The sequence below is a fragment of the Gordionus sp. m RMFG-2023 genome, chromosome 2 (assembly GCF_954871325.1).
Source record: "Gordionus sp. m RMFG-2023 chromosome 2, tfGorSpeb1-WG-v2, whole genome shotgun sequence".
In the NCBI taxonomy this organism is placed as follows: Eukaryota; Metazoa; Nematomorpha; class Gordioida; order Chordodea; family Parachordodidae; genus Gordionus; species Gordionus sp. m RMFG-2023.
In genome coordinates this window covers 43,512,997-43,585,085 of record NC_088776.1, presented here as the reverse complement: position 1 = coordinate 43,585,085, position 72,089 = coordinate 43,512,997, and the positions used below count along the sequence as shown (strand labels likewise).

Below are 72,089 nucleotides of genomic sequence, written 5' to 3'. Positions count from 1 at the left end.
TTTAATTTTTATTAAAATATATAGTCATTTATAGGTAAATTAAATTTTATAGCAAAGTTTAAACACTCTTCTATAATTTGGGAAAGTTTTATGAGTATTTATTATATCTAGATATTATATCTAAGATATTATTTCAATCATAATTTGTCAATTTAGAGGTAATGGCGTCAATTATGGCAGTTAATAATAAAAAAAATTTTAATCTTGAAAAGGCAATTTCATGATTGTTTTATGAGTGGTATTTAGGATTTATGCTAAGAAATCATAATCTCACCTTAAGATCCTTATTTTTTTATGTCCAAGATGTTTATTAAATTAACCAAAATTAAGTTCCAATTTTTATATATGATTAGTTTCAATTTATAAGTATTATGATATTTTGAACAATAAAATAATAAAATTATTCTATACGTATTATTATTAATAAATAAAAATTCATTTCAATTTATTATGGCTTAAAAAAACCAATGGTTTAGGAAGCCCCTTGAAGTGGTTTGCCTCACCCCGCTATTGGGGCTGTTAGACAAAATTTTCATTTTTACTAAAATTAAAATTTAAAAAAATGACTATATTCTTAAATTTTTTTATAGGCACCTCATATATTATTTTTTATATTATCTAAAAAAACCAGGAGCTATAGCCAATTATGTAAAAATCGGTTAGACTAACCCCAGTCTCCTCTTCTTTTTAGAACATAAATTCAATTAAAAAATTTACAATTACAATGAATGCATTAATATAATATTTAAAAGGATAGCAGAAACTGATCCAAAAATTGTTTAATTTGGAAAATAATATCTATGATTTTGTGCAATATATATTCGGTCGATGTTTAGCAATGTCATTGCATTATAATAGGTCTATAATAAAAATATTAATTTTTACAGCAATATATTTTGCCCTATTTTATTTAATAATTTAATAGATAACCCTCTAATAAATTTATCCTACCCCTAATCTATCCCTCTTAAATGCCTACCCCCTATCCTCGTCAAAAAAATTAGACAAAACTGTTCCTACCCCCACCGCTCATGTAGACGCTTAGCAGGTAATGTTTTATCATATTTTTAATTCTAGTGAATTTGGTTATTTATTTCTGAAATTTAATATTGCACCACCTCTGATAAGTCAATCTATGTGGGTATAACTTGTTTAATCAACAACAATAAAATTATCCGGGGCACATTCAATTTTAAGGGTGGATAGAATTCATTTTTGTTTGATTTCGTGAAGGCCTAGTTATGGTAGTTAAACTATTTATTATTGCCGATATTTTCATGATCTCATCATAAGGACCAGCAATGGTACTATTATCAGGATAACAAACATTCGATTTAAGATCCATATTTAAGATTTCTTTTGAAGGGCCTAATGGATCTCCTTGTTAATACCTTGTTTAGAGAGAATGAATAAATTGTTAAACTTTGAAAAAAATTGGTTATACATGCTTAGAGGTAAAATATTTTTGGATATTGCTTAGCAGAAAGAAGCTCTAAAATGTTCCCATCTAAATGAATTGAAAGCTCCATAAATCTATTTTAAGAATGCATTGATAATGTGTATTATGGAGAATGGTATGGGGGGAGTGGGATGCAACCTCACATCTTCCATATATTAAATCCGAGCTGTAGGTTTGAATAGATCAAACAAGCGTGATTTTTTGCTAGAGATAATTTTAGAAATTATTCGCTAGTGGATCAAGATTATCAGAGGGTGAGAAGACCGTGAAAGGAATTATTGAAACGTAAGGCATAAGACTATTTTCATTGTTTGGAGCAATAATGCCATTAGAACAAGCTAGATTAAGAGCTGAGTTTATATTACAGAGATTTAATATGTTTTCAATGAGCTTACCCCTTTATTTGAATCAGTCAGAGGTTTTAAAAGCATGTATAGATTGTTTAAGAAAATCATAGTACCTAATATCATTAGCCCAAAGTGTTTTTATAATAATTTTCTTTAGCATAGTTTTGCTGTAGATATATAGATTTATGTAGATAAATAATAAAAGATTTATTCAATTGTCCAAACTTTTAATAAGGTTATTTAAGTAGGGTATACCTATTTTGTCAAAATAAAATAGAAGTACTCTTTGGATTGCGGGCTATTGTTGGTGGAGGGCTTTCATTCATAAATTTCATAAATTTATCTACCAACCAGTGACTGAAAAATAGGAATGGAGATACAGTGTTGTGATTATTTAATGAGACTTGTTGACGATTAAATTAAAACCCATCCATTTAAAAAAAATTTTTTTTGCAAAAATAATTAAAATAGAGACAAAGCATTATTGAAAATTCTTTTATTCCTCCTTGTGTTATTTTAATTATTTTTGCAAATAAAATATTTTTATATGGATGGGTTTTAATTTAATCGTCAACAAGTTTCATTAAATAATCACAATATTGTAATATTATTAGGACTTCGAATTGTAGATGTGAGGATCGGCTCCATATTAGAGGTGACGATATGGTAGATGTTGAGATTGAATCCATATTAATGTTATCGATAAATGTAGGAAAACATGAAAAAGCAGGTGCGTAAGCTTGCAAACAACGGTTCTCGTATAAGTGAATTCAAAATTAATTTTATAAAAACATAATATAGCCAAAGGCCTTCAATAAGTGGACCTAAAGATCTCCAATAAAATGTATGGCTGAATAACCAGCCTGATATGTTTTCCACTTAATAGAAAAATCCTTGATACGCTTATGAGAAGAAGGTATAACAGTCCCATTATTATTAAAAAAATTCGTCCCTGTTATAGCATGAAGAACATTTAACTATTATATAAATTAAATAAGTTATATTATTATAATATAATTCAATGACCAGCAATTTAAGACAAAGCTCTAAATTAATATCTCGCATTTCATTTAAACTGTAATAATACGCTATTAGTTGTTACTTTAAAAAATATCCCCTAACAATTTACAACTACGTAACTAACACTTGCTGATACTTATCACGGTATATTTTTATATAGATTTTCTTACTCTTATTTTGTTAATTCATCATAGTTTTGAATATTCTTTCTTTAATATCTTAATCATAATTACCTTATGACTTTGATATTAACAATCATATATTCATTTATTATTTGACATTCTATATTTTTTCTGAACGAGTTTTTCAAACCCTTCTTAAAATTTTATAAAATTAGTCAATGAAATTGAGAGTAAAGTGTATTGCTTTTTCCAGTGCAATTATTTCTTTATTAAAATAGTCTTTTCATGTAAATTCTAAAATTTTGTAAAAATAAAAAATTTATATTAAAAAGGATGAATTATATTAATAAAGAACTTGCAATGTAACTAGTTGCTTTTAAGATATAACAATAACGTAAGTATATAATTTTTAAGAATGCAACTTGTAATGGTAGCTTGTTACTTTTCAAAAGTAACTTGTAACAATATCAGTATTTAATAAAATCCTCACTCTTTTAATATTATATAAAAATAATTTTAAAATACTAGTGTATAATAAATTTATTGAGAAGTAGAAAAATAATTTAATGAACAATTGATAAGTTTTATAAAGAATAACTAATAGTAATGCATTTGAAGTTGTCGCAAAAATATTCAAAAAAAAATTTATATTGCAAAAAATTTTTTTTTTAACCTATTTAGCTTTTATAATAAATTATAAGTGCAGATTTCTTAAACTTTATAATATTTTTTTTATTAATAATTATTTACGTTAAATTTATAGTACAATCATTGTAAATAAATGATTCAATTAAAGAATATTTTGTTGTTTTAATAAAAATTTATTTATATCCGGTTGGTAATAAAAGGATTTTAAACAAACTAAAATTTAAATCGCCAAACTTGAGAGCAAAATATAAATAAAAAATTTGTCATTATTAAGTGTTAAAACAATTTTTTTGAAAAATATAAAATGCATAAATTGTAGACTTATTAATTTATTAATTCAGAACCACTATTATGTATTTGACGTCAAGTATAATATTATGCCTTATAATGCTTAAGGCAAATAAGTTGGATTTCATGTTAAAAATTTAAGGTTTTAATTTGATGTGGGTAATAATTTTGTTAGAAAGATTATGCATTTACAGAAAACTGTGGTGTCAGTTTCTCTTCTACTTATGAATTTTATATACAAATATAATAAGGGAAGATGGTGGATGAACGCATAATGTTTATCCTTAATTTTATCATAATTTTTATATGAAATAATATATTAATTATAAGTTTTATTTAGATTTAATGTTATATGATAACTGTAAGGGGATTTGTTCTATCTGTAATAAATAGTTCCGTATAGCAAAGCGTTATAAATGTTATTTTTTTGGCAAAAATGTATGCAAAGACGTTCTTGTAGAAAACAAGTAATAAATATGAGTAAGGAGTTACCACTTTTGAGGTAACCGTTTTCCCTTATTACTTCATACTATATTATAATAGTTTTTAAAACAAATTATATTATTTGTCATCTCATTTCAGCTGTTATATAAGATAACAGTCGATACTGTATATCTATGATATATATTAAGGAAATCAAATTTTTCTAAAAGAAATAGAAGTTTAATTACTTAAATACCCAGTATGTATTCATTGTTTTTAGGCCACAATCAATTTTGTCAAACAATCATTTTTTTAATTGGAGAATTTTTTTAGAAAGGAGAGAGGGAAGAGAAGGGGTGGTGGTCAAATGACTTTTTGATCTTCCTAAATCCACCACTGCCAATCGATATCAAATGCCATCAATTATATTGGCGATTATTGAGGGTAGTGATATTGATATCAATGCCCGGACCGGAGTATGTTAAATATTTCGGGACCTAGGTTTCTAAAATTTAGAAGAAAATTTTTTACAATTTATTTGCAATCTTTTATCCTTAAAATAAAGTTGTCTACTTTAACTCCAAAGAGTTATTGTTCAAACCTGGAAAAAAATGTTTAAAATATTTTCTAATTTAAATTCTATGTTTAAATATTTTTTTATATTAAATGTGTCTAATATTATATATATGGTTGATGAGAAAAAAAAATTAGGTGATCTTTTTCCATTGTATAACAAGTTATGTTTCTAAACGGTTAACCAAATATTTTAGTCAAAAAATAGAACAGAAAATATACATAAGTCTGAAGATTTTGCTTATAGGTGGCAGAAAGGTTTATGCAACTATTAACAATATGTTGAAGCTTACATAATATTATTTTGGCGAGAGGTGATACATTGTAAATTCACTACTAATGCGACCTTTAACTTATCACTCCCATTATCTGTAAAAATCACCAGGGCATATTAAACATTCGCTTGATTTTTCCTTTAATAGCAATATACTCTTTATTAATAACTTTTTTTTCTGTGAGGCAAAGATGTAAATTTCATATCCTTAAACATATTAGAAAATAGAAATTTTACTAAAAATTAATTTGCTTTAATTAGTAGAAATAAATATTTTAATTAAACTAGCACTCAATTCTAAGATTTAAAATTTTGATTCTTTTATATTATAATTTATTGTATTACGCTATTAATCCTAGTGATCTGCGTCGGGTCAATTTTACAAGCACGTCCCGGTCCGAAATTTTTTTAAAAAGTTTTACCCGGCCCGAACCCGAAATATTTTTTGAAGAAATTTACCAGCCCGGCCCGAATTTGTTTAAATATAGAAATTAATTTTTATAATTACTCAAAATAAACGATATATGTTATATGGAGTCAAGTTTCTATAAATAAAATCAAATATATTTTACATAAAAAATTCAACATAAAATTGATAAATTTATATATATTTAAAAAAATTTCAAAAGCCTGACTCGGCCCGAATTTTCTTAAAAAATATTAGGCTCGACCCAGCCCGAACCCTTTGCAGATCTCATATTAATCCTATGATATCATATTCTACAAAGGAAAATTAGAATGTAGTCATACTCTGTTGAATCTTGATTTTATTAATATTGTGGTCAAACTTAGGTATAAAGAAATTTCATTGCCACTTTTATTTATAAAAATTTTTAACCTTTGATATGAAAAGGTTTTCATATTACACTTGGATAATTTTAATAAACCTGTCAATTTTTACACATTATTAATTATTAATCTTATAAAAAGATCAATACTTATTATTTACTTTATAATAATTATATACATCTTCTTGTTACTTTACCACCAATATATAAATATCACACTAATATTAAAATTTGACAAATAATTTATTATCAATATCTCTTCATTCTCCTTTCTTATTTTTATTGATAATTATTTTATTTCGTATCATATTCATTTATATTAAAAAAAATAATATATAATTATATAATCTCTACCATATGTATATGGTATGAACCATTTAGTTTCATAAGTTCATATTACTTTTGACATTTTCAAAAAATTTCTCCATAGAAAAATCAACAAAAAAAAATGTATATTAAATTAACAAATTATATTTTCTTTTTCAAAAATTACCTCTAAACATAATCCCTTGTATTATTATATTTTAATTAATTTTAGGGAACGCTAATATCAAAAATATTTTAAATTTTACTACATATAAAATATAAAGTACATCATTTACAATGTTAAAAATCGCATTTGAATACAGAGTTCAAGTGTTTAGGATTTGGGTGTTAATATAATTTATTTTAAAAGAAAAATTAACCCATACGGATCAACAAAACGTTTAACTATCTGATTATGACTAGGTTTGAATAACAAGAAATTTTGTAAGAAAAGAGTAATATTTAAAGAATTCTCATGTGACTATGAGTATGAGATTGACGATATAATAGTGTTAAGGTGAATAACTTATTAGCTCTTGAACAGACACTTCTTAAATTTGGTGTGAAGATATATTTATATATATAATTTCTTTCTTATATTCATCGTTTGGCAAACGTTCCTGGTTTGATATATTTTACCAGAAAATCCGTTTTTACACATACAAGGGTTTCCCATTCAAAAAAGAAGTCCCAAAAGCGTAGGAAAAGTCCGATCAAAAAAGAAAAGGTTCGATCAAAAAAGGAAAAGTATCAAATAAAAAAGGAAAAGTGTCAATCAAAAAAGGAAAATTCCCAAAAGGAAAGAAAAAGTGCCAATAAAAAAGGAAAATTCCCATTCAAAAAAAGGAAATTTTCTTGTCAATTTTTCTTAAATTTTAATTTATTTTTATTATTCCTACTTATTATATTCCTAACTTTTTGCGATTTCTTTACTTTCTTTTTCTTACTATTCTCAATTTATTTTTCTTCTCATTTTTGATACAGGGTTTCCCATTCAAAAAAGGAAAGGTCCCAATCAAAAAAGGAAAAGTTTCGATCATAAATGGAAAAGGTCCGATCCAAAAAAAAGGGTCAATCATAAAAGGAAAAGGTTCAATCAAAAAAGGAAAAGGTCCCATCAAAAAAGGAAAAGTGTCATAAAGTAAAGCATCAGAACTATCCGGGATCATCATGCGATTTAAAGGGCTCCCGTTAATAATTTAATTTTTTAAAGGATATCGGTTGATAGCCAAATAAATCTATTCTCAACTGGAGATCAATCTCTTCCTTTAATAGGCAAGTTTAGGTCTAGTGGGTCAGGAATATTTTTATCAAGACAAAATAATGATATGGGTATCAAATAATAGTTAATTTAAATATTTTTTGACGGAAAGTATTAATCCTTGGTCTTGATGAGTAGGACTTAGTGTGGAAAGGAGGGGGGGGGGGTGAGAGGGTAGGCAAAAAATAAAAATATTGATATAGGTATCAAATAAAATAAATAATATATCTTTTGATTGTAAATAATTATCACTCTAAGTGGGGAGTCGAGGTCTTGGGGGGTCAGGAATAATTTTTACCCCCCCCCCCTCTATCTATTACCAGATTAAATCCTACCCATCAAGAAAGAATAAATATTATCAGTCAAAAGATATTTGAATTAGCTTTCAATTGATACCCATATCGATATTTTGTGTTTATAAAAATATTCCTGACCCCTAAAGATCTCGACCTGCCCACTTAGAGTGACAATTATTATTACAATCAATAGATATTTTAATATTCTTTTATTTGATACCATATCATATTTTATTATTTTACCCCCCTCCCCCTAACTAAGTCTTACTCATCAAGACCAAGGATTAATATTTTCAGTCAAAAAATATTCAAATTAGCAATTGAATATTCTCTGACCCACCAGACCTTAAATCCCTCATTAAGGGGGGTAGATTGATCTCCAGTTGAATAGATCTTTAATTATCCGATTAATATTCTTTAAAAAATTGAATTTTTAAAGGAATCCTTTTAAATCCCGTGATGATCCCAGATAGTTTCTGATGCTTTTGAAAATTAAGACATATTATATACATCGTAATTGTAATGAAATAATTATAGCAAAAAATATATCGCAAAAAATTAGAAATAAAATAAGAAGGAAAAATAAAAAAAAAATATAAAAATTTAAGAAAAATTGTCAAGAAAAAATTTTATAACTTTTTAAAAAATTTTTAAAAAAATAACGATTTTCCTTTTTTTAATGGGAATTATCCTTTTTTGATTGACACTTTTCCTTTTTTTTGAGGTTTTTCCTTTTTTGATTGGGATTTTTCCTTTTTTATTTGACACTTTTCCTTTTTTATTGGAACTTTAAGCCTTTTTCCTTTTTTTGATTGACACTTTTCCTTTTTTGATCCGATTTTTTCCTTTTATGATTGACACTTTTCTTTTTTTTGATTGGGACTTTTCCTTTTTTGAATGGGAAACCCTGTAAATGATAAACATCCCTTTCTAGTATTTTTTACTTTTAGTAAAATACATTTATCCTCATGCTTTGAAATTTTGTAAAACAAACTCTTAAAGTATAACAATCAATATTATAAATCTGATCTTGGCAAAACAGTTATGAGTGACAGCTTTTGCTTGTGCTGGTTTAAGTCCTATATAAATACACGATAAATTTTTTTACAATATGGCTCATAGGCGTAGCCAGTAGGGGGACAAGGGGAAACTCCCCCCCCCCTTTAAAATTTATCACTTTTTGTGAATATCATTTTAAGCTAATAAAAAATATCCCCCTTAGTCCTCCCCTTACTCCCTGACCCCCAAAAATGTATGCATATATCTTAAACAATAATTTGAAAGAAAGAATGTAAAAGTAAATATTTTTTTATAAAACTATTCATCATAATTTATACATTTTTGGAAAAAAACATTTGTATATAAAAAAAAGTGAACCAAATATGCTTTTTATGAAATGAAATATAAGCCAAAGATAAGTCTTAAGGCAAAAGTGAAATGTATTATAATTATTAATAATAGATCCAAAAAATTACTAAATAATATAATATATCAAATATAATTTTTTATAAAGTGAGTAATTTTAATTTATTTATCTTAATAAAAGTAAAATATAATTATAAAACTATTGATAAAATTAAATCATAAATTAAATAAAAAAATTAAAGCACAATACAAACAGTGGAATATTATATGTCGTAGATTTACAGTATATCTAATTTTATCAATTATCATATGACATTCAAGTAATTTTTACCAATATAGCGAATTATATACTTTACAGAAAACTATAAAATATTGATAAGGACATCAGTAAATATCTTTTAAAGACATTGTGGGATGAATAATATGAAGATTAATTTTTAATATTTTATTTAAAATATATAGATGGCGTTAAATAATTAAATGCAAATTATTGCTATATTTATTATTAAGAGCATTGATTAATAAAATTTGTTAAAATATTAACTGTAATATATTCTCTAACTGTCAAATATGTCTGTAAAAGTGGAATTTTACCTAGTATTTTGTAACTAATTCTATATAATAGAAGATCAACTATATGTCTATACTTTTTATAAATAAATTTCTTATACTTGTTTGGAATAAATTATTACCATGTTTTTATATTAATGTATATACAAGTAATTTATTATATTTTATATAAACTAATAAAAATATATTTCATATTTGTTCCAGGCTTATTTTTTTATTAAAATTAGCCTCCTATCTTGTAAAAATATTTTATAACTATATATAGACAAAAGTAACCCGGCCGAAGGCCGAGTAAAAGCGGACCGAAGGCCCGCCCATAATGGAACCTGGGGGCGAAGCCCAACAATTTTTTAATTCCCCCCCCCCCTTAGGAAAATCCTGGCTACGACTACGATATGGCTGTATCCCTGTTAACTTATTACTAAATGGCTGCTTAGGTGGCTGTTTAGCCGAATATTTAGCTCCAACTAAACAGCGTAAAAAATTTTTATTAAAAACGAAAAAAAAAAATAACGGAGAAACATAAGGAAAAAAACGAGAAAAAAATACGAAAAATAATTATGCTATCAAACACTTAAAACAAATCAAAATAGAGTGTTCTAGTTCAAAGCTATTTAGCCTTATTTCAAAAATAAGTCGAACAAGAGACAACCTAAACACTTTTGTATTCAATTTTAATTTTTTTATATTCCTAAGTCAGTAATTTTTTGCAATTAAGAGGGATAACTGATTTTTATAGAAGTTTTGAACACCATTGTAGAAGATATATAAATATATTTGAATCTAAATAAAAAAGATAATAGATTAAATAATGAAATGTATGAATACCGAAACAAAATAACAAAATTTATGTTTTCCTTTATTCATCTACATTAATTATAAAATAATAAATTATAAAGTAAAAATATACTAAATTAACATTATAGTAAAAACTTTTAAAAAATTAAAGTTAAAAAAATAAAAAAAAAGAATTTCTTTCTAAAACTGAAAAGTATATAATATTAACAAAATCTCAAATATTCTTTAATCCTCATTTACATAGTCTATAATATTAATTCGTAATAATTCTTCTAATTTGAATAAGACATTTTTCGTTTAAAAGTATTTATCTGAATATTACAACAATATTGAATAATGTGAACATCAGATATAATTGCTGTCAAACTTAACTTTTTTAAACGCCATTATCATATCATTCCCGATATCATATCATCCCCGGTTTCCCCTTTCATTAATACTAATTAAAATTGGTAAATATTTAATTAAAAAATTAACAATTTCTGTAATAATCATTATGCTTATTTCCTACAGTACAAAATCAATTCTTTTGCTTTGACTGATGGATTATCATCGCTATTAAATGAGGCAATTTATACCCTAAGAACTAGAAAAACGCTTGCTTTTTTCTTTGAGAATCTAGAGATCTAGTACAGCCATGAATAAGGTTTTATGGTTAAACACAAACATAGGCCAACTATCCATTTTTATCGGACTCTTTAAGGTTTTTCTAAGGGAGTTTTTTAATAAAAAAATTTAATATTATTTTACTAGTGCCCATAATAGCATATACTGCATAGTTTACCCGAAAGCTTGGGTCTTAAAATTTTAAGAAGTCGAGTTAGGGCCTAATAAATTGGGGGGGGGGGCAAAAAGTCTTGAAACAGCTCCTGGAACTATTTTAAATATGTTAATTTTAGTATTTTTAGAGGACTAAATTTACAGATTTTGAATTAAGATTTTAGCCAAAATAATATCGCAAATCTCGAGATTTCGTTAATAGATATCAACCTTTCTGCCATCTATGAGAAAAATCTCCAAGCTAGTGTAATATTTTTTGGTTAAAAAATTGGGTTGATTATTTTTAAAAATCAAGCCGTTTAACAACAATAGTTAATTTTTTTTTTTAAAAAAATCACTTCCCTTAATTTGAATATTTTTAATTATATACGATTTACAGCTAAATCATTTCAAGGGAAAAATTTCTGTATGAGAAAATTTTTATTTTTAAAAATATATATTTTTTAATTAATTAACTTCCGAATATCTTCTTTTTTTTCGGAAAATTTCGTTTATTTATCCGTATAAATGAATTTCAAATATATATATATATATACAACTCTAAGTTGATCTTGATATACCGATATTAAATAATTAACATAAATTTACTATTAATAGGAAATAGTTAAATTATATAAATCTTGATCACTACTAATTTAGCGATTTTGAAAAGCGTTACCTAGTTTACAGTCACAAAACTTGTAATTTATTTAAAGGAAAGGAACCAAAATTTAAAAACTCAAATAAAGTCAGGAAAATTAAAATCGAGAAAAATAATACATTTATAATTAAAAAATTCTTTTGATTTTTTTTTAAAATATCGGTTAATTTTTTGATTATAAATATTCGAATAAATTCGAATCTATCTAATCTTAATCCCACATAATTTCACTGGCATTATAAAATGAAATAGAAAATTTTTTTTATGTGATATATTTTATAATACAAAATTAAACAAACCTACCAGATGACCAGCGGTAATCTTTTGACCAAAGAGAAAAAATGCAGGGGTGTATCCAGGATTTTAATTTTGGACCCCTTCAATTTTTTTAAATTATACATAAGAATTTCTATGCTATTTTTTAAAAAATTAAATGTTCATTTGGTATACCAACGTAAAGTGGTCAATATAAGAAGATGGCCACCATTGGAGGTTTCGGTTAATATTATTATTCAAAAAACCATATGGATATATTATGAATTATGTAATATAATCCAAAATGGAAATTTCTTATTTTCTTTTAAAGCTAGCTATAATTAATTTACATCCCCTCCCCTCCTCCTCCCTCCCATATTTTTGTGATGACTGAATAAATGGGATGAAAAGTTCTATATCTAACTGATGATAATAAAAACATAATTTATGAACTTACAATTTAAATTCTTATAGTTTTATAGCCAAATTCCTGCAAACGAATTAAGCACTTTATATAAAAATAATTGATATCTCTTTCTCTTGTTACTAATATATAATTTTAATCATGAAATTTTAATTAAATGTTTAACTTATATAATAGGGAAATAAAAATAAATTGGGACTTAATATATTTTTTAAATTTAACTAAGTTTTTGCAATAAAAGTTTCATTTAAACATTTGGAAGTTTTCTAAGCAATATATTTTTGAAAATTTGGAATTATCAGACCTTGCGCATTTCTTCTCCCATTGACTCTAGGATATCCAAAGTTTTTATCTGGGGGATTAGAAAGAAGATTATAGATTATCTTATTATATAATCGGCAATATATAGAGATGTGCATAGCCCTGACTGGGATTATCTTTTAGAAAATTTTTTGTTTGGGCTGGGTCGGACTTAATATTTAAAAAAATTCAGGCCGGATTAAAATTTTAAAATATAATATAATTCAATTTTACTCAATAAATTGATATATTTTTAAATTTTTGCGAGAAATAAGGCAACAATATTTTTTATTTGTAGAATATTCGGGCGGGGGGGGGGGGGAGGAGAGGTCAAATAATTTTTATTTTAAGTTGGGCTTTTCGGCACAAATAAAAAAAATTGTTCGGGATTAGCCCAGGACGGGTTTGGAAAATTAGGCCCGATGTATATCACTAATATAACATTAATATATCGATAAAATCAAAACCAAAGGAAATAGAATTAGAATTTCTGATTAGAGTTTTCATTTCGATTATTCTCAATTATTAGTTATAAATTCTATATCCATGAGATAAATTCGAAATAAAAATTGAAATAATTGCTCTCTCCAATATTTATATCATTGAAATATTAATATCGCTTGCAATGTTCTAGATTATTCGATTCTCATACCTCAATTTTATTTGGAAAAAACAAATTGATGTATAAAGTTCTAATATTTCCTAAAATAAAAATTGATCCTCTCTTACATTTTAACGTCAATTATATTAACTTTAACTTCTTTGAGTGGTCCTCCTAGGGAAGTTTTATTGTATTAGGATATTGAAATTAAATTCTTTTAATTTCATATTAGTTTACAAATATAATCCTATGAAAACAAAAAAATAGTATAGTTTTCCCTCAAAAATATCGTCCAATTTGAATCCCTTAATGACACCTTCTTAATCTGCTCATATCATTCCATCTGGCGCGTACGCAGAGGGAGGAGGGGGGCAGGAGAACAAATCCCTCTAAAGCCAAAAAATTCAGATTCTAGTTTAATTATATTTTATAATAATCATCCTACCTTTTGTCACATATATATTCAAATTTACAATTATTTATCACATTCAGAGCAGAAATAAATATGCTACTACTTTATTCTATGAATTAATATCGATATCAAATTTTCCTTGACGTTATATTTATCTTCCATATTAAAATTTCTTACCAAATCATTTGAAACTTTTCACTGCAAAACTAAAGAAAATTTATTAAAAAACATAAACTGAGACTATAAGAATAGCTGAAAGCATTTTATGGGAACGAACTTAAAACAATTATGCAAAATGTAGATATCGAATTTAATAAATTATATGTCAGAGTCAAAAACAAATATGAATTTAATGGTTGCCTATCTCAAATGCAGCAAGGCAAGCCCATCGTTTCAATATTAATATAGGGTCAGTCGAAGAATACTATAAAAAAATCCCCTTATTCTCCTCTTGGATACTTTTATAACTCAAATGAATGAAAGGTTCTTGATCAGCATTTACAAATTTGCAGATATTATTACTGAGTTAAAATCTATTTCAAATCTTGATAGAGAAAAAATTAAAAATTTGGCAGATATTGTGAGGGCCCACGATGTATTATTACGGAATGCAAACTATGGTAAAAAGGTAAAATATAGTTGATAATGTTCCAATATATGCTATAGATGCTTCACATTTCAAACAAATATATTAAAATATTCATATATTTTGTCAATTATACCCACTAGTAGCATTTCTACCAATAAAGAATATTTTCTTATTTGACAAAATAAAAACATACCTGAGAAGTAGTGTTGTTAAATGGCTTATTTGGTCCGATTTTTAAAGATGGTTAACTCAGCAAAATATTGCTTAGGCCTCGAGATATCGCTAATAGATGTCCAAACCTTTGTACTACCTATGAGCAAAATCTTTAGGCTTACATATTATTTTGAATATATTGAGTTAGCCGTTTTAAAAATCGGCTCAAATCGAGCAACACTACTGAGAATTATATCTCTAAAAATAGATTGAATTGGTTAACTCTTCTTACCCATAGAAAGTTAGTGATACCAAGCACTGATGTAACCGAAGAAGATTTAATTTCACATTAAAAATTTATAATATGCTTCTTAATTATATTTTTCCCATTTTTTAATATACCATATTTTTTTTCATGAATACTTTGAAATTATATATGCATGCAATTATTCTTTAGAATATTTTTGTGCATAATCTGTATTTCCTACATATTAATTTAAATTTATATATCAAATATTAAATGCATAAAAAAATTTTTAAATTTTTAAAAGTTCATCTTTGAGACATTTATTTTATATTGATCAAATACATTTAATATTTTATCATTAATTTATATTTGAATTTGTATTAGAAATAGTCAATATTTTATAGCCGCTAGTCCTAATAAATTTTTGAAACTTAAGATATTCTAAAAAAAATAATTAATTACCCCCCCCCCCCTCCCCTCCCATACAAATTCCTAAGTACCCGATATCAGACCTTTAAATACACTCCATAAACCACTAACAAATATATGGTTTTCAACCATACAAATTAATATTTTCAGTGGGATAAGGACAGGGTTTAATCAATTTATATTGGTTCAATAGAGATTGGCAACGGATCGATTAAAAACTTTATATAGGGCAGGCGTGTGAGTTTAAAAATATTTCTAAAACAATGGGCCTGCGGGCTGGGGAATTTGAAATATTTTTTAGGAGAAATGAAAAGAACGGGCTTATATATCTTAAAAATTTTTTAAATTTTATTACATAATATTGCATATTTTACAAGCTTTAGTAAAAGTATATTAAAATTAAATAAGTAAAGAGTAAAACCAACCAATCAAATAATTTTAAACCATTGGGAGGGTGAACGGGTTAAACAATTTTTTTAGGTTAATATTTTTTAAACAATAGGTAGGCAGAAGGACTTACGGATAGAAAACCCGCTCCCCAACTATTGTAAATTGTTAACCCATCCGCTTATTTTTTTTACCCGCTCATTTATTGAAAATTTTTTTGCCGCCCGCCCATTCAGTAAAAATTTGTTTAACCAGCCCAATCTTTAAAAATTATTTAATTGATAGGTTTGTTCTCTTTATTTATTTGTATTTTTTAATAAATTATGCAAAATTTTTAACAGAGTTGTTAAATATTACTTTTAAAAGTAGCGCGCTACCGCTATTGCTATTTGTCAAAAAAAATAGCACGCTACCGCTATCGTTACCCATCAAAAAAAGTAGCATGCTATTAGCTACTATTTTTTAAAAGTAGCTTTGGCTACTTTTTAGACTACTTTTTATAAAAAAAAATTAGAATAAATTTGTTTTATTTTTATGTAAAAAGACTATAATTTATGTAATAAAAATAACTATTTATGGTAATATACATTTTTTATTTATTATTTGCATTTAAATAATAAAATCATTTCTATAATATCATTCCCAAGTCTAGAGCGACGATCAGAAAGTATAAGTTTCCACCTTACTAAATAATCTCTCAACACTAGTACTTGAGCGTAAGGCAGTATTTAATTTTATATATTTTTGATATAAGTAAAATTATCAAAAATACTCATTTGTATTTTTAGATTTAAAAAACGCATGGGATTTTCTATTATAAATGATGAATTATCAACCAATGACTTGGCTGAACTGTATCAATTATAAAATCGACAATAATTTTATCAGCCAGTTTCTGAGAAATATTGGCATGTGTGCAATATTATTAATCAATTTAGCTTGAAATGAATTGGTCTTTCTGAATGTAGTCTCCCCTATACCAAAATTATTAAGATATTTTTCTATCTCTTTAAAACTGTTGACCAAATTAAAAATACTATTAGAATTTTAAAAAATTACCTTTAGATGTTTTTTGAGGTTATAGCTACTAGATTTATTTGAGGTTATATTTTTTTATAGTTTGAACAAATAAGTTTGTAGCCACTTTTTGTTTTTTATTAATTTGAAAATTTTTTCAAATTTTGGAAATGGAATTTTCTCCAGGGTAGGGGAGACTGGGGTAAAGGTAAACCCCGGGGCTTAAACCATTTAATCTCATTTTAAAATTAAATACACCAGAAGGTTAAAATTTTATCCTAATATAGTTTTTATTAGTTTACATCTATAGACAATTTTGAAATATTTAAAAATTAAAAATTTTATTTAAGAAATAAAATTTTGATGAAATTTTCAAAAGATTTTTACATGACAGAATTTTAATTTTTATTAAAATAAATAAAATTTTATAGCAAAGGTTAAACATTCTTCTATAATTTGGGAAAGTCTTATGAGTATTTATTATATCTAGATATTATTTCAATCATAATTTGTCAATTTAGAGGTAGCGGGGCTTGCTTAACCATAAACGTCAATTATGGCAGTTAATATTGAAAAAAATTTCATAATCTTGAAAAGTTAATTACATGGCTGTCATGATTGGTATTTAAGATTTATGCTAAGAAATCATGATCTCTCCTTAAGATCTTTATATTTTTATGTCCAAAATGTTTATTAAATTAACCAAAATTAAGTTTCAATTTTTATATATAATTAGCTTCAATTTATAATTATTATGATATTTTGAATAATAAAACAATAAGATTATTCTATACGTATCATATTAATAAATATAAATGCATTTTAATTTATTATGGCCTAAAAAAACCAATGGTTTAGGAAGCCCCATAAAGTGATATGCCTCACCCCGCTATTGGGGCTTGTTGGACAAAATTTCCACTTATACAAAAAATAAAATTAAAATAAAATGATTATTTTAAATTTTTTTATAAAGTATAGTTTTAGGTATCTAATCATATATTATTTTCTAATCTAATAAACCAGGAGCTATGGCCAATTTTGTAAAAATCGGTTCGCCTAACCCCGGTCTCCCATACCTTCCATTTCATTAATATCATAATTGTCTGACTCACTTCCATCGATTTGGATATACATTTGCGATGACATTTTAAATAGGTTTATAATAGAAATTGAAGATATAAATTACAAAATGAAAATATAAATTTCAATTTCAAAATTAAATAATATATTAAAAATTATTATTAATTATGATATTATATTTATATTTAAATTTTCATGTTTATAGTTATATTCTTTATATTTTTAAAAAGTTTAGCTACTTTCAAAAAAAAGAGTCGCTCTAAAAAAAATAAATAAGTGGGAAAGAAGTAGCGCGCTATTAGCTATAGCTACCAAAAAAGATGACGAGCTACTTTAACAACTCTGATTTTTAATTTTAATATAAGAGCTCGTTCTAATTCATTTCAAATACACTTATCCGTAGATTGTTTTAAAAGTATTTTTAACCCCCCTGCCCAATGTTCTAAATTTTTATGGGCGATTGTGCCGAAAGGAGGATATCCGCTCTTGCAGGCCTTAGATTAGATCTCCCAACTAAATCAAAGCACGTTTTATAAATGATTCAACATTCTCACAAGATTTACAGCCCCACTTTAATTTAATTTGAGAAACAGAAAATATTTCTATTGGAGGAAAACCTTTCGAACAATCGCTAAATCATAAGAATTGAGATTTTTACATAACTAAATGATATTTTAATGATGTAAAAAAATTTTTTTTTTTAGTTTATTTGGAGTTGGAATATTTTTAAATAAATAAAATTAATTTTTAGGCCTTTGTTAAAATAAAATAGAGGTGATATAATTATAATTAAAATTTGGTTTTCCTTAAAATATCGATCGGAGTATGACACTGAATGCTATCTTGCTTTAAAATATATTTAAAAAAATTTAATAAAAATTATTCAAACAAATCTTATATATATATATTATCTTTTTAAAAAAATTTTAAAGTATGATCTAATCAATTTTGAATAATCAGGTTATATCTAAGCTATTAAAATCCAATTTAAATTAATTTACAAATGTTCCTTTTACGAGCGATTTTATTAAAATATTGAGTTTTTAATATGGTCTTAAAATTAATTTTATAAAAAAATGTATAATATTTTAAAAATTAAATATATAATATTTTTTTAAATATACTTATAGTAGTACTCAATTTATAAAATTAAACGAAATAGGTTATGTAAACATTAATAAATACATATAATATTCATATATTAATGTTTAAAAAAAGGAGATATTAATATTTTTTGCCTCTATATATTATTTAGATGGAAAATTAATTTTTTTTACATGTATACTCAGGAGATAATTAATTAATCTTCACATTTTTTAGCACTCTTTCATCTCTAATAAGTTAATATATATTCATTATTTATTAACATAAAATATTTCAAAAAGTCAATATATGTTAAAATTTTAAAATGAATATTATTTTTTTAAATTTTATATAATATAGGAACTCTCAATTATCAACCATCAGGAATTAATATTAGGATTCCGAAGATTTTAATTGATCAAATGATATCAAAATGAGCCATGTGTATTCTCGTATAAGTTATCTTTTTTTTTAAAAAAAGCTGAAAAATCCCCCTGATGCATTTTTTGATATTATATTCCAAAATTTCACAATATGAATACACTTTTCTTCCTTATTCACCTAATTATTGTCATCAACGTCATACCCTTACATCTAACCCAAGATTCCTTAGCGCATAACTCCAGCAATAAGGAGAGGGATTACATAACGGTATCTACTTACAATGGTAGAATAAGGGGTTATAGGCTCAAACCACACCAATTCGCTATATACCATAAACATGCCAATAACGATCTATCGGCTGTGGACTGCTTCATGGGTATACCTTACGCTAAACCTCCCATTAATGAACTCCGCTTTCAGTCACCACAACCGATTGATCCATTTTTTCAGGACTCGATATATAATGCCACTTCATTGCCTAATTCCTGCCCTCAACCGATAGACAATTTTTTTGGGGCCAATTTTAAGGGCACGCAACAGTGGAATGCCAATACCGATATAAGCGAAGACTGCTTATACCTTAACATTTGGAGCCCATTCCCGAGAAACGAAAACGAAAAATTACCCGTGATGATTTGGATTTACGGGGGAAGTTATACCAGCGGGAGTGCTACATTAAAATTGTATGATGGAAAAATATTAGCCTCCCGTTTCCATATATTAGTTGCCTCCATGAATTACAGAATGGGCTCATTGGGATTTCTTTTCACTAACGATCCGATACAAAATCCAGGTAACGCGGGTCTATTAGATCAGCTGTTAGCAATCAAATGGCTCAAAAGAAATATAGAACATTTTGGTGGAGATCCTGAGCGTATAACATTAGTGGGGGAAAGCGCAGGAGCTTCTAGTATCGTTTATCATTTATTATCGCCTTCTAGTGCTCCTTATTTTAACAGGGTTATATTGCAAAGCGGAGCCGCCGGGAATCCATGGGGACTCATCGAAAGATCCGAAGCTATTCAGAGAGCTTTCAGACTAGGTCAAGCTTTGGGCTGTGATCACGATACCTACTATCTCAACGAAACGAAGACTCCTCTAAAGTCTTTTGAAGAAAATGAGTTCTTGTACCGAATTGATGGTCCAATCAAATACGAGTCTATGCAGCTAGACGCATCTAGAAAGTTGCTAAAATGTCTACAGTCACATAATTTTGAGAATATATTGAATAAAGAACCAGCCGTTACTAGCAATGCCATGGATTTTCCCTTCGCCCCCGTCATAGATGGTGATTTCGTAAAAGCCCACCCACAGTATCTTCTAAACATGGGATTATTTAAAAAAGCAAGCGTACTTCTTGGATCTAACTTACATGAAGGTACAGCCTTCTTGGTATACTATTTGGATAAAATATTTACTCCACTCCGAGAAAACGTGACGGTTTCAAACGAGGAACTGATCTGGGCCATCAATCGCATTTATTATAAATTCAATCATATAGCTCGAAACTCGGTAGCGCAACATTACAAAGATTGGGACCGGCCAGAAAGTTTGTTTGAAAATGAGGGAAGTGATCACAATATTAACAAAATTGATGATATGGCTGGAGATTATTGGTTCACCTGCCATGTTAATGAACTAGCCGATCAATATTCGAAGGGTGGGCAAAGCGTTTACATGTATCAATTTAGTCATAGATCTTCTCTAAATCCTTGGCCAAAGTGGATGGGAGTAATGCACGGAGACGAAATAGCATATATGCTAGGGGAACCCTTGAAAATCGGCTCTAGATATACTGACCACGAAAAGGATCTCAGTTTAAATATGATGCGATTTTGGACAAACTTCATTAAACATGGGTAACAACAAATAATATAATTTTCTATCTTTTATTTTTCAAGTTGTTAAGTCTAATTATAAGAAAAATAAAGTAATTAAAACTGTTTAGGACTTATAAATCCTGATATAATATAACTATTGAAAATCAGATTCAATATTCTAAAAAATATATAGGGACCCAAATAAAAATGGGGAATATGATTGGACAGGAATCCGTTGGCCTGAATATTCTTATAAGAGCAAAGATTGTCTAGATTTAAATATTAAAATGAATCGATATGATTTCAATATAACTAAAGCTCCAAGACTTAAACATTGCGCTTTTCAAACTTTCTTATCAAAATTACAAAAAGATACAGGTAATATATTATAACTGATTATTATAATAAACATTTAAATTAATTAAATAATTATAGAGCTACTAAAATTAGAATCGTCTTGTCCAGTTTCACCGATTCCAAAAAAATCTTATGCCATTCGTCTTAACGACCCCACAAATACTAATATAAATACTTTTAATTTAATAACAGTAATTTATATAGTCTTAAACCACATATTTGTACATCATATATAAAAGTTATAATTGTAATATGATATTGAATCTACGTAAAAGTTTAAATATAATAGTTTTTATGGAAATATTTTATGCGACCAATGGATATCTTTGTTATAAATATTAGTTCATAACTAGAGCGAAACCTTACTTGTATTTTGGAACATGAGGATAATTGATATTCTACGATTATAAATTATTATTTAACTATTAAAAATGGTAATATGAAATATTTATTTAATGCAATATAATATCGAAATAAATAAATTGTTTATAAATTTATATGTAATATAATATATATAATATAATATATATAATATATAAATAAATGGCATTCATGAACCCGCCAAATAACTTTAATTTGATTTATAACTTAGAGTAAACTTATGCCTAGGTGATTGATTAGGAGGGATCCTATTTTATATCAAACTTAACATCCAGTTTGGTAAATTTCCTTCGTTATCTTAAAATTTTGGCAAAGGTTACCCTTCATAAATTTTATTGAATCTAATTTCCCCATTAATAATTAAGCTTATATTAAATTTTTGTGTCCAAATAATTATTACTATTTCATTCTTTAAAAATATTTATTCCATTTCTCAATTGTTAATTTATTAATTAAATTAATTACAAATAATTTAAGTGTTATTCAGACTTCTACAAATCCCTAAGCAAATGACAATATTGCCACCCCTCTAATAATTTGCCCATTATTTTACCCCTCTCTGGGTAGAAATCCTTGGTATTGGTTTTAATCCTTTTATCTATAAATAGTTCGCTGGTAAGATATGAACAAATAGACCTTTAAATTTTTTTGGATTTGCAACGTGTTAAATTAAAATATATAATGGAGAGTATACCTAAAACGAATTATTTGTTATTCGATTCGATTCGTATTTTACGTATACGAATATGAAAGAAACATTTTATTTCTAAATGTTGTTAACGGTTGTTTTTATTCGAATAATGCATAATACAAAATTAACTTCCGAAAATTGTTTTATGATGGACGAAGAAAGTATTTATTTATATGTAATTTATAACACATATACAATTATAAACGACTAGTAGCTATCCCGTTAAGAATGACGGGCGAACCAGATATTTCTCCTTTATTTGATGATGGAGGGATCATAAATTTGACTTTTTGCAAAAACTTTGTGTTTAAAAAATTTGTTGTTGGTATATTTGTCTTCTACATGATATGAATATTATATTGATTTTTCTACATTATATATAAATATACTATATATGTATGCTTCTATATTATTTTACTAATAAAATTTGTTTGTCTTTTATCCATAATTAAATTTTACAAAATAAATTTAATTTGCTATCTTATACAATTATTCGATTCGATTCGTATTTTTGTAGGTCTAATGGAGAGTGAGAAAAAACAAGAACATTTGAGACAAAATAATCAAATAGATCAAATAGATGAGACAAAATAATCAAATAGATAAAAATTTAAGAAGGTGGCCAGTAAACCTATATGATCAATTATCCCCGGTCTTCTTCTTTCTGTAATTTATCTCAAGGAACTGAAAAAAGTGGATCGTTTTTTATGATATTCTTTTAAAATTCATATTTATTATCTTTTAAGATAGTAAAATAAAACTTTTCAAAACTATATGAAAGTAAACTTTTGAGGTTTTACTATTGTTGCATAATATATTATTTAATTTAATCGATATTACTTTTTACACTTACAAAAACATTCACTAAATAATATATTATTGTATTTTTATATACGAAGCCTTTAGCCACAATTGATTGACCATAAATTGATTTACGATAGATATATTTATCCAGATTTTGTGTAAAAACATATAATCGAGAAAACGAATTCAATTGTATTTTAAAAATAACATATAATTTTTACGTTAATAAAAATAAACGATTTTCTTTATATGAATTTTGTTCATTATGTTTTAAAATAAAGAAACCAGACTTTCAGATTCTTATTCTACTACTTATTCTTTTTAGCGCATTACATTGAAATAAAAAGTGAAAGAACTTACAATTGATAGGGAATAAAAGCTCGCTTGGCATGCGAGAGGTAAGGGGATCGATGCCCCTATCCTCCACCATGACGCAAATAAAGAATATATTGCGCTAAAAAGAATAAGTAGTAGAATAAGAATCTGAAAGTCTGGTTTCTTTATTTATTAATAAAACATAATGAACAAAATTATTTATCATATAAAGAAAATCGTTTATTTTTATTAACGTAAAAATTATATGTTCTTTTTAAAATACAATTGAATTCGTTTTCTCGATTATATGTTTTTACACAAAATCTGGATAAATATATCTATCGTAAATCAATTTATGGTCAATCAATTGTGGCTAAAGGCTTCGTATATAAAAATACAATAATATATTATTTAGTGAATGTTTTCGTAAGTGTAAAAAGTAATATCGATTAAATTAAATAATATATTATGCAACATGCACCACCTCCAAAAAAAAATATATAAAAAAAAACATTGAAATAAAAAGTGAAAGAACTTACAATTTATAGGGAATAAAAGCTCGCTTGGCATGCGGGAGGTAATTTAGATTTACTTTAAAGAAGAAAATAATAACAATAATGCAAAAAGAACTATAACAAACTTTGACCTTAACCAAAAAAAAACAAATTGGTTAGTCAAGTGGGAAAACATAGGGTAATAATGAGGGGACGGATTATGTATTATTTTGATTTGAAAATATATGGATGACAATTTAGGCTGATTTCTATGTTTATAAGCAAATTTAATATTATCAAGGTGCAATTGTGTGCCCCAAACCCAATTTTTTTGTTATTGATAACTTAGTAGCATCTGTTATTCATTAAATTTTAGGAAGACAGAGTTTAGATTAGGACCGAAGATAAAAAATATAAATGCATGCCTTGAGTTCTCCAAGATAAGGTTCTTATCTTAGAACAATAAAGGTGGTCAAAGAAAAATTTGAAAATTAGAATGTTATTAAGGCGAATGTAATATAACATAATTTTATTACAATTTTAAATTATTTATATGTCTATTTTTAATTAATTGCTGTCTATTTGTTCGAATATTAATAAACCTATCTACAAGGTGATATTTCAACAGCATTATTAGATGTTAAAGCTATAATTTTATCACTATAGTAAATATTTTTGTATTCTATATAAATAATATAACCTCTACTCAGTCTAGGAAAAGAAAATGATCCATGGTTTTTCCTCTTTCTCTTCATATGAACATACCAGGTCATTCAGCGAAACCTTTATCGCGAATGTCGTCTATCGCGAAGTAATTATATAGCGAAGGTAATATTGTGAAACCAATTCCGCAAATTTTTCCGCGAAACATTTATAGCGAAGACAATATCGCGAATTTTTTTCCTCGCAATCTTAACCGCGAATACTTTAGAGCCAATACACTTAAGAGAAACTTTGATCGCTAACCCATTATAGCGAACTTTTCCTTTATAACAAATTTTCTACCTCGAATGTATTTGCTCAAAGTCATTATCGCGAGCGTATTACCGCGAAACAATAAATATTTTGCGAATGCATTTATTTAAAGGAAAACAACATATTATATAATTTACGTATAAAAGTTTCTTAATTCATAAAAGCTTGTCATAACACCTTCTCCCCCATTCATATTAAGATATATGTTTTAAAATAGCTTTTAAAAATTTGACCTTCCTTATGATTTGTAGTCATGAAGATGATTAACAAAACAGTTGAAATTTTTTTTTTATTTGAGATTTATGTCAATATTATGTTATAATTTTTATCCTACCCTTCCCCCAGATTTGCCCTTAGAGATTAGTATAAAATGTAAACACACCCTTTTATTAGCTTTCATTTGATACACATGTGGCAATATACGTTATAAATATTTTTCCATTCCTGTCCTCCCAGGTTCAGACTTGAAACAAAGTGACTGTAACTATTAATAATTAGCTCTCATTTAATACTCTTATGGAGATTTATTTTAAAGTAGGCTTTTACTCCGCCCCCCTCCCCACATCTCTATCAATGAGCTCGTTCAAAGAACCTAGAGGGATAATAGCATTCAAAAAATATTTTTATTCCCTTTCATTTGGTGTCCTTGTCAGATTTTTCTTGTAAAAGAAATTTAAGTCTCTCCAAAACTTGATACGAGGGTCTAGATAATGATGGATAATTTTAAAAGTACTCCGAATTATTTTATTGGTTTCCATTTGATACCCTTGTCTAGAATGCTTATGCACTTAAAAATAAAAAAATAAAATATTTCGGAGCGATATATTATATTTTCTAAGAAAGTCAATTCTGAAATAATTAAAATTTTTACTTAACAAAATCATCTTTTGGGAATAAGTGAAAATCACTTTATTAATTCTGAGTAATTAAGGAAAAAAATATATATACTTTGAAGATGTATTATAATTAGTGTTGTTAAAATTTACTTTTGAAACATAACTAGTTACAGTTATATTTCAAAAGTAACTAGTTATATTATAAGTTACTTTACTTACACATCATTCATATAACGCATTTTTATTTACTGAACGCATTTATTTAATATAAAAAATTAGGATATAAAAATTATAATAAATTATTTAAAAAAATAAAAAATAATTAAATCGGAAAAAAATAACAGAAATAGAATATATTTATATCGAAATAAATATATCTCTAAGTGAAGCGCTCGTTTCTCTCCAAAAATGCCTAAACTGAATAAACGCTCTACGGAAGCACTTGTTGTAAGGAATATTTAATAAAAAGTAATTTTAAATTTGGGAAATCATCATATAAAGATAATGTGGTATTATTGGATTTTATAAAATTTTCTATAAGTTCATTATCAACAATATTTTATTGCTTTAGGTCAAAAAATCCAATTACATCAAAGGATGTTGGTTTGGAACATGATTCATTTGTCTGAGGGGTATTTGATTAATCTCTTGTTGAAGGAAATGATATTTGATATCTGCATTATAATATTTTGTTTTTATTTTTATAGTCTTTGTCTTTCCTTGTTAGTAAGTAATAGTATTTTATATAAAAATTATTTAATTCTAAAATAATCCAAGTCTTTTCCTTATACTAAGTTTTGTGATCTAATTTAGTAAAATTTTAATTTTTTTTTATTACTTATGATATTCCAGAGTATAAATATTGCCAGTAAGGGCAAAAAATATGGAATATTATGTGTGCTAAATTTGTGAAGAAATATAATATTAAAAATTAAGTTTATTACTTGAATTTGGCTACATAATTATGAAACCCAACAATGTAACAATAAGAAAAGAAAATCTATTTGGACGGGATACTATATTATGTTGCTTATTTTTGCGAACACTATCAGTCATTTAAACAGAATTTTAAATTAATAAATTAATTCAAAATTAATTTATCAAACCCTTGAATCGGACTGACCACCTTAAAATTTAATTGTAATGGATAAAACTAGCTTTGCCCACCTAGGTTATCCCGGTGAAAGTGCTATATTTCATTTCAGAGATAAATTTCTTGCCAAATTCAATAGAATGAAAAATATTTTAAAATATTTACCTGCTCATCAGGCCTTTTATTTACTTAAATTTTTTTTATTCCTTCCAAAATTATACATGCGTTTCGTTCATCAACAATTTTCATGTCCCCTGAAATATTATTGACCTTGTAGTTCATTTAAAAAAATACTCTCGAATCTACTTTAAATATCAAGTTCTCATCACTCTTCTGGATGCAAGCTACCCTTTCACCAAAGCTAAGTGGTATTATAGGTATCCATTCCCCCATATCCTTAAGAATTTCAGCCTTTTAATCCTCAGTTGCTAAATTTCGATACACACTTGGCTTGGACACTATGGATCCACATCATCAGCATTAGACCTCTGGAGCAAAAAGGCTCCAAGCCGCTTATATCCAAATTCTATAAGACAAAGTGACTGGAATTTACCATTGATATAGCATAGCGTCGAATACTTACACTTCAAAGCTGTTCAAAGAAAATCTCCATCGCTCTTTCTTCACCTAACCCCAACCCCGAGCATACAGAATGACACCAATACGACTCTTTTGCCGAATCAAATAATTCCAGCAGTCATGGTTACGGAATGGTTAGAAACTATACCTAGTTCTAATTTAGGCTTATTACTAACCAACGAAACTTAGAATAGCTATAGGTCTTCGCTTAAGCTGTGAAATCTTAGCGCCGACATCATGTATCCAATGTAAAACTCGATAGCCTTAGATACCACCCCCTACACTATCGTTTTTCAAAAGGCAGATTACCCAGGCACTATGCCATCAATTCGATCATCAATAGAATCTTGAAATCCACAAATATTGCTTCTACACTGGAACTCTCTGGCCTCAACCCTAATAATCAAACCAGATCTGATGGATTAATTCTGTCCCTTGGAACCAAGGTATACTCCTCGCTTGGGATTATACATGTGTAGATCGTTTTGCCAGATCATAATATTAATTTTTTCATAAGTACCTAATTCATCAAAAGTGACCTCTATAATAAAAATTAAGGACATTCATCACCAATAGCCAATTTTACTAATTCATACCTAACAAAAACTGTAATAGGAGGTGATAGCGGCATACTGATATCATAATTTATCATTAAATATATCTGTAATTAATAATAATGTACACAAACACATATATATATTTAGTAAACTTAACTTGATGTTTGCAATGGAAGAGGAACCATTTTGCCCCTTAAAGCAATCACAAATGCCAAAACTTGTATCAGCAAAATACTCATAATCTAAACTTTGACTATAAATATTTTATTATCGATTTTGGTTGCAGTCGTGAGGGGAACTAAGAAAAAATTTATGCGGGTAGAAACCCTCCATGCTTACTATTTTGCGGACCTTCGGCCCACTATAAATTTCATATTTTGTCATTTATTATGTATAAAATTACAAATCTATATTATAATTTTCCGATGACCTCACTACGTCATCGTGACGTCATGTCATCGCTATGTCATGTCATCGGTACGTATTTATTTTTATTTTTTTTATTTGTTGATTTTATTTAATTTTATTCATACAGATGAATGGAATTGATGGTGTAAACATATCTAACATGGATTGAGAGATAAACAATATTCCCTCAAATTTGTAAATATGAATGAAACTTTTTATTTCACTTAATCCTTTATTTTTTTTAGATTACCTTATCAATTTTCATCTCACACATTAATGAAATCTTTTTATACTCATATTTTTCTTACATAACCAATAATTAAGAAGATTACCAAGTATATTCAAATATTTAAATATTCTTATCCTAACCTATTTATAATCTCCAATCCTTATAAATAACTCTTTCTTTATTTTTCCCCCCTCCCTTAATGAATTTATTTATCACTAAATTTTATTATCTCATTCTTTTCTTTCTATTCTCTATTAACCACTATTTCTCAAAACCTTATCAATTCCTTTAATTTAATTTTTATAATATAATAATTTATACCTTCTTTTTCCCCCTTTTTGTAATCTTATTTTTTAATTACCTTACAATTAATTAACCTTTATCTTAATAGCATTACATTCATCATGTTATTTTTTAACTTTTAAAATATCATAATAGGCTTGATAAGTCCCCCAAAAATTTTTTTCTGATGATAGCCAAACCTTATCAATTCCTTTAATTTAATTTTATTATTTTTATAATATAATAATTTATACCTTCTTTCCCCCCCTTTTTTAATCTTATTTTTTAATTACCTTACAATTAATTAACCTTAATCTTAATAACATTACATTCATCATGTTATTTTTTAACTTTTAGAATATCATAATAGGCTTGATAAGTCCCCCAAAAATTTTTTTTGATGATAGCCAAACCTTATCAATTCCTTTAATTTAATTTTTATTATTTTTATAATATAAAAATTTATACCTTCTTTTTTCTCCCTTTTTTTAATCTTATTTTTTAATTACCTTACAATTAATTAACCTTAATCTTAATAACATAACATTCATCATGTTATTTTTTAACTTTTAGAATATCATAATAGGCTTGATAAGTCCCCCAAAAAATTTTTTTGATGATAGCCCTCCAACTACTAGAAATATGCATCTAATATTGACCCATATACCGGTTTTACATTATTTTAATGTTTGTTTAATTTCAACAATAGTTTATTTATATTTTTGCCTGATTTCTTTATTTGTCTAGGCTAACTCTAATCCCTCACATTGCTACAAAACATGATGAATCTATTAATAAAGATAAGCAAGGAAAATAATGACGATTAAACAAACGCCTTACCCGTTCTAGAGGTAGACAAAATAATAAAGAACTACGCTTGAAATGAACTCATCTGGAGGTTTGTTTTGTTTTTTTTTATCTTATGTTTTATATCTATGTTTATTTTATTTTCACCCATTTCTCCAAATGATATTTCTATCACCACTACCACAATCCCCATGCCACCTCCGCCTATTTTTAAACAAAATACTCTAATTCTGTACTATCATTCACTTTACTAGGAGTTAATATAAATATTACTTTATCCGATTCTCTGAGAAACTTTCATGAATATTTAGTGGAATGTTCAAACTTGAATGTACAGTACGGCCAATTTCATCAACTTTATTAATGGAAAAATATGCAGTATTTCTGTAGTGGCCTTTATAACAATACTTACGACCGTTTTATGGTTGGGTTAACATTGTCGTTCATGATTCTATTTTAGAAGGGGATACCAATTCTGACATTGACAGAAATATCGTTTTATGTGTTCAAACTTGAATGTACAGTACAGCCAATTTCATCAACTTTATTAATGGAAAAATATGCAGTAGTTCTGTCGTGGCCTTTAAAACAATACTTCCGACCGTTTTATGGTTTAGTTAACATTGTCGTTCATGACTCTATTTTAGAGAGGGATATTAATGCTGTCATTGACAGAAATATCGTTTTGCGTTCATAGGTATATCATCTTTATCAGGACGTATTGTGTTTTGTACACTGCTTTGGTAATCCATCATTACTTTCATCTACAACCCTAAATGATATAAAATTATACATTAATTATTTCCTCTCCAGACGACCGCCCAGATTTATTTTGTCCCCTTTTCCATCAAAAATTAAAATGTCAACAAGGATTTGCTCTTAATTTTATCAAATACATAATAAATATTCCTCATTATTTTTTAAAAAAATTATCCTAAATTTATATGTCAATAAAAAAAAATATCTTAAAAAATATATAAATAATTTGCATATAAGTTTTATTAGTGTTTAATGGCATTCTGTAATTTAAATAGACAGTATTTTTTTTAATTAACATAAAAAAATATATATCCCTTATCAAATTCTTTGACAAATAATTTCAGAAATGCAAGACATACATTAAATTTATCTGAAAAACAACAATAACCTTATATAATAAACAACATATTTCTTAGAAATAATTTTAATTGATCATATTACAAAAAAGTATAAGAGTCGGTTATTTTTATTTTATTTGTCATGATTCTCTAATAAATGGTTGCCCAGGCCTTCCCAGTTTCCCTTAATACGGAATTTACATGTAGACTAATTGGTGTGAGGATATTAAAAATTTAACTATCTCCGAGGCGGGAAAAAATTTTCAAAATTATAATGGGTAGGACTGGGCCTGGAACCTCAAAATTAATATTAGCTTGCACCTGACTTGGGAATATCTTTTACAAATTATTAAGGGTTGAGCTGGGCTTGATAAACTTTTTTAAAATTATAAGATCTTGGATGCTTCCTAATATTGTGAGCTTGAACCTGGCATGACATCTATCGTAAAAAATGAATAAAAAACTCATACCCCGTCATTTTTGACAGGTTTCTACTAGCAATGAAAATAAAACAATAAAAGACATTTCTAAAGATAATATTTTTTTAATACAAAATATTTTTCAATTTATAAAAAAAATTAAATATTTTCAAATATGGATATAAAAAAATTTTACGTATCAAGAATTACAAGTTAAAAAAATGATTAAATAATTCATACAAATTGATAGTGTTTTTAAAAACTACACAAGACAATATAATTCTTAGCAACATGCAGTGGCGTCGCTAGGGGGCGCAGGGGCTCGAGCCCTCTGAAAAATTTGAAAAGCCCCCTGAAGCAAAAATTTTTTTTTTAATGGCTCCTTAATATCCCCTTGAACTAAAAATGAATTTTTTTGATAGCTCCCTGAATGATTTCTTTTATAATTCCATTAAGTAATATAGAATAATTTTATTATTTAGAAATTAATAAGACTATTTAAATTTTTATTAAATGAATACTATTTTAATTATTAGATTAGATTAATACAGATAAATTATATTTTCACTATGTCAGCTTGCAATCAAATTCTGTATTAAAAATATAATATCAATAACTCACTAAATATTAATTTAGCTTTAACAGTTGAAGTTTAATTGACTTTTATTATTTAAATTATTATATAACCCTAATTAAATAAATATACTCATATATTATTTCTAAATTAACAAATTTAATATTGTAATTAGCCGAGTTCAAAATGACTAATCAACTGTATATTTATTTTTAAATTTAATTAACATACCTATTCCTAAAAATATTTTCAAGATCCAAATAAGTATAAGAGATTATTTTATAAAAAGTAAATAAGTAGAGATATAGTTTATAATCCTCTATTATATACAGTTGGTTATAAAATATTAGATAAAATGCCACTTTTATAGACGTATTTGACAACTATATAATATATTGCAGTTAATATATAATAAATTTTACTAATAAATGGTTTTGATAATAAATACAGTATCCATATGCATTCAAGTATTTATTTTTTTAGTTGAGCCCCCTGAGATAGTAAAGGCTAGCGACGCCCCTGGCAACCTGCATTGACAAAAAGTCATGAAACTAATATAACGTAGTGTTACCATTTTGGACAATGTATAATAGAATGGACTAATAAGGTAAAATTGTAGGCCTAACCAAATCAATAATTCTTGAAATATAATATAAACGACTAATCAAAATCATAAAACTATATGGTGGCTAGAGCTACCTAATAAATGACGTAATGGATGGATAAGTTAATCGAGAAAATTATTGTGTCATATATTCTAAAAGATTATCCTCCATTTTTAATGATATATAAATGATTAGAAAGTTGACTATTATTACTCATCTAAATTGTGCAATCAAATGCTCTAAGCAGCAGGAGTAATAATCTAAAATTCCATAGCAATACAAATAATTTACGCTAGTTAAATTGCAGTCATAGCCATGTTACTCACGGTGTAACTCATATCAGAATTTATTATGTTAGATATTGGTAATAAAAATCTTTAGCAGAAATAATAAAATATATCCCTTAAATTATTTATACGATAAGGATACCATATTAGAAATGAATTATTTAATAACTAGAAAATATGGGCCAGAGTGATATGATGAAAGCAATGAAGAATTTATATATTAAAGTTGAACCACCTCTAGTTGGTATATTATGTCTTAAAATAATACTTGTTTATAATAATATTAAAAATATATTTGTATTAAAATTTAACTCAAAACTGTTTTTTAAAGAAAAAAAAGCTTTCTTAAAAACACGGAAAAAAGAGAAGGAAAAAAAGATATCATTCATTATGGGATAATTAATAAGATGTTTATAGATGGCATTAAAGAATTGAAATTGTTATTTATATTTATTAACAAAAGTATTGATTAGTAAAGTTTATTAAATATTAACTGGGTAACAGATTAAATCATGGGGAAATTTTCATATATTATTTTTTTTTTATTTATTTTTTTTTAAATATATTTTTTTATTTATTATTTTTTTTAAATTTAAAAAAAATCTTAAGTATATTTAAATATTTAGAAAAAAAGAGTATATTTAAGAATTTAGAAAAAAAAAGTATATTTAAGAATTTAGAAAAAAAGAGTATATTTAAGAATTTAGAAAAAAAGAGTATATTTAAGAATTTAGAAAAAAAGAGTATATTTAAGAATTTAGAAAAAAAAGAGTATATTTAAGAATTTAGAAAAAAAGAGTATATTTAAGAATTTAGAAAAAAAAGTATATTTAAGAATTTAGAAAAACAGGGTATATTTAAGAATTTAATAAAAATAGGTATACTAAATAATTAATCAATTTATTTGAATAAACATAACATATATACAATGTTAAATTTAAAAAACTTTGATATTGTATCAAAAAATTTCCTTCAAAATCCACATGATATTTATTTATCAAAAAAAAAATCTAAAAATACGCCAATTGAAAGAAAAAGGTAACATTCAAAAATTTCTACCAAAATCCAGACAATCTAAAAAAAATAAAAAAAAAATAATATATGAAAATTTCCCCATGATTTAATCTGTAACCATTAACTGTAATATATTCTATAACTGTCAAATATGTCTGTAAAAGTGGGATTTTACCTAATGATTAGTAACTAATCCTATATAATAGATGATTATCAACTTATGTCTTCTTACTTTTATAAAGAAATTTCGTAAACTTTGTTATTCCTTGAAAATATATTAGGGAGAGGCATTTAATTATACTAAAAAATGAATAATACAGTTGATTAGTGATTTTGAACTCGGCTAATACAATCAGTGTTGTTAAACGACTCGTTTTGAGCCGATTTTTAAAACCATCTAACTCAGAAAAATATTTCGCAAGCCTTAAGATTTTTTTTGTAAAAGGAACAAAGGTCTAGACATATATTATCGAAATCTCGAGGCTTAGAAAATATTTTTCTGGTTAACTAGCCGTTTTCAAATTTCAAACGAGCCGTTTAACAATACTAATTTCAATATTAAATTTGTTAATTTTAAAATACAATTAGGGTTATAAAATAATTTAAATGATAAAAATCAATTAAGCTTTAACTGTTAATGCTACATTAATATTTAGACATTATGAGTGATATTGATATTCCATTTTTAATACAGAATTTGATTGCAAGCTGAGATAGTGAAAATATAATATATATGTATTATTAATCTAATCTAATAATAAAATAGCACTAATTTGATAAAAATTTAGATAGTTTTATTAATTTTTAAATAATAAAATTAAATCTATATATATAATACTTAATAGATTTATATAAGAAATAGTTCAGGGGGTTAGCAAAAAAATTAATTTTTAGTTCAGGGGGATATTGAAGAGCCATTGAAAAAATATTTTCTTTGAATCAGGTGGCAATTTAAATTTTTCATAGGGCTCGAGCCTCTAAGCTTCCCTCCCCCCCTCAGTGATGCTAATGCTACTGTATCATATCTGCTAGATTAGGTTAAATAAAATGTCCCTTAAAATAGAATTTTGGGATCTTCGGCTGTTTGAAAAATCAAAAATTTTATAAGATAACTTCATAATAATAAACAAGAAAATAAATAAGTGTAAAAGTGTTTTTTGCTGATCTGGATAATATGACATCCTTTAATATTCGTATGGTTGCTTCAGCATTATTATTGGTATTATTATTTCTTGTTATAATATTACTCCTATATATAATACCCCATTCTAGATTTCTTTCAAACAAATTCTAATAATTATAATATGATGGTAAATTTAGAATGTTTATTTTTTCATGGGCCTTTTGTAATATTTTTCCATTATATGCATAAAGGACCTAAAATTTATATAATTTATAAAAATAAAATTTTTATTTACATCTTGAAAATTTTTTACAATATCCTTGCTATTTGATCTACCATTTTCCTGACTTTTTAATATATGTCTCCAATGTGCTTGTGCTTCATGAAATTGGCAAAATAATTGAGTAGATGGCCAAATCTTCAAGGCATTCTTTTCTGCGGCTGAATCATCTGCCATAAAAGCAAAGGGTACTAAATGATAATTAAATAATTAAGAAAGATTTTAAAAAATCATTATTTCCACCAAATTTCTGTGGGCAGTGCTCTCTGAACAGAGAAAACATATTCTTATAACTCTATATGGAATATCTATTGTGCAATAAAATGGCAATTGATATTGTCCCTGCTTTACTTGCTGTAAGCATTAGTGTGATAGTAGAATTATCACTATTACAACAAGATGTGTAATCCAAATATTAACTCCTTGGAAATGAGCAACTCTTGTTCATCATGATAGGAGTTAAACATAACCTTCTAAATAAATTATTCCCATACAGGGTTGCCACATTAGCTTTTATAATTATTTGTGTTTGCTGAACATAAACTGCAATTGACCTAATTTATTAACTACAATATAATATTTTTGTAAATATTTGTAAAATGGATGTAAAAAAAATTAAATTCAATTAAAAAGTTTAAGAAACAAGAAATTGCTATCTTTACTAATATGTTTTGTCTATATATTATATATATTTATTAATGAAAATATTATAATTTGCATCATACATCCAAGAAATTGTAAATAATGTATATAAATTTATCCCAACAAATTTATAAAATAAATTCCTTAATTACAATACAGCATTTATAATAAAAAATTAATTTTACAAATAGATGAAGATAATTTAAAATGAATTTCTTTAATTTTAAAATAAAAAGAATTTATACTATTTTTTTTATACGCTCATTTCATGTCCATTTTGTTTTTCAAATTCGTTATTTTGTCGTGGATCTTCTTAGAAAGTATAAAACTTCCTTAATATTCCAACATGGTAAAAAATCTTATTTTATTAATTAAATTGTTATTATTCAGAAAACTCCAAAGTCATTAAATAAATCTAATCAAAATTTTGAAAAGCGGGGATTCAAACAAACACCTAAAGCTAGAAACATGAAATCAAAAACTCCTAATACTTTACCTCAAAAGAAATCTCAAAATTTTGTAAAGGAACAAAATAATAGTCCTAATAATAAGTTCCAAAAGAATAATTCATTTCAAAAAAATGTTTCATTTCAAAAGAAATCATTTCAAAATGGAAATAAACAAAGTGAAAACACTCCAAAAAAGTATAATAAAAGGGCCCAGGTATAAATCTTTTACATCTAATATGTATTTAAAATATTATAGCAAGATGAAGAGTCAGATATTGATTCATTAATTGACAGTGAAGCTGAAGAAATGGGTATGCATAAATTTATATTGGATTGTAAAACATTTAAATTAAATAATTATACTATTTTATTGTAAATACATGAAATTATTTTGGCTAAAATCCTAATTTGGCCATATCAAAATTTGAGCCTTTAAACAACACTATCTGATAATCAATGTCCAACATGTCATAATAGACATCAAATAAAATTTTCAACTTTATATAAGTATAAATTGTATAGAAGGAAAGCTTCCTCTTCACTTTAATTAGTAATTATTTACTTAATTACAAATAATAAATTTAGTTTATAAATTTACTTAATTTCTAGTATATATAGAGACTTACAAAAATCTCATCAAAACAGTCTAGATTTTTTTAAAAATTTTTTTTGGTCTGGCCTGGGTTTTATATCTTTGAGCTTGGCACAGATTTTTTTTGAAATATATTCTATTAATTTTTATAGCTAATAACTAATTAAAATATTTGGTTTTAAAATATACAGTTTAGCTTTGGTATTTAAAAAAATTTGAGCCTGGTCTTGGTATATTTAAAAAAATTAAAATATGTCATGCCTGTACATAGGTTTAACCTAGGGCTGGGTCTATAGGTCTGGTATATATATATAAAGAATGGGAAGTAATTGTAATATATTCCTTTTTATTATAAGAAATTTATGGGTGTGTCTAAAATATGACTTTGTAATAAACTCTTATTAAACAAACATAAAAATTTTATATATTCTTGTTCAGCTCTTTAATATGATTTAGAAAATGTTTTTTTATTTTAAAAATAGTAAAAAAATAATATATAAAGATAGGAAAAAGAGAGTAAAATCATTAAATTTTAATTAATTTTATTACAGTAGATCATGTAATAGGCAGGACATGCTTCTGGCTGCACCTATAACACACCTGTTACCCCATCTCCTATGCCTGTTACCCCATTTCTCACACCTATGCCAGCCTTCCATGGCTGTATACCCTCTCCCTGAACCTCATAATTCACCACCCTTCCTAGGGTTGAAGAACTAATGAACGAAGAGAGATTATTAGATTATGAAAATTAAAATATGTTATATTATTAATTTTTAAATATTGTTGTAACACATATCGGAAATAAATAAAATATTTATTTTTAAATAATGGCTCAAAAATTTTCAGATCTTTATTAGCAATATTTTCTCAACACCACATAAATTTATTTTAAATATTTTTAGCTTAATAAATTAAAATATATATCATAATTTAAAATTGTTATTTTTTTGATATTTGAAATTGTTTTTAAAAATATGACATTTTCTAAATCCTCTTGAAGAGAGTTAACATGATTTTAAATTTTATTTTTTAAATTTGAAGCTTTTTAATATAAGGGTGGGGGGGGGGGTGATTAATATTTTAGTCAAAAATTTATTTTTTTGACAATTTAAAATAATATAAAAAATATGAATATTACATTATTCTATAATTTATTTTTTAAATTCTTATTTTAATCAAAAAAAATTTCCAATTATTTAAATTTTTTTAAAAAATATTAATATTTAACATTTCTAAATCCTCTTGAAGAGTTATACATGATTCTATATTATATTTTAATTGAGCAATTTTATAAGGATTTTTAGAGTCAAAAAAATAAATATTTTTCAATATTTTAAATTTAAAAAAATATTAATATTTACTTTTTCTGAATCCTCATGAAGAGTTATCATGATTATATATTTTATTTTTTAAATTTGAGCCTTTTTAACAAGTTTATTTTTATACAATTGTAATATATTTATGGGTTTTTTATTCCTCATTTATTTATACATGTTCTTATTTATCCATTTATGGAATCAAAAAGGAATTTATCTAATTTAGGATATTATCATAGTTAAATTAAATAAGGAATTATAAAATATAATTATAAAGATTTTTCTTTAAGATTAATATATATATATTTTATTAATTTCTTTAAAAAATCAAATTTATATAAACCACAATAAACTGAAAAGAACCGTTATAAATTCCAGACTGAATCTATACAATATATCTTCAAAAAAATTGAAATGGAGCAAAACCTTTAATAAATTTTAAACTAAAAAACGAACTGAACCACTATACTTATTGGTTTGAAGCCCTGATTTTTGCACTCATAAGCCTATTATTTCAGGAAAACGAAAATTTAGTGTTTGGCACATAATAAAATTTTTATAAAGCATGATCAAATTTGAATAGTAATTTTTTGATTCATGCTTTTTAAATTTTTTGTCTTACAAATCTCAACAAAATTTTTAATTATTTTGATTTTTTAATGTTTTTCAAGATATTCTTTTCAAGAATAACACATTTTTAATTTCTTGAGGTGCCTACAATTTTTCCACATATGTTTAATTACAATAAAAATTAAATCGGACTACTACCTATTAAAATTTTTTTAGATCATATTAGAAATAGATCTTTTTAAAAAAAAATTAGGTCTGGAGCAATGCTCTAATTTATATAAGTATCTTAATGCATTAAGTTGGCAATTCTAGAATGGCTTGGAATATTAATTTGAATTAGTGCTATAATGATAATAAATTTAATAATATAAATAAAATTTTACAGAGGATTATAATTAAATAATTAAATATATCGTAATGATAAAATAACTAACATAAATAAAGCTTTGCTTAGTATTTATTTTGGGGGTCCCACCTGATTCAAACCAAACCTATCTGACTATTTTTTTCAAAGATCTGATCTGAAATTTTATTTTAGAAATAGGTCCATAATTTGATCAAAGTTGTTAAGCAACAAAAACTACACTTAATGCATTTAAAAATAATTTTTATTTTTTATAAATAAAGCTAGTGATGATCTTGATTTAAATGATTTAGCTAGTGATGATGAAAAGGATATTAAAATAAATAAAACGATATCAAAGAATTTAAGTAAAAGAGGACAACTGCCAAAGATAGTAGACAAAGATTCTAACAACGACAACAGTATTTACATAATATTTTATCTAATATATTTCTGACATTTTGTCAAATATTTTGGATTTAAAATTGGGTTATAAAATTTTTTAATTTCATTTTTTTCTCAGTATTTGAAAATATTATATTTTTATTTTAGTTCTTTTTGCTTTAACTTCGTTTTATATTTAAAAAAAAATTAGCAAGAAAATAATAGTCCATCATATTGACTAGAAGTTGCACTTGTAACGTAATTTTTTTTATAAAAATTGGTCAACTTGTCATGTAAACAACAATATAGTTTCCATAAGATTGGCTAGAAGTTGCACTGTAACATAATTTTTTTATAAAAATTGGATTGAGTTTGAAAAATATTCTAAAAAATAATATTCTTTATCAAAATAAAAAGATTATTTATTTTTAATAAAAGCAAAGCAATTAGTAATTTTACTTAATTTAATTTATATTTTTTAGTTATTTTTGGGCTACTCGAGACTAAAATAATTTGGATTAGACTTGAACAAATAAAAAAACAGGTTGGATTTGTGCATAAACATTAATAAATAATTTAGACCAGACTTGGGTAAAAAAAAGATAAAATGAATGTTTCTTTTTTTACTAGTTGAACAATAGAGGAATGGTTTTGATTAGAAGAAATAAACATAATTGTCAAATAGTTCAATGATGTGAAAGGAATAATCATCATTTCTATTTTATTAGGATTTCAAAGCGATGCAAGCTTCATTTTATCTAAAAATAAAAAATATTTTTGCCAGTCAAAATTTAAGAAAAGTTTCTCTAAAAGTAGGATAAAATAAATTGTAAATAGCTTATGAATTTATAATGATAGCCTCAATAATGAAATAAATTATTCATGTCGACTACTTAGATCTGTGGTTTATGCTATTATAAATGCTCTTTAGATGTATGAAATAGTCAACGCTGAACATATCTTGAAGACTTGGATGACAAATTACCAGATCTATCTATTCTCTGATTTGGAACAATATCTGACATGTCTTGAAAATTACTAATGATTATCATTGATCTAGTATCATTCCATTTTATGATTCCTACTTTCTAAATGTGAAATATTTGTTATTAGAATTTTTCTGAAGGCTCTAAATTGTGGTCAAATAGATTTAGAGTTTTGCCTCAAAATCTAAGATAATTGCGATCTCGTTTATTCTATTATATATATATATAAATTGTAATATTTACAATTAACCCCCAATTGTGATTATTTTATTTGTTTTCAAAGATGTTGCACAAAACTATTCTCATTTCATGTGGAATGACACAATAATAACCTTATTAAAATGATCACTATTTAAAGTTTTTTATTTGAACATAATTTATTTATCAGTTAATAAATAATCTTATACAATTTTTTACTGCAATATCGATATTTTTTCTTCATAAACCAAGAAATAACATTTAACAAAATATTCAAACCATTTTCTCCATGTTTCAAATGATACTTTAATAATGATGTTATTATAAGTTGCTTTTATATATGAACACTTAATTTTTGTTTATTATTAGGTGAAGATGATTTTGACTTAGATGATGATGAAGATGATTTTGAAAATGAAGATGAAGAAAGTGATATTGATTTAGAAAATTCTGATGGTATATAAATAAATATTATATTATTATGAGAATAAGAATATTTTCTATATTATTATAATCAACATTATGTTTAATAATTTAATATTATTCACCTTTAAAATTTGTGATTTTCTATATTTGATGATCAACACCATTTAATTAATTAGTATAATATTTAACTTTTAGAAGATGTTGATGAAATTGATGATGATGAAGAAGTTGTGAAAGTTCAACCAATTAAAGACAATAAAAAAGGTACAACACTGACACCACAAAAATTAAACACTAAATTAGCAAAAGAGCAACCAAATAACGCCACAAATAAACGCAAACAGGAAGGTTTTTATATTTATTTACCAAATCAACATAATTAATCCAATTTATGTTTCCAAATAGCTTAGGGTTGTGGGATTAAAAAATAACTTTTATTAATTATAGCTGTAAACCTAACTCAAAAAGGAACGTTACATTTTCATTACTCTAAAAATATTAACATTGTTAGGAAAAGTAACATGTAAAAATTTTTTTTTAATTTTTAATAGTAATCATTTTTCAGTAAATTATTGTTAAAGTTATATTAGATTGACAAAACCCTTTATCATATATAATTATCAATATCCATTTATACTAATTTTAATGCTAACAATGCCTGATTAATTTAATTAATATGTTATTTTTATATAAATCTAGAATTAAAAGTAAAATTTTTATATAAACTAGAAATAAAATAATATATTAGAGATCTGCATAAATATATCTTAACTGAGCCTGAAATTTTTCTTTAAATTCCCATGTCAGTCCTGAAATTTTTTTAAAAAAAATACCTGGGCTGGGCCATATATGTTAAATCTCTATTATTAGCTATAAATATAATTTTTTAGAAAGAATCCTGGGCAAGCCAGGAGGCTAAAAAATCTGGGCTATGCAAATGGTATCTTTGCAGGTCCCTGCAATATATAAATAGGAGGAATTATTTTCTTAGTATCAAAATATTAAGTTTCAATATTATTTATAAGGGCAATCTTTAAATTTAACTAATTAATTATAATAATTTTTATAGGAGTTTATTTCAATATAATTAAAATAGCATATAGAACTAGTGTTGTTAAAAAGCTGAAGGTCGGAGCCGAAATATTGACTTAGGCTCATTGGCTCAAGTCGGCTCAGGAGTTGGCTCGAGTCTAATTTTACCAAAATTTATTTATTTAAATATTTTTAAAGAATATAAAAAAAAATTTTTTTGTTTTAAAATTTTTTTTTTAAACATAATAATTTATATTATATTATTATGAAAATAGATTATATATTTGATATTTTTTTTAATAAAAAAAAATGATATGCTGCTATTGTAATATTATTTTTGTTACAATTTATTAGTGATTTTCATGCCCAAAATTATAAGCAAAAAAATTAAAAGATTTTTGAACATTTGTTCTTTGTATTTTAGGAAATTTTTTGAGAATTTTATTATAAATAAACAATCTTTTAGACGAAAACTTTTATATTTTATTTTTATCATCTTTGTAAAATTATATATTTTTTTGTTTATTAATAGAATTGGTTTTTTCTAAATAACTTTTTTATCTTATTTTATATGATTTTTTTAAGGAAAATATTTTAACGTGACAATTGTCATATTCCTTATTTTTAGACACTTTTGAAACTTTTTGACACAAAAGGGTAAAATAATATTTATATTTTGAAAGATGTTAAATTATAAATTTAATGAAGATGTTCCATAGAAAATTGGCAATTATCATAATCGATATTTTTAAATATATTAGATTTTTTTAACGCAAATGAACAAAAATGATGTATTTTTAACATGTTAAATTAAAATTTCAATTAAGATGTACGTACTATAGATAAGTGACAATTTTCATAATCGTTATGCTTGAAGTTTATTAAATTTTTTTGACGCAAATCGTTATAAATATAGGTTGTAAACATGGTAAATTAAAATTTCATTGAAGATATACTATAGACAAGTGACAATTGTCAATCGTTATTTTTAAAGTTTTTTGAATTTTTTAATGCAAATGGGTAAAAATATATGTTGTATACATGCTAAATTAAAATTTCATAAAGATCTACTATTGATAAGTGACAATTGTCATAATCGTTATTTTTAAGGTTTTTTGAATTTTTTTAACGCAAATGGGTAAAAATATATATTCTAAACATGTTAAAAAATTTCATGAAGATGTACTATTGATAAGTGACAATTATAATAATCGTATTTTTAAAGTTTTTTAAATTTTTTTAACGCAAATGGGTAAAAATATATATTGTAAACATATTAATTTAAAATTTTATGAAGATGTACCATACAAAAGTGACAATTGTCATATTTGTCATTTTTAAAGTTTTTGTGAATTTTTTTGACGAATGGGTTAAAATATATATTGTAAACATTAAACCCTTCACTACAAAGGTGGGATAAATAATACCCCACGGCTTTAATAATCTTGGTAATTAAAAATCCTGAAGATAATTTGACCTGGTTTTACTTATAGTAGTTTAATATTTATATTATATATCTCGAAAATCCAAAAGATGGCGGCCATTGACCATTTTTTATACTATAGTAAATATATCAATAATAAATGCACTGATAGTTTATAAAGCTAATAATTTATCGAATATAAAAATTTATAATAGCAATGGAACTCATATCTTCATATATGAACAGCAGATCTGAAAACCGTAGTATATGTAGATTATTATGTAATTGGGGATGTTCAAAATATAACTGATGAAAAACATATTCCATCAAATAAAAAGGGAAGATCTTATGATTGTTCAAGAGTGGAAGACATAAAACAACATTTATTTTTTTTAATTGTTCAAAATTCATTTGTAAAGATCATATGCATACATTTTTTCGTGAATGTTATTACAAAAATTTACATGATATTTGATGATTAATATTTTTTTTAATATTTGATATTTTTTCAAAATATTTATGTAATTATTTTTATTCAACATTGATTTAATAAAATATATAATAAAATTTGCATTTTTTTGGTGATAAAACTATAATTAAATGAAAGTCTCAGAAAAAATTTTTTATTTCATCAACTTTAGAAAAATTTGCATAACTTTATTTTAGAAGTAACTATTATTCTAAGATTTTGTATTTATTATTTCCAATAATTTTTTAATATATATTCAAAATTTTAGATCTCAAATTTTAATATGTTCTGAGATATATCAAAATTTGGGGTAAAATAGACCCCACCTTTGTAGTTAAGGGATTTTTTTCCACCTTTGTAGTGAAGGGTTAAATTAAAATTTCATGAAAATTGTCATCTATAGATCTTCACTGAATTTTTATTTAACATGTTTACAACCTATATTTATCATTTGCGTCAAAAAAATTCTATAAACTATAAAATAAACGATTATGACAATTGTCCTTATCTAGGAAGCATCATCACTCAAGTTTTATTTAAACATTTTAGCATTACTTATTTTAGCCAATTTACATCAAAAAAACTTTAAAAACAACGATTATGTTAGCCCATTTACATCAAAAAAACTTTAAAAACAACGATTATGACAATTGTCACATTTTAATTTAGCATGTTAAAAATACATATTGTCCATTAGCGTCAAAAATATGTTTAAAAATATCTATTATGATAATTGCCATTTTTCCAAGAAACATCTTCATTTGAACTTATAATTTAACATCTTTACAATATAAATATTATTTTACCCTTTTATGTCAAAAATATTAAAAAATAATGAATATGACAATTGTCTGTCACATTAAAATATTTTCGTTAAAAAGATCATATAAAATAACATAAAAAGATATAAATATTTTTAAAAAAATTATTTAGAAAAACGACGTCTTTTAATATACTAAAAAAAAATAGATAATTTTACAATGATAAAAATAACTATAAAAGATTTAGCTAAAAGATTGTTTATTTATAATAAAATTCTCGAAAGAATTCCTCAAAAATGATTTATTTACAAAGAAGATTTAAAATTTTTATCAAATCAAAATATGTTCAACAAAATGTATATATATATATTATAATGTAAAATCTTTGTTGATTGAAGATAGAAATTTCAATAACAACTCAAACGATTGAAAGATGGTGATTAGACCTAAAATAACATTAAAAAAGTCCGGGATGGGCCAGCCCTGAGTATATAAAGCATGGACTATGTCTAAATATTTTTAAAAAAATTCTTGCCAGGCCTAATTTTTTTTTTGAAAATAAGAGCCTGGACGAAATTTTTCTATTTTAAAAATTTGGGCCATGCAAATTACCTCTGCAGCTATCTGATATTAATATTTTAAAAAACCACATTTAAAAATTCATAAACAATACTTAATATTAATAAAAACCACCTTTAAAAATGTTTAATAAAAAAAAATTAATTAATATTTACATCAAATTCTATGAAATAATAAAGAAATAAAATGTTGAGTTAATGAAAGATTATATATTAAAATATCTTTAGCTTAAAAGAAAAAAATGATTTATATTTTAATTTATATACCTATAAAATAAAATAACATGTACAAATAAAATTTAAAAACAAAATAATAAAATATTATTAAAAAATATTTATGAGTGGTATAATTTATTTACAAATTCTAAATTTGTGTTTTTTTCCATTTATAGCATGGGTATAGTAAATGCATAAATAATATAAAATAATAATTTAAACAAATTCAATATAAAAATAAATAAAAAATATAAAAAATGAATCAATCCTTTTTTATGTTATTTTTTAAAAAAATTAATTTTTTTTAAAGATATTTTAAAATAGCTGGTTCCGATTATTTAATATCCATAGTCTTTTTTTAAATGAATATTTTTAAAGTAGGTGTTATACTCAAAATGATTAAGCAACTTGTGAATGAATTTTTTCTAAATCAGAGACCTGCAGGTCCGAGTACCAGGGCCGGGCCGTAATTTTAAAATTTACCTGGGCCGGGCCTGAAAATTTTTTTTAAAATGGCTGAGCCGGGCCGCAAATTTCTGATTTAATAAATGATATTCAATAGACTTATGAAAATATAACAGACGAATTAGGATTTTAAAAAGTTATACATATCATTTGTTTTGAGAACTATTTTACGTTGAAACTGTTGAATGCAAATTGGTTAAATACAGTATTCTTAAATGTATTATTTTAAGAATGTTAAATATTAGGTCTGTGCCGATATTTAACATATCTTTGAACCAATGTCATTAAAAAAAATTCATATAATGTTAAATAACTGTAAATTATGATATATATTAAAAAATTATTTTATCAAACTTCCTAATAAAAATTATTATCTTGTTTGAACGGATTTATCATTTAAATAGCATAATTTCAAAAAAGATATCAATTTTAGGTATACCTATGTGCTAGAAATACAATGATAAAATCTATTTTTGATATAAACTTATTGGTCATTTATTACTTAAAAAAATTACAAATATGAATGGAAAAGGTAATTATATATTCGGGACCGAGTAAGGGGTTGTTCGATTGGAGGGGGGGGGAGAGGGATTGACTAAGTTCGATGGTCTAAAAATTTTGGGTATGTGTGCTGAGAGACTTGGGTTTGTCAAAATATTAGTCATTAGTCATGTCTCTAAATTCTGTTACCTTTATTATGCAAGTATTTCCAATATTTCAAAACTGAGACCGTGGCTTTTCATTTATATCTTGAGATAAGGAGGATTTCTCTTCACCATAGTGTAGGTTAGCTTTCATTCTAATTTAATTTTAAAAAGGGAACGGAATGAGGCTGCATCACTATATGAGTGGGTTTGTATGAGACTGTTAAGAAATCATTTTGTTTTAATTTTATTCCAAATGACTAAATTTATCAATCAATTTACAATTTTCAATAAGTAAAATATTTAGCGTCAAAGTACGAAAAAAAATAAAGGTCAATAATTTCTTTTTTCATCGCCTATTTATCCAAAAGAGATTGTATAATCAAACTTAAAAAAATAATAATTCATTTCAAGTGATTCTTTTATTATATCCAGGTAAACCTAGATGTAATGTTGTTAAACGGCCCGATTAAGATTTTAGACAAAATAATATTGTGTAAGTCCAGAAATTTTGCTGATAAACTGCAGAAAGGTTTGTTATGCATGAAATTTACAAAAGATTTACTAAATTTTGAGGTTTTTTGATAAAAAATCTTTAAAGATTTACTCAAAAATAAGATTTTTCCAAAACTTGTTTTTTAGTGAGTTTGAATTCACTATAGGTATTTGGATGATGAAACAATATTATTATTAAATAATAACTAAATTGATAGAATAAGAGCAAAATAATTTTTATGAAAACTAAAATAACACTCAATAATTTATAATATTGTTTCTCAATAATCTCACCGATTATGATTATAACTTATAATTTCTCAATAATCTCACAGATTATTATAACTTAATATTAATGGTTAGAATTTTGAACATTTTACTACTATTTAACATTTCTTTATTTTATAATTTTTTTTAAAATTAATTCCAATATTTTTATAAAACAATCATAAAAATCATAATAATTAAAAAAATGTCCATAAAAATTCTTTTCTTTGTTTTACAATTCATATATTCATCCGCGTTAATTCTTTATCAATCAATATAAACAAAAATCAATATTTTTTATGTTTCTAAATATATATTAATAATTGATTGACATTTATCATTTAATAATAATAATATTGATAAATATATATATATAATATACCAACATATATGAAATATCTACTACAAATATATATGAAATATATATCACGACCGCCCTAAAAAAACCAAGACGGAATAATTAAAAAAAATATGTGAATTTGAAATTTCTATATTTATTCATTATCTTTGTCCTCTTTCAGCATCTCGTTTTCTTCAGTCTCCATACGAGTATATTTCTTTTGTAAACCCATATTGTCGTTCATTTTAATCACTGTCGAACTCATTTTGGTAGCCTTGTCACTGATAGTTGGCGTCTTAGCATAATATTTGAATTTATTCTCTATCAATGTATTTGATTCTCTCAGGTTTTTAGCTTGTATTTCTGTCAATTTTTTCCCTATTCCATCATAATTGGTCGGTGGCCACGGTCGATTTCCATACTGTTGCTTGTCACTGATAGTTGGCGTCTTAGCATAATATTTGAATTTATTCTCTATCAATGTATTTGATTCTCTCAGGTTTTTAGCTTGTATTTCTGTCAATTTTTTCCCTATTCCATCATAATTGGTCGGTGGCCATGGTCGATTTCCATACTGTTGATTATAAGATTCAATTTCGTTTCTTTTATTATAGTTTACATATCTATCCCCAGATAGTACATTTTTAGTTTTTCCACAGAAATAACTAGTTGTAGGAATTTCCTCCGAGTCACTCATATAATCATTACACTCTTGGTTCATCAATACCTTAGTTGGTATCATACAATTTTTAATTGAGTGTCCAAAACTTCGGCATCTAAAGCAACGCTTATAGCTGTCCACACTGGGCTTCTTAATAGATATTTTTCTCCTTTTTACAATTTTCAAATATATTATGTGGTCCTCTGTGTCCAATTTATAGTTCATTTTTTTTTATAATTTTTCTTTTTAAATAAAAAAAATTTTAACTTTATTTTCTTAAAAAAAAATATAATTAATAATTAAAATTTTTTTATCATATGGTATCTCTTTTTTTTTAACAACAAAAATAAATTCTTCCCTCATAATTATAATCATGAATACCCATATTATTTTTTTTAATTAAATAAAATAAATACTTTTTTTTGCTTGTCCAACGCAATAAAAATGAAAACACATTTAAGTCTTTCTCTCCTTTTTTTTTAATATAAATAAAATTTCATTTCTCTTAAAACCACATAAAACATATTAGTCTTAACTTAAAAACAACCTTATGTTTTTCTTCCCCTTTTTTTCAAAAAAATAAATAAAATTTGACTTTCCTTATAAACACATAAAACATATTAATCTTAATCCTCTTTATCTCCATATACTTATTTATTTCTTCACAAGTTTATACTTTAGTGAATTTATAAGATCTGAGACCAATATCATAGAATCACGTGATATAATATTTTTTTTATAAAATGAAACATATATCCCTAGAGTAGATTTCCCCATAAATCTGCATGTTCAATTTTTTTTTATTATTCACTCTTATCTAAAATGATAAGTATTTTTTTTTATTAATTTCTTCTCAGTTTATTCACCTTTTTGCTATACATATATTTTTAATTATTTAATTTATATTTCTCATTGATACTTAATTGTATAAATTTAACCCTAAATTGTTTAAGTACAAAGTAAGTTTGTCCTAAAGATTTATAGGAACTTTGTTTCCGGTCTTTATGGACAAATTTTTTTTTTTTTTAATTATATACCTTAATAAAATCATTATGACGTACTCCCACAGTACCATCATCAAATTTTATATTACACAATTTATTCCCAATATTATCCAAAACAATACCTTTTTCCCATTTTTTTATGGTCAAAAAGTCTTCCCCAAATAATTTGACCCACAGGGAATTTTATATTGCTTTTTCCATAAGATTCTAAATTATCAATCTCTTGATTTAAGAAAATCTAAAGGTAATCTGGTTCTTCTACCCAAATATAATTCGACAGGAGTAACTCCCTCTTTATTTCTTGAATTATTATAATATAACTGGGCTAACCAGACTTCATTTTTTGTTTAGATTTCTTTAACCAATTTTTCACTATGGCTACCATTCTTTCAGCCTGGCCATTAGAGCTAGGATGATAAGGTGGAGTTAAAATATGGTTAATTTTTATCGAATTACAAAATTGTTTAAAATTCTCACTTATAAAAGCCGGACCTCCATCCGATACAATTATTTTAGGAATACCAAACTTAGCCCACAATTTTTGTAATAATTTAATAACAACTTTAGTTGTTAACCCCTGAACCTCTCAAATTCAATCCATTTGGAATATGAATCCACTACTAAAAAATATGATTTTTTATCCAATTCAAAAAAATCTATGTGGAGACGGTTCCATGGTTTCTTTGACTTTGGCCATACTTGTCCCATCTCTTTTCGGGGCATAACGGCACATGTATTACATGGAACACATTCCTTTGTAATTTTTTCAATATCATTACCCATTCCAGGCCACCACACATATTCACGAGCCCAAGATTTCATTTTACTTTGACCCTGATGTCCTGCATGTAATAAATTAATTATTTTAGCACGTAATTTCAAAGGAATTACTGCCCTATTTCCCCTCATTAAACAATCATCCACCACAGATAATTCTTTTTCAAATTTTTGATAAATTTTATAATTATTTTTCCAAGGTTTTTTCCCCGTTAAAAAATTTTATTTGTCTTGATACTTTATCTTTTAAAGTATAATATTTGAGATCTTCCCACGTTGTAGGACCTCCTTTTAACATATATAATAAAGTACGCACTAAAGCATCCTCTCTATCTATAATCATATTATCAATTATTTCAGGAGTCGCACAACCTGCTCCTAATCTTGATAATATATCAGGCAAATGATTTTCTCTTCCTCGCCGATATTTTATTTCCACATTAAAACTTCCCACAAGTAACAACCACCGTTGTAATCTTGGGGACATCATTAATTCCTTGTTATCTTTTTTAAACAAATGAATTTATGGTTTATGATCGGTATAAATCACAAATCTCTTACCGATCAAATATTCGCGACATTTGGTAGGAAGTTCCTACAACCAGTTATTTCTGTGGAAAAACTAAAAATGTACTATCTGGGGATAGATATGTAAACTATAATAAAAGAAACGAAATTGAATCTTATAATCAACAGTATGGAAATCGACCGTGGCCACCGACCAATTATGATGGAATAGGGAAAAGATTGACAAAAATACAAGTTAAAAACTTGAGAGAATCAAATACATTGATGGAGAATAAATTCAAATATTATGCTAAGACGCAAAATACCAGTGACAAGGCTACCAAAATGAGTTCGACAGTGATTAAAATGAAGGACAATATGGGTTTACAAAAGAAATATACTCGTATGGAGACTGAAGAAAACGAGATGTTGAAAGAGGACAAAGATAATAAATAAATATAGAAATTTCAAGTTCACATATTTTTTTTAATTATTCCGTCTTGGTTTTTTAGGGCGGTCGTGATATATATTTCATATATATTTGTAGTAGATATTTCATATATGTTGGTATATTATATATATATTTATCAATATTATTATTATTAAATGATAAATGTCAATCAATTATTAATATATATTTAGAAACATAAAAAATATTGATTTTTGTTTATATTGATTGATAAAGAATTAACGCGGATGAATATATGAATTGTAAAACAAAGAAAAGAATTTTTATGGACATTTTTTTTAATGATTATGATTTTTATGTTTGTTTTATAAAAATATTGGAATTAATTTAAAAAAAAATTATAAAATAAAGAAATGTTAAATAGTAGTAAAATGTTCAAAATTCTAACCATTAATATTAAGTTATAATAATAATCTGTGAGATTATTGAGAAATTATAAGTTATAATCATAATCGGTGAGATTATTATTATTAATTGAATTATGAAATTTATGATTATAATACTTAATTTTATACAATAAAGAAATACCTAGAATTTATTAAAAAAAGAAATACCAAATAATTTAGATATATTTTATTGCCTCCTGTTCTATAACAGAGTACCTCGTTTCAACTTCATGAAATATTCTCGAAAAAAAAATAATAGGTCTCTCTAAACTATCAATGACATGTAATAATGCACCTCCTACACCTTTATTTGACGCATCAACAGCAAGAATTATCTCCAAGTCATTATTAAAACACACTAAAATTGGTTCCTCACCAATTTTTCTCATGTTCAAAAGCGTTTTTTTGTTCAATTTTCCACTCAAAATTGACGCCTTTTTTAATAAATCATATAGTGGAGCTGCAATTTTTGCAAAATTATCCACAAATCTATGATAATAATTTATCATGCCCATAAAAGACTGTACCTCAGCTTTATTACTAGGCTGATTTATGTTCAAAATATTTTTTAAATTTTTATCGAGAGGTTTCACTTCAATTCCATTAATCTGATGACCCAAATACACTATTTCGGTGACACCAAGAATACTTTTCTCTTTACTGGCTTTTAAACCTTTATCTTTAATTCTCTTGAAAACCTCTTCCAGACGTTGATTATGTTGTTCTGGGGTCACTCCAGTTATCAACACATCCATATAATAAAATACACCTTCCAAACCCTGGAAAACTGATGCCATTGTTCTCTGAAAAATCTGTGCAGATACACTTAACCCAAAAGGTAATCTACAAAATGCAAATAATCCTTTAGGCGTCGTTATTGTCATCAATTTACGAATTTCTTCTATCAAAGGCAATTGTAAATAAGCTGATGAAAAGTCAACCTTTGAAAAATATTTGGCCCCCTTTAAATTTGCCAAAATTTCTTCAATTCGCGGCAATGGATATTTCACTTCCACAACCCATTTGTTAAGTGTTACTCTAAAATCTGCACATAATCTAAGTTTTCCGTTAGATTTTTTAACAGGTACTAATGGAGTAGCCCATTCACTATATTCCACAGGAATAATAATACCATCATTAACCCATTTATCTAATTCTTCGTTGATTTCCTTTTTCCACTCAAAAGGAACTCTACGACACCCTAAGAAAATAGGTGAAAATCCCTCTTTTAATTTTAAATCCATTTGATAATCATTTAGACATCCCAAAGTGTCTTCAAAAATTATACCATATTTTTCCACTAAAATAAGTATAGCATTTTTAACTCTATTAAATTCATTAATTTCATTATTAATTTTTTTATCATTATCAATTTCACTATAGATTTCAGATGGATTTGAATACATCATGGTTTTCGCATGATATTCACAAATATTATTATTAACTATAGATTCTTTCATTTCACTCATTAATTTATTCATTTCTCTTTCTTTAAGTTTTTCTCTGACTTCATTAGCCATTATTTTTCTTTCGGCATTTTCTTTAGCCAATTCGCTACCAATGATAACAAATTCCAATAATTATTTCGAGGTCCCAATTTGGTAATCCAATCCCAACCCATAATTGTTTCAACATTTTTATTCACTATCCATAAATCTAAAATTATAGGAATATCATGGAAAATAACATCCCACTGAGTTTTACCTAAAACTTTGATTTCAGATCCATCAAATTGTTTAATACACATATTTTGTCTCAACAATACCATTCGGCCAATATTTATAAAAATTTTCACTAGACATTATTGAAATACTTGCCCCGGTATCAAATAACATTTCAACCATTTGTCCACCAAATTTTAAATTAATATGAGGACATGAACTCTGTTCCTTTGCTCCCTCAGTTATTAAATTTTTAGGCATTTTAATGAGTTGAATGACATTTATTTTAATCCCATTGTCAATATAATTAATATTCATACCTAAATTCATCTGAGAATTTAAAGGTCTCTGAATTTCTTTTATTATTTAAAATTTTCCCTGGATATATATCACTCATTTGATTACAATAATCCTTTTTATTCAGATTACTGTTTAATTTAAAATTTTTTATTTCATCAAAATGACAATAAAAATTTCCAACATTACAACTCTTTTTATTCGAGTTAAATTTCAATGTATAATCTTCATTCTAGGGCTGTGCCGATCCACATATTTTTCACCGATCCGATCCGATATTTTCCGATATTGGTTCAAAACCGATCCGATACCGATCCGATATTTATATTAATTTTTCACCACCCCTCTTTGAACCAAATGTAATTAATAAATCAATATTTTTTATGCATAAAAGAATTATGCATAATTTAATTTTTTTATTTCAACAATAATTTAAAAAAAATATATAATAATATATCCATTTTATGTTGGTTTATAAAATTGTAATATTTAATATATAAAATTATAATATATTAGATTTTTTAAAATAAATATAAGAGCCTCTAGATTTTCAGGCAATAGGCTTCTACGATGAGGACTATCAATATCCCCTGCCGTACTGAAGGCAGACTCAGATGGGACACTTGTTGCTGGAGGAGCCAAAAATTAACGTGCAAGTGTTGATAAAGTTGGATATTTTACAGCATTAACTCTTCAATATTCAAGTGGATTCACTGGGGATATAATATCAATATCATCAATGTTATTCGAGTTTTCTAAATAAATAACACAAATATAAAATTAGCATTTATAAAATAGTGGGTTTCATACAAACCCAATCTTTTGTTGATTTTGAAAAATCACCCAAACAGGGTCAATCATAGTCCAACCAAGCAATATTTAAATTAATATGAAAAATTTGTTGTTATACTTTCTATATATAAAGATTCTTTTTCCTTGTATTAGGTATGGCAGGTCATCATTTACATTACTATCGATTTCATTTATTACTAGTTTTTCTTTTATTTTCAATTTATAAGCATCCCTTAAATTAAATTTGCATTTTTTAATGTTATGTGGAACATTTTTTTCATTGTCATTACCTAAGTTAACAATAAAATCTAAATTTATTTTAAAAAATATAAAACCTGACGAATCTTTATTAGAAATTGGAAGTTGAACATTATCATCACCTTTAAAAAAGACTCACATGCAGTCCTGAGCTTTTCTATGTATGATATGTTTTTTGGCAAAAAGAAATCCTTATATCGAGGATCAAGTAATGTTGCGACAACATAATTGTCATCATCATAAATATCAAAAAACCGAGTTGTTAATTGATTATTAGTGGTATTCTTCATAGTCTGCACACCTCTATCTGTGTCCCCATTAATTGTTAATTCACTTTTCAGAATTTCAACAAAGGGTATAACATTGCTAATTGAACATGATTCCGTACTTATTTCTTTTGTTACTCTCTGAATTGGTTCAAGAACATCAATTACCCTTTCTGCTAATTCCCACTCATATAATGAGAGATTTCCCAAATTAGGATTATCGATAATGAACAGCTGTACCGCCCTTTTTTGTTCTATCAATCTTTCGAGCATATAATAGGTAGAATCCCAACGGGTGGGCACATCCTGGATTAATTTGTGCTGGGCTAGACTTAATCGAATTTGGATTTCTTTTAGATAATTTTGTGCAATAGAAGAATGTTTAAAGTTTCCTACTATTTTTCTAACCCGGGCAAGCATGTCAATAATAGATCTCTGATAAAATTGCTGCCTGTGCAACCAATTGCAAACTATGTGCAAAACACGAAACGCTTTGAAATTTCCCATTTTTCATGGCCAAAGTTATATTGGGTGCATTATCTCTAATGATTAGGTGTATTTTATTTTTCTTTATACCCCAATAATTAATAATTTCATCTAAAATTTGAGCAATATTTATTGCTGTATGCGACTCATTAAATGTTTTAACATTTAGAACTCTATTAATTTGTTGAAAATTTTGGTTTATATAGTGGCATGTTAATGAGATGTGAGAATCGCCACCTGAACTTCTAGTCCATATATTTACCGTAAAGGATAAAAAAGAATCGTCAACCAAAATTTCTTTACGAATTTTTTCGGAGAGTTTTTCATATATATCCGGAATAACTCCATGCGAAAAATACTTTCTATTGGGAATTTTGTAATTTGGACATAAATGATGTAAAAGCCTTTTAAAGCCTATATCCTCCAAGATAGAAATCGGCTGGTGGTCACACGTTATCATTTCCCCTATAAATTTAGAAATTATTATTGATTTAGGATCAGAATGTTTCCAAATATTAGTTTTATTAAGAATGGCTGATATTGTTGGCTGACTTTCAGGGCTCTTTTTTTTAAAAATTTGATTTGTTTTTTCTAATATTTCTCGTTCTTTTTGTGTTAGCTCTTCGAATTCCTTTTGATGGCAACGCTTCAGATGTTTCCTAATGTTAGTTGTATTGAACGAATTTTTCAGTATTCCTCCCTGTGAAATTAGAATTCCGCAGATGACGCATTTTGCAAAATTACCTTCATCTTTATCAAAATATTTCCATAATTCAAAAACCATATTTAAAATAATTTTTATTTAAAGTATAAATAATAAAATTGGTGTTATTTTTTTAAAAAATTAAAAATAAATAAAACTTTGGGTGTTCCTTTCTATTTTTATAAAAAAACTTGTAAAATCTATTTAAAAAAATAAATAACATTTGCATTGTTTAAAAAAAAATTATTTATAAAATATTATTAATGTAAAATAGAAACTCGAAAAAATTTATTTTTTTTTAAAATATTTTAAAAAAAATTTTTTTTATTAAAAAATAATAATTCAAAGTTTCATTACTCAAAAGTTTTATAAGAATTGCATTTTTAGTAAAAGGATCGGATCGGATGGGGTTTTACAGGTATCGGGCCGATCCGATATTTTTGAAAAACGCCAAATATCGGGACTGATCCGATCCGATATTTAATATCGGCACAGCCCTACTTCATTCCCATGATGATTTTCTATTTTAATATATATATCCACAAAATTTTTAATAAAATTATATATATCACAAATTTTAATACTCTCTAAAATTTATTTATCTATTTTAATATGATTCTCTTTAAAATCATATAGTCACTGTAATCCACTCACACTTTGAATACAATTGATAGCAATGTGTCCCATTTCTTCACATCGGAAACACATTCTGTCATGATCTGTATTGTTATTTTCAATTTTATCCACATTTTTAATCGACGGATTTTGTATACTTCTAACCACCGAATTAATCACTGCCGAAGTTCTTTGCGGAAAACCACTTTTAAAATTTGCTTCTTTAACCATGCAATTTCGTTTAATATGTCCTACAAAACCACATCTATGACACACAATGCCATTTTTTTCACTTGGTTTTGCATTACCATTCTCATTCATTTTTCGGTCTCTTGAATAACAATTTTTACCGATATATCCTCTTCTTCCACAGAGTTCACAGCTTTCAATTAAATTATTATTTTTAATTTTTAAGTTGGACACATCTCTGGACAAAACTTTCATGTTTTCTCTCATTTCTCTAATTTCACATAAAATTAGAGATTCTTCCGTACTTTGTCTCAAAGTACTATTTTTATTATAATTTTTTACAATTTCTACAGGTTTCTCAATTAAAACCTCTGAAATTTGTTTTTTAAATTCAATCAATATTGAATTTAATTTTTTATTGATATCCTCTGATATATTATTATTCTGAGGAAAATTAAATACTTCACCAGTATCTAATATTTCCTCGGATTTTTCCTCTGGCATAATATTCTTTTTATCATTTAATTTTTTTAATTCTAACAAAATTAAATGTAAGCTATTTTGGATATCCTCAGAAATATCTGGAGATTTCACCAAAATTTCAGAAATTAAATTTTCAGTATTAGTATTTTTTATATCATTTTCTTTATTTTTAATAGATCTTCTTTTTATTTTCTTAATTGCATGTTTCATTATAATCAAAGTTACATAAAACACAAAAAAAATTATTGCAGTAATGATATTATTAGTTACATCCACTTTATTAAACTTGAATTAAATATTTTATTAAAATGATCCTTATAATTCTGCATTTTATCAAAATCAAGCTTACGATGAACAGTAACAAAAGAAAAAGCCATAATTTCATTAATTATCCAAAATTTAAAATTTTATCTTATATATTTCTAATTTTAATCCAAAAATCCTACTATTGCGTTGTGTAATTTATAATATAAAAATAAATTTCTTACCTTTAAATATCCGGAATCCACTAATGTTTTTAGGAACCCGGTCCTCGAAAATCTTTTTCTTGATTAATAAATTCTGAAATTTTCTTAACAAAATCACCCTAATAAGAGTTAACGAATCCTGGTACCACTGCACCAATAAAATAACACTCAATAATTTATAATATTGTTTCTCAATAATCTCACCGATTATGATTATAACTTATAATTTCTCAATAATCTCACAGATTATTATTATAACTTAATATTAATGGTTAGAATTTTGAACATTTTACTACTATTTAACATTTCTTTATTTTATAATTTTTTTTAAAATTAATTCCAATATTTTTATAAAACAATCATAAAAATCATAATAATTAAAAAAATGTCCATAAAAATTCTTTTCTTTGTTTTACAATTCATATATTCATCCGCGTTAATTCTTTATCAATCAATATAAACAAAAATCAATATTTTTTATGTTTCTAAATATATATTAATAATTGATTGACATTTATCATTTAATAATAATAATATTGATAAATATATATATAATATACCAACATATATGAAATATCTACTACAAATATATATGAAATATATATCAAAAACAATTAAATTAAATCTCACCTAAGAAACCTATTAAATGAATGAAAACAAAAGTTTAATTATTTATAAATTAAAAAAAGAAATGAGAATAATGAATTTATAGGACAATTTTTATTAAAAGGTTAAAATTAGAATATATATTGAAAGTTAAATTTAAAAAAGTAAGATAAATTGAATCGGGTTTTTTTTCCAACACTGTATATGGTTTCAACTAGTGATCTGCATCGGGCCTAATTTTTCAAGCCCGGCCTGGCCTGAAATTTTTTAAAAAAAGTTTTGCCGGCCTGGCCCGAACCCGAAATTTTTTTAAAAAAATTTACTCATCCGACCCGGCCCGAATTTATTTAAATATAGAAATTAATTTTTATAATTACTCAAAAGACATATGTTATATGTCGTTTAATTTCAATAAATAAAATCAAATATTTTTATTTTACATAAAAAATTCAATATAAAATTGATAAATTTAGATATATTTAAAAAAAATTCCAAGGTCCGACACGACCCGGCTCGAATTTTTTAAAAAAATATTAGGCCCGGCCCGAACCCGATTATTTTAAATAGAATTAGGCCTGAGCCCGGCCTAACTTTGCAGATCTCTACAACTATTTTTTATTTATATAATCTTATAAAAATATATACATTGTGCAGATTTGATGGAAAACTTTCTATATTTTTTATTTATTTGAATAAAATAATTTTATTTGCAAAAAATTGTTACAATAACATTTATATATTCTTATCCATTTTACAAATTAAATAATTTTATTTACTAACGAATTAATAAATATGCTGTAATAAACCTTAACTTAAAATAAAAAATGGTTAAAAGCTAATATAAAGTAAAGAGTAACGAAAAAATAACTCCTTACTTTATCTTACTACTGGTGTACAGTAATAACGTATTTTTTGTAAGCACCCATTATATGGCTTTATTATTACTTTTTTCTAAAATAATATCTGAATAGAAACATTTTCTTATAAAATATTAGTAACTATATATTTTTAATGCTTTCTCCAAAGATATTACATCAGTTATCCCGAAAAAGGAAGATATGTCTAAAAAGCAAAAACCGAATGAAAATAAAAAAAAGACTGAAATTGATAATAAAGACACTGCTAAACAAAATGAAAAGGATAAGAAAAAAAGAAGAAGAAGAAAAATAAGAATAAAAAAACTACACCTGCCAAAGGTTGCTTACATTTAAATTTTTTATATATCAAACATTATTTTATGTGAAGAATTGGGTCATTTAAATTTTAGTTAAAATATGGTAAGAGAGAAAACATTAAGTCATTTAATTAAGATTTGGCTAAAATTTTCCCTGCCCAGGGTACCCGGGCCGTATATTTTAAAACCAAATATTTGAAATCGCCATTATTAGCTATAAAAATCAAAAATTAAATAAAATATATTTTAAAAAAATTGGGGCTGGGCAGAAAATTTTTTTTAAAAAAAACCCCTGACCAGGCTGGAAAAAATTTTAAAAATAAATCTGGGCTGGGCCTAGGCATATTTTTGGAAGGATAACAGATCCAATTTTTATTTAAAAAAATAAGCAGCAACACTTAAAATTAACTTACTCTCATTTCTAAAAAGAGCTGAAAATATTTTTAAGATTCAATTTGACTTAAAATTAAGTTTAATTGTTATAAAAAAGAAAATCTGTTTTAATATATATAACATTTTTTTTCTCATGATATATTTAGTAACAGAAACCAGTCTACTCCCTGAAGACGTGTTGGCCATGGTTATGGAAAGAATTAGTAAACAAATTTTTACTTCATTATATAGCATATTATAATAGTTTATAATAATATATAATTGAAACATAACTTAGAATGTAGCATTTATATATACTTGATACAAAACTTAGAATGTAGGATTTAATTAATATAGGTTTTTATTATGTTTTTGAAATTTTTTTAAAAAAATTATTTTTGATCCAACAAGTCCTAAATTTTTGCTATACTACTTAAAATAAAAAAATAAATATATGTATTTATATAAATAGCTGAGAAGAACAAAAAAACTCTCTATGTGAAAGGATTCGATATTCGAGACAATGTGTCGACGGAAGATTTTATGAAGTTGCATCCTGATATCTCCCACGTGCAATTCAATAGACGCCAAAAGTTTTCTAACTTTTACACATTTGTAGAATACAATATATTTAGCTTGAGCTTATACAATATTTCTCAAGGGAATGGGCTATAAAATCTTAAAAAGTAGGGCTGTGTGTACCGATCCACAAATTTTTCATCTATCCGATATTTAAGTTGATTTTTATTTGTCATCTATCTTTAAACCAATACTATATCAAAATTTTATATTGAAATAATACAAGAAATATTCTTTCTTTCAAGTTATATGGGAATTTCTTTTTGATTTCAAATATCAAATTTAGTATCTTCTCTTTTAAAAATAATTAGATTTTTTTTAAAAAATATAAATAAATTGAATTTTGGTTCCTTTTATTTATTATTAAAAAATTATTTAAAATAAAAAATATACAATTATAATACACTGATAAAATAAACAATAATAATATCGGATCGATGTTTTTATAATCAAATTAAAAAAAATTGTTATCGGCATGGCTCTGCCTAAAAGTGGAAACGTTAAAACATAAATTCTAATATTTTTATGACAAAATTGAGATTACCATTATAAAATGTGCTCGCAGGTTTATACTGTAATGAATAATATTTGCAATAGATTACAAATTATAATTGGGGTTTGTGAAGTTACCTATAATTTTGTATTTTTTGCTTAAAAAGGTGAAAGTCCTAAATTTTATGGGTTTTTATGGCTTGTGCATATCCTAAAAATCTTGGTACTACATAAGAAAAAGAATTTTATATACATCAAGATGGACCACTGATACAGCCTTTTTGATTAATTTTAACTTGGTATTGGTGGATACAAAAACAATATTTCAATAAAACCTTTTTTATTGATTTAGAAATGTTTGTATGACTTTTATTAATATTCTTGGTTTAATATTATCTTTGAGATCGGCCACTGGTGTCTGTTAGAATTTAATGTATCACTGATACCAAGTATCAGTATGATGCATTCCTGATATACATTAATCATTTATAATAAAAGGAGAGCCTTTCTCGAATTCGGGACTGAGAAAATTTGCGAGAAAGCTATTAAAGGGCTAAAAAACAAAAAATTAGGCACTAAAGATGTTACCTTTGATTATTGTGGGGATAAAAGTGAGAGGAACGTTCCACTCGATAAACCATATCACTCAAGTAATCTTATTAATTATTTATTTAACGGGATAAACAAGATAGTACGGCTGTGCCCATTCCACATATTTTTTTCCAATCTGATATTTGTACAAAATCCACCCCATACCAATTCGATATTTAGATTGATTTTTATTTACCATCTATAACCTATTTCATAAAAATCAATATTTTATATGCCCAAAATAACCTTTAAATATGGGCAAAACAAGAAACACCTTGAAATTTTCCGTTTCTCATGACTAATGCGATATTTTTTCATTCACGATTGATTAAGTGTATTTTATTTTTTATTCACAAAAGGTTAATACTCTAAATATTAGCAATGCTTATGACTATATGTGAATCGCTAAATATTTTAAAATCCTTTTTATGATTCAAATAATATTTTAAAAAATAGCACTTTTTTAAAAATGATTCTATTTTTTTAAACATTAGAAATAAATTAATTTTTGCTCTTTTTTTATCCATTTATTATGTATATAATAAAAAATATTATAACGGTAATAAACTAACCGAAAACAATGATTGTCTTGAATTGGGTTTTTTCATAATAACTGTCATATCCGTTTTTTAAAGGTAAATATCACTCCGATCCTATATTTAATTTCAGCACAGACCTACACGATTGCTATACGGTTTTTATAATTAGATATTATAATAGATTTCTCAAACTTAAAAGTACCCTTTAATTCGAGATTTTAACAGAGTGTAATGGACATCTATATTAATTAGTCTATAAATTTTACCATATGATTTTACAAAATTTTCTTTATTGTGCACCAACCTCCATATGTGACCAATGCATGAAAATATATATTTATTACTATCACTATATAATAAATCATAAATATTTAAGGACCATATGATTCAAAGACTTTATATGTTACTGGGTTTGGTAAGGACACAACTAAAGAAATTCTGAAAAAGGTATTTGCAAATTCTTCCAGTATAAAGCTTCTAAAATTCGATAAAGGAAAAGGGAGCTTTAAGTTAATTTTATAAATATATACTTCTAATTTATATAACCATACCTAGTAGAAAATAATAACACTAAAAAACATTTTAATATATTTAAAATACTAATAAAAGAAGTTATTCCTACCAAATTGATAACTTCCTTTTCAATTTTGAATAAATTTTGCATACGGGGAGACATTAGAAAACATCAAAAATTTTAGCCTCTTAGTACTCATAATTCTTGAGATATCGATGGTTAAAAGTGCCCAAAATGACTTTTTCAAACATGTAAAAATTGAGTTCAATAAAAAATATTGAAGTTATAAATAAAAATTATATGTCATTTTATAATTCTATTCTTTAGCAAATATTTGATTTTTTAAAGAATATTTGCTCGGATTTTATTTACTTTATTAATTTTGAATCTGAAAGCTCCAGGTGTTTGACTTTCAGAATTTATTTGAATTTATACCTTATTATTTACTTACATTATCTCTATTTCTAATAAATTTAAGCTTGGGATAGCCATGGGTTTTTTAGTTATTACTATTTGAAAAAATATACAGGAACATAAATTAACTTTTTTGATTCCTTGATAATTTCGTTTTATTTTTAAAATATTATTTTTTGGTAGGAAAAGGAGATCTGGTGTCGCTGGATAAACAAAAGATATTTCTGGTCCTTTAGGATGAAGGAAATTTATTTTCATTTCATCTATTATTTACATCCATTTCCTCACATGGATTTATTTTATTCTCCACAATAAATATCTGCGAATTTGAATATATTTTAGTATTGAGCTTTTATAATTTTTTGTTAACCAGGTATTTAGATAGATTTACTAAATCTCACTTAGTCTTATAACTTCTGCCTCATACTCTAATATGGTGGCATAAGAAAAATTTATTTTTGCTCCTTCGCATATTTTTAAAATTGTAAAAGTGTAATTATGAGATCTTATTTAGGCCTTTTGTAAGCTTTATCTGGCTAACCTCTTTACTGTGCCGCCTATGCCATTGCAGGCCCTTTTACCATGTGTCATAGCATAAAACCATTTTGCTTGAACATCAAAATCGATTTCATGGTAACAAACGTTGATAAAGTTTTCCTATTGTATTATGCTGCAGAACCATAAGAAAAGTATTAATTTTTTTCTGGTGGAGTGTCAAATTTTTTTAACAAACGAATCAAATGCAATTGGAATAAATGGAATGAGCATAATTAAAGATTCCGATATTACCACAAAGTTTCATAGGTTTTTTATTTGATCTCCTATAAACAAATTGATAATGGGTTCAATGTAGCTTATGAAGTTGTCTAATCATAACTCTAAACTTCCTCTTGGACAATAAAGAAATAATTTTCTGAAAAGCCACAAATAATCAAATTGTGATTTTCTAAACTATTTTTAAGGTTATTATGAAATCAACTGTTGTTCGCAAATAAATGAATGGCATATGAGAACTAATGATCTGCATCAGGCCTAATTTTTCAAGTACGGCCCAGCCCAGGCCCGAATTTATTTAATATAGAAATTAATTTTTATAATTACTCAAAATAAATGATATATGTTTTATGGCGCCTAATTTCTATAAATAAAATCAAATATTTTTATTTTACATTAAAAATTCATAAATTTAAATATATTAAAAAAAATTCCAAAGCCCAACCTGGCCCTAATTTTTTTTAAATATTAGGCCCAGCCCGAACCTGATTTCTTTTGCCCGAACGGGTAATTTTGCAGATCTCTAATGAGAATATTCATTTTAAAAAACTTAATTTATTTCTATGAAGATTTAGACCTTGTCTCCAGCGATCTATCTACCGCCACTGTTTAAACGTAATGGGTGATATCATGTTTTATAAAAATCTCTTTGATGTATTAGAGTGTTAAGCCAGGATACTCAATACAGTCACCAAAATAACTGATCAGTAATGAGGATTGCAAAACATTCTGCCATAATATCTAAATTTTTAATCCATCCTCATCATTTTTAGTCTGTCTTGCTAATTTCCAAGTTTAATATTCTGATGTATATGTGTTCTGCAAACTCCTGCTAATATGCATATTTTTAAGCTAGCAAATTTGAAAATCCAATTTTATATTAGAATTACTCTGCATAAAATCTTTTAAATGATTAAAAGAACTAACTTTTTTCAATGATAGTTATGAAATCTTTTATCCCTGGTAATAGCCTACAAACATTTCTATTGACCCAATTAGGAGGTAGAATGATCAGCAATTGATATTTTTATATAAATTAGGCTATTGGGATTTCATATCGAGTATATCATTATTGTCTTTTATACTTATTTCTGGATTGTTATATCTGAGCTCTGTATATTTTTGCAATCTTTTTTAAGCTAATTTTATTCTTTAACCATTTCATGCCCAAATCTTTTCCATTTGGAGTTTTTTTTTTAAAGAGATGACACATAACATATTTTCATAAAAAAAATTTATTTTTAATATTTCTATCATACGATATTCAATGATTCCAAATGTCATCTATGGGCAAAATGCAAGTTCATTGTTTATTATTTAAGCATAAATAAATATTACATTTTTGCAAATAGTTCTTGAATAGGCTTCTACGCAATACTTGCACCTTTTTTAAGGGCATTGGCAATGACCTACTTGGTCATATCTTATATCTAATATGGGTGCAATATTGATAGCTTTTCTTCTTTTTACAAATGCGCTGGAAGGTCTTCCGTCTTTTTAGTATTCTTTCCCACTAACATCAATTTTTTTGTATCTGCAATTTAAATACCAGCTATGCCATAAATTTTATATTATTTACTCCTTTTTTATGGTGTTATAAAGGAGCTAGGCATTTATATTATACAAGAGTCCAATAGATGGAAAACCATTCTCATATAATATCGTTTCCATTTTAATATCTGTCAAATATAACTCCACCAGCATATCGTGAAGATCTACCCCACTCATTCCCTCATTATGAAGAACGATATCCCCACTAATACCTAAACATGATTATGACATTAGTAGACTTTCCATGATACATTTCAAATTCATATATAAACCCGTAAGAGCCACATAGAGCAAACACTTTTATCCCCATTCATGGGGCTTCAATTTAATGTATGGTCATAATTTATAGCCTTCCTTGAAGGGAATTATGAATTCGTCTATAGCTAACTTCTCTTCAAGTTGGATTTTTTTAAAATTTTTTCTAGTTGGCATATGAAGTAAGTATTGAATTTTAAATAAATTGTTTTATCCTTTATCTTCCCTAATTACCATATCTTTGTTATTATTAGTAAGGGGAAATTTCCGAATTAAAAGCAAACGATTGCTGGACATACTTGTGGAATAGATGCAACTGACCAAAACTGTCGTATAGAAGGCATCTTAACTAAGCTAGTATATAGGTGTATCCCAACAAATTTGTCAATTTCATCGCTCTTTATATTTATAGATTTACCACAACTTTGTAAGGAATAAATATTAGTTTCCAATATAAAATTGCTAATTATCTGGTTGAAAAATTTACGAAAATAGGGTAGAGGAGTTGAATCCTATTTATAAATTTCCAACATAGGGTTAAACTCTGTATTCATGTTTCCGATGTCTTTTTTAGACCAAAAGGGGTTATTTATCTTTTATTTTAGTTATAGAAGAATCTTCGATTATATCCTCCCAAGACCTAGTTCATAGTCGGCAAATCATCTGCCAGAAGGATAAATTGTCTTCTATTTTTGAGCTCTCTATATCAGCCTCAGATATATCACCCTCGGATGAGTCTGGAATCTAAATGGGTATTGATCAAGGATTCAAACCGAAACGAATATCGGTTCGGGTTCAGGTTCGGATAAAAATATCGGTTCAGGTTCGGTTCTTTAAAAATTAAAATATCGGTTCGAACCTCTAAAAACCGGTTTGAACACTTGTATTGAAACCTACATTCGAATTATGTATAGGGAAAATATTTTTTTATTTTATCATTAATTTAAAAAACACATGTATAAAACCTTTATTTATTAATTGCACATTATAAAATAATATTTAATTTATAAATATAAAAATAAATATCAATGATTAATTTTAATATGAACAATATTTTACTTTTTTATACCTATTTTTTTTTATTACGCACAATTTATTATATTTTCAAAATTCGTCTCACTCAAATTACATCTATAAGGAGATATTATAAATTTAATTGTTGAAAAACATCTTTTCACACTAACTTGAGTAGCCGACACTGCCAATATGATATCAGATTTGATATGTCATTTATAATTATATTTTGGATTTAATTTTTCTCTAAGCATTATAATTTATAAGCTTAAAATATTTAAAAAATGTTGTAAAATGACAATATACTAAAGTTTATAAAAATTAGGACCGACACTTATTAATCAAATGTGATTGATGATAATCTTTAAAATAATTCAATATAATTGAAATTTTTTCAATTTGCTAATAATAGCTTACATATTATTTTATAAGAATAAAATCATGGGGCTCAAACCGGTTCAGAGGCATTTTAGCGGTTCGGTTCAGCTAGAAATTTTTTTAGCGTTTTAGGTTCGGTTCAGTTTTGATAAAAAATACCGGTTTTTAGCGGTTTAACGTTTCAGGTTTGGTTAGGATTCCTGGTATTGATATAAAAAAGCATCACATATTACATCTTATATAAAATATCTAATTAGAACCTCTCCCTATATCCAAGAAAACTCACTAATAGACGTTAGATAATATAAGCAACTACTATCAAAATCTAATATAGTTACCGATATTGATATAAAAAAGCATCACATATTACATCTTATATAAAATATCTAATTAGAACCTCTCCCTATATCCAAGAAAACTCACTAATAGATGTTAGATAATATAGGCAACTACTATCAAAATCTAATCTAGTTGCCCCATGCCCCCCCCCATCTCTGTTTCCATAACCCTTAATCTAAATATCCTAAAATTTTATTTTTTAATAAAAATATTTTTGTGCATAAGAAATGATCATTGATGGCATTATGTTCAATTTTTAGCAACTAAAATGATTAAAAAGATGATAATGTTTAAATAAAAATATTAATATATATTAATAATAAAATCATTACTTATATTTTTAGCAAGTTTTGATAACCAGAAATATGAATTAAAATTTTGGCGTAAATGCGAAAAAATTGATTTTTTATAACAATAACACATGAAACAAAGCGAATTAATGATAAAATACGAACCATCAGGTAAAAAATTAAAATGATTCCAAAAGTTATCCATGAGCGCAAAAGTTAATAAATATTATATTTATGTGTATGATATTATTTTTTTCATATTTGCTATCAGAATTTTTATTTTCTAGTTTTTATGATTAACGCTTACTTCATTTATCTCAAATATAGTGTTCCGTCTCAATGTTTGGAAATTGAGTCAGTCATCCATCTCATAACTTCGCATAATCTTTTTATAATTAAAGTGCTTAGATTCCTTCAAAGGATTTGAGCATCTATATTTATACCTTATAATTTTAAGAGAAAAATTAATATCGAAATATTTGTAAAATAAAGCTAATGAATATCAGGGGTGATTGACTTTCAACAATTAATTACTTTATTTTTATTTAAGATATATCGGGATCGTAACTATCTTAAAGAAATTTAATCATTTATATAAAAATACCTAATTTTTACAAGTTATCAATAGTAATAACGATAAGTATGCTTATGCCAAATTAAATAGTATATTTTCATTACATTAATGCTGAGAAATCATTATCTAATTTTGAAAAAAATTCATTTGTTTTTATAAAATCGCAATAACTAAAAAACCCACAACTGTCCCAAACATTATATTTTAAAAAAATCCCTAATATTTACCAGAGACCTGCAGATGTACCATTTGCACGGCCTTGACTGGGAGTTTTTTAAAATATATTATATTTATTTTTAATAATTATTAGGATCGGACCTGCATGTCTCTGATATTTACTAAAAGACCTTAAATAGAGTTACAAATTGATATGTAATTTTATTCTTAGCGTCATTATTTTTTAACTCATCTCATTTTTAAAAAATCGTATTTTTCGAAAAAGTCATTTATGGCATTTTTGACGATTAATATCTCAGGAACTATTGATGTTGTCTCAGCATAAGCATAAAAAATTTTGTCAAAAAGAAAAATATCGAGCTGAATATTTATTGATTTGGTACAGTAATACCTAACCTATTTTAATTCTTCATAATTAAAGCTTAAAGATTATTCCCAATATTATTTTATTTTCATAAAAGTTTTATTAATTTTAATACATTTCATTCTGGCTTTAGATTCGCTTTCATCTGTTATCCAAATCCAGAAGATGCCGAAAAAGATTTCCGAGAATGCCACAACAAAATTGTTGATGGTATGCCCGCATATGTAACCTACGCTTTAACTAAGCCTAAGATTGATCTCCAACACGAAAAAAATGAGGGACTAACAAAGAAACAAGACCTAGAAACAAATGACAACACTAAGAAGATCGAAAAACGTAATTTTTTAACGTTTTTATTGATACAGATTAAGAATATAATTATCCACCACAACCGTTTTTTGGTCCATAAAACCGTGCTAACTTGACTAGTGAATTGGTTAAAATTATTATAATAAATTTTAGATCGGGTTAGAAAATTTGGTTTCTCGGGTGGGTCTGGTTTGGAGTATTTTTGCTTATTTTTAGTTAAATTTTTTATGACCAGGGTTAGGCAGTAACGCCTATACGTGTATTTAAAATAATAAATCCAAATAGTTTTTGGTATTTGAATATTTTAGAAAGTATTTAACATTTATATTTTTAATACTTAAAAATAAAAAAGTATTTTGTTTTATGACCCAAATTGAAAAAATTAACATCTTATATTTTAAATCCTATTTTATTTACTGAAAACGAAAATACAAGTTTTTTTAAAGAGCGGTAGATGTAGTAATTGTAGAAAAGGATTTTCTATATTTAGCTATATAGTTAAAAGCTAAGTAGTATCTGCTCAAAATATAAAACCAAAATCATAGATGGAGCGATTTCATTCTCTATCAATTTATTTTATGCTCTGTAAAACGATAATATTAATTATATTTGCAATTATTATATAACTTATGTGATATACTACTTCTGCAACAATAAATATATTATCTATAATTTTTAGAACATGGTTATAATTAAAATATTATTTAATTAAAAAAAATTGATTAATTTCGAATTCATTTTTTTGAATATTTGTCCAATCTGCTTACAACCCTATTATTCGATAATTTTTAGAAAATGGTTATAATTAAAATATTATTTAAGTTAAAAAAAATTGATTTATTTCGAATGCATTTTTTTGAAAATTTGTCCATGCTTATTACTTAAAAAATATATATTTTATGGTAGATTTTTTATGATTGAGCTAGATCTGTAATATGGAATTAATTTTATTTTCGGGTTGGATCTGGTAAGCTTTTCTTCCTATAGGTTGTCGAAAAAATTGGGGTTTGCTAGTCTCTACTCCATTTCTCTTGGAAATTTTATTGAGCAATAATTAAGAATTTAACTTAAAGTTTATGATGATATTTTGTTCTTATATATTTTTCGAGATGTTGGGCATTTTGTGAACATATTTAAAGTTATAAGAATTATTTATTTAAATTAACACGTTTCAATTAATATCCAAAAAATGTTCATTGCTCTTATCGATTCCATTCGATACAAACACGACTATAATATCTTCAATAATTCTTTAATTGAATAAATGAAAAGATGAAGCATTAGATATAAACTTAGTTTTTTTTATTAGGATAGAGATCAAAGTTTAGTGGCACCAATTATCTTACAAATAAAATATTATTTTCACTTTTTAGTGTTTTAAAAATATTCCTATTACTAAAATAAAATTTATATTATCCTACCCATAGCATTAGTTTAATAACGATAGTTTCACTGTTCTTTCATTTACCAAAATATTAATGAGCTTTAAGAATTATAGCTCTAAACTTTTTCAACTATCATTTTTAAATTTAAAATAATCAGATTTCAGAATCCATAATATTCTAAAGCTTTGTTAAAAAGGGCAGGAGTAAATAAGTCTTAGTTAGATGGGGTTTAAATTTTAGGGCATATATTATATTATTCATATGTTTAAATCCTTTTTTACACATATTTATGCATAAGTGACCAACAAAAATTCCGATAAAAATTCGCCCAAAAACAAGATAGATAATAAAAAATCTGAAAAGAAACTTAAATTGAACCAAGAAGATGCTGCCTCTATAGATGATTCCGAAGAAGAAACCGAAGATTTTGATGACGAAGTATTGAGCAAATCTGACGATGAAAAAGATGATTTGGAGGATGAAGATGATATGGATGATGATGACGAAGGTGACATGGATGATGATGACGAAGATGATTTTGATGATGAGGATGAATAAATGTTTATTAAATATATTTTATCACATTTACTAATTTAAAAGTAGATATTGTGTAAAGAAAATTTTTTAAATTATATTTTAAACAAATTTTTTTCCTTTAGAAAAGTATAAATTGCTATTTTTTGTCCGATATAAATTTATTATCTATATAACGATAATCATGCAGATTTATAAAATTTAATAAAGTACTGTACTATACATTTCATTTTTTAATCCATAAAATATATAAGCTTTATTGTAAATTACTGATTTACTTGACCTTTTTATTCAATACATGCAAATATTTTAATAAATCATTGATATCCTTATATTTGTGTTATCAAAACATATTTTCTGGGGTATTTATTAAATATTACAAAAAGAATGAAGAATTAGGAAGCTAGCATTCTACTAGCAATTTGCACAACTAAGAAGTCACTTAATATGATAGATGTCTGTTTTATCCTATATCTTTTTGACAGGGATCCAAACCGAAACAAATATCGGTTCAGGTTCGGATAAAAATAACGGTTCAGGTTCGGTTCGTTAAAAATAAATATATTCGTTCGGTTCGAACCTCTAAAAACCGGTTTGAACATTTTTGTATTCAAATCTACATTCGAATTATCTATAGGTAGGTATATTTTTTTATTTCACCATTAAAATAAAAAACATACATAAAACCATAATTTTTATTAATTTGCAGATTATGAAATAATATTTAAATTATATATCATACAAATAAATATCTATTAATTTTAATATGAACAATATTTAACTTTATTTACTTATAATTTTTTATTAGACTGCCCAATTAATATATTTTCAAGATTCGTTCTCACTCAAATTACATCTATAAAGAGATAGTATAAATTTAATTGTTGAAAAACATCTT

General features: G+C 25.5%; 4 protein-coding genes and 1 long non-coding RNA gene across 5 annotated transcripts; 4 read left to right on the top strand and 1 right to left on the bottom strand.

Annotated features, from left to right (window-relative positions):
- Positions 1-19,472: 19,472 nt before the first annotated feature.
- On the top strand, positions 19,473-21,759 carry LOC135924579 (acetylcholinesterase-like). Its single transcript, XM_065459652.1, has 3 exons — positions 19,473-21,178; positions 21,333-21,517; positions 21,575-21,759. Exons 1-3 carry the CDS (start codon positions 19,692-19,694, stop codon positions 21,730-21,732), a joined length of 1,830 nt encoding a protein of 609 aa, XP_065315724.1. The 5' UTR covers positions 19,473-19,691; the 3' UTR covers positions 21,733-21,759.
- Positions 21,760-36,283: 14,524 nt separating this feature from the next.
- Positions 36,284-36,748, top strand: LOC135923656 (uncharacterized). The gene is made up of 3 exons (XR_010571257.1): positions 36,284-36,337; positions 36,379-36,651; positions 36,694-36,748. It is a non-coding gene; the product is annotated as an uncharacterized LOC135923656 (long non-coding RNA).
- Positions 36,743-44,061, top strand: LOC135923655 (putative uncharacterized protein DDB_G0272194). The gene is made up of 5 exons (XM_065458523.1): positions 36,743-36,748; positions 39,546-39,683; positions 41,199-41,285; positions 41,451-41,603; positions 43,926-44,061. Exons 1-5 carry the CDS (start codon positions 36,745-36,747, stop codon positions 44,018-44,020), a joined length of 477 nt encoding a protein of 158 aa, XP_065314595.1. The 5' UTR covers positions 36,743-36,744; the 3' UTR covers positions 44,021-44,061.
- A 9,207-nt stretch (positions 44,062-53,268) lies between these two features.
- On the bottom strand, positions 53,269-56,293 carry LOC135924360 (zinc finger BED domain-containing protein 4-like). The gene is made up of 3 exons (XM_065459417.1): positions 55,495-56,293; positions 54,897-55,373; positions 53,269-53,405 (listed from the first exon to the last, which is right to left on the bottom strand). The coding sequence occupies exons 1-3, from the start codon at positions 56,291-56,293 to the stop codon at positions 53,269-53,271; spliced, it is 1,413 nt and encodes a 470-aa protein (XP_065315489.1).
- A 3,979-nt stretch (positions 56,294-60,272) lies between these two features.
- Positions 60,273-71,454, top strand: LOC135924359 (uncharacterized). The gene is made up of 6 exons (XM_065459416.1): positions 60,273-60,342; positions 60,591-60,711; positions 61,688-61,839; positions 62,696-62,828; positions 69,097-69,299; positions 70,956-71,454. The coding sequence occupies exons 1-6, from the start codon at positions 60,273-60,275 to the stop codon at positions 71,213-71,215; spliced, it is 939 nt and encodes a 312-aa protein (XP_065315488.1). The 3' UTR covers positions 71,216-71,454.
- Positions 71,455-72,089: the final 635 nt, after the last annotated feature.

What these genes read in the sequence shown, in the direction of transcription:
- LOC135924359 (XM_065459416.1), top strand. Translation starts at nt 60,273, where the DNA reads ATGATATATTTAGTAACAGAAACCAGTCTACTCCCTGAAGACGTGTTG. An exon ending in CAATTCAATAGACGCCAAAA is followed by an intron (nt 60,712 to 61,687) that starts GTTTTCTAACTT and finishes TTATAATAAAAG; the next exon opens with GAGAGCCTTTCTCGAATTCG. An exon ending in CACTAAGAAGATCGAAAAAC is followed by an intron (nt 69,300 to 70,955) that starts GTAATTTTTTAA and finishes TTTATGCATAAG; the next exon opens with TGACCAACAAAAATTCCGAT.
- LOC135924579 (XM_065459652.1), top strand. Translation starts at nt 19,692, where the DNA reads ATGGGTATACCTTACGCTAAACCTCCCATTAATGAACTCCGCTTTCAG. An exon ending in ACAAACTTCATTAAACATGG is followed by an intron (nt 21,179 to 21,332) that starts GTAACAACAAAT and finishes AAAAATATATAG; the next exon opens with GGACCCAAATAAAAATGGGG. An exon ending in AAAATTACAAAAAGATACAG is followed by an intron (nt 21,518 to 21,574) that starts GTAATATATTAT and finishes AAATAATTATAG; the next exon opens with AGCTACTAAAATTAGAATCG.
- LOC135923655 (XM_065458523.1), top strand. An exon ending in TGATTTAGAAAATTCTGATG is followed by an intron (nt 41,286 to 41,450) that starts GTATATAAATAA and finishes TTTAACTTTTAG; the next exon opens with AAGATGTTGATGAAATTGAT. An exon ending in AAATAAACGCAAACAGGAAG is followed by an intron (nt 41,604 to 43,925) that starts GTTTTTATATTT and finishes AATTTATAATAG; the next exon opens with CAATGGAACTCATATCTTCA.
- LOC135924360 (XM_065459417.1), bottom strand. Translation starts at nt 56,293, where the DNA reads ATGGTTTTTGAATTATGGAAATATTTTGATAAAGATGAAGGTAATTTT. An exon ending in CGTTTCGTGTTTTGCACATA is followed by an intron (nt 55,374 to 55,494) that starts GTTTGCAATTGG and finishes ATTATCTAAAAG; the next exon opens with AAATCCAAATTCGATTAAGT. An exon ending in AGAAAAGCTCAGGACTGCAT is followed by an intron (nt 53,406 to 54,896) that starts GTGAGTCTTTTT and finishes CTATAATTTTAG; the next exon opens with ATTTATGGATAGTGAATAAA.